Source organism: Akebia trifoliata, chromosome 3 (assembly GCF_017979445.1).
Source record: "Akebia trifoliata isolate Shusen 1 chromosome 3, ASM1797944v1, whole genome shotgun sequence".
Taxonomy (NCBI): domain Eukaryota; kingdom Viridiplantae; phylum Streptophyta; class Magnoliopsida; order Ranunculales; family Lardizabalaceae; genus Akebia; species Akebia trifoliata.
Window position 1 is genome coordinate 40,051,330 of NC_141377.1, and position 54,155 is coordinate 40,105,484.

The 54,155-nt window shown below is 35.8% G+C and overlaps 4 protein-coding genes across 11 annotated transcripts; 3 read left to right on the top strand and 1 right to left on the bottom strand.

Moving 5' to 3' along the window:
• Positions 1–18,093: 18,093 nt before the first annotated feature.
• Positions 18,094–24,384, top strand: HSL2 (HAESA-like 2). 3 transcript variants are annotated; one of them, XR_015176640.1, is made up of 3 exons: positions 18,094–20,919; positions 21,491–21,641; positions 22,474–22,613. XR_015176640.1 is itself a non-coding variant. In XM_086435278.1 (2 exons), the coding sequence occupies exons 1-2, from the start codon at positions 18,354–18,356 to the stop codon at positions 22,848–22,850; spliced, it is 2,943 nt and encodes a 980-aa protein (XP_086291404.1). In that variant the 5' UTR covers positions 18,101–18,353; the 3' UTR covers positions 22,851–24,384. The 3 variants fall into 3 exon arrangements, 1 of the variants encoding a protein (XP_086291404.1); XR_015176641.1 differs by having other exon boundaries at positions 18,095–20,919; positions 21,532–21,641; XM_086435278.1 differs by lacking the exon at positions 21,491–21,641 and having other exon boundaries at positions 18,101–20,919; positions 22,474–24,384.
• A 1,482-nt stretch (positions 24,385–25,866) lies between these two features.
• Positions 25,867–29,581, top strand: LOC147406923 (tubulin alpha-1 chain). The gene is made up of 4 exons (XM_086435279.1): positions 25,867–26,108; positions 27,147–27,381; positions 28,263–28,633; positions 28,738–29,581. The coding sequence occupies exons 1-4, from the start codon at positions 26,016–26,018 to the stop codon at positions 29,392–29,394; spliced, it is 1,356 nt and encodes a 451-aa protein (XP_086291405.1). The 5' UTR covers positions 25,867–26,015; the 3' UTR covers positions 29,395–29,581.
• Positions 29,582–33,401: 3,820 nt separating this feature from the next.
• Positions 33,402–38,214, top strand: LOC147406924 (uncharacterized). Of its 3 annotated transcripts, none has more exons than XM_086435281.1 (5): positions 33,402–33,534; positions 35,584–35,896; positions 36,136–36,637; positions 36,728–36,936; positions 37,038–38,202. In XM_086435281.1, the coding sequence occupies exons 2-5, from the start codon at positions 35,825–35,827 to the stop codon at positions 37,968–37,970; spliced, it is 1,716 nt and encodes a 571-aa protein (XP_086291407.1). In that variant the 5' UTR covers positions 33,402–33,534; positions 35,584–35,824; the 3' UTR covers positions 37,971–38,202. The 3 variants fall into 3 exon arrangements, with proteins under 3 accessions (XP_086291407.1, XP_086291409.1, XP_086291406.1); XM_086435283.1 differs by having other exon boundaries at positions 36,136–36,936; positions 37,038–37,554; positions 37,658–37,683; XM_086435280.1 differs by having other exon boundaries at positions 36,136–36,936; positions 37,038–38,214.
• On the bottom strand, positions 33,528–52,656 carry LOC147406925 (pyruvate kinase isozyme A, chloroplastic-like). Of its 4 annotated transcripts, XR_015176642.1 has the most exons (9): positions 51,834–52,655; positions 51,289–51,376; positions 50,984–51,174; positions 49,445–49,563; positions 46,098–46,341; positions 45,638–45,872; positions 41,089–41,399; positions 39,050–39,151; positions 33,528–35,058 (listed from the first exon to the last, which is right to left on the bottom strand). XR_015176642.1 is itself a non-coding variant. In XM_086435286.1 (8 exons), exons 1-8 carry the CDS (start codon positions 52,362–52,364, stop codon positions 34,975–34,977), a joined length of 1,737 nt encoding a protein of 578 aa, XP_086291412.1. In that variant the 5' UTR covers positions 52,365–52,656; the 3' UTR covers positions 33,528–34,974. The 4 variants fall into 4 exon arrangements, 3 of the variants coding, with proteins under 3 accessions (XP_086291412.1, XP_086291410.1, XP_086291411.1); XM_086435286.1 differs by lacking the exon at positions 39,050–39,151 and having other exon boundaries at positions 49,445–49,497; positions 51,834–52,656; XM_086435284.1 differs by lacking the exon at positions 39,050–39,151 and having other exon boundaries at positions 51,834–52,656.
• Between the last annotated feature and the right edge of the window lie 1,499 nt (positions 52,657–54,155).

The following is a 54,155-nucleotide window of genomic DNA, read 5'->3' on the forward strand; positions in this document are numbered from 1 at the left end:
TTGCATTCTGGTCAATTTCAGGATCACACTGGCTGGTTGGCTATTTGCTCTTTGTGCGTGTGTGTGTGCGAGAGAGAAGAATGGGTTGGACTGGCCCATATAAATGACCTGCATTGCAAGCCCATCCTCTAAATAAACAATTGTAGCGTGAGTTAGTCACCCAGCCCAAAATCAACTTGGACTTACTTACTTTTACAAACCCGGTCTATTTCAGAGCGAAATTGGGCCGGCCCAGTCACACCATCGAATAGGAAATAAAAGTTAGAACCCACGAGGCCACGACCACAAAGTTGTTTTGCAATTTATCAAACCTACTGAGCTATGGGTCTAAACCCATCAAACTTGAAAATTAATTCAGAAGAAAATTTAGAGGCTGTAGGGGGGTGTGGAGTGGTATTTTTGTTGTTAGAGTTGGTTTACAAGTGTGGTAAATCTATGGCTTAAAAGTTTCGGCTTAGGCTGAGTTTTTGTGAGGGTGAGGAGATCATCCTCACAAAAATTCATCTCAATCTGAAACTTCTAACCTTCATAAAAAATGGTTTGGAATTATATACCGTAGATTTTTTACTGAAGACATGTAAACCCTTTTACTGAAAATAATAATAATAATATATTATATATATATATATATATTTATTTTTATTTTTTGTAAAATACTTAGAAATAAAAGTGAAAAATAAATAATTTTATGTATTATTTCTTTTATTTTATTGTTTGTAACTATTATATTAATACTTTAATGTTGAAAAACAAAATAATATTAATAATGACTTATATTATTTGTTATATTTTATTATTTAGAAATAAATATAATAATTATTGTTATTATTTGTTATATTTCTTGATATTATTTACATATACATTATTTGTTATATTTTATTATTTGTAACTCTTGAAATAACTATTATTTGTTATTTTTAATAATTATAACATTATATTAAAAAAATTGTAACTAATACATACTAATAATTAACATTATTATTTTTAATAATTATAACTACTATATTATTATTTTTCTTAAGTTTTCTTTAAAATAAGGGGAAATTATTACAAAAATAATTAGTAGTTTATAATTATTAAATAATTAATAATTTAAACGAATTTATAATAATATAACAAAATAAAAAAAAATTATTAAAAACATAAGAATTTCTTACCCAATTTTATCGAAATAGGAGTGAATGAGAGTGAGAGTGGAACATTTAGTTAAAATGAGAGTGAGTGAGTAGGGGACCATTAACCATAATGTAGAGAACGAAAATCGGCAGTTGGAACGCCCGTTTTGGTTAAAAATAGGTGGTTGGAAATTCGTAGTTAGTATGAAAATCGACAGTCAAACCACCAGGTTTCATGGTCAAAGGGTTAGTTCTATCATTTTGAAAATTAAACACTGAAAACCAGTGATCGAACCGCTGGTTCATTATTTTTTTGATAAATTTGCAAAAGATTATTTTTTTAATAATTATTAATTAATTTATTATTATTTTTATAATTTCCCAATATTAAAATTAGAAGTATCTATTCTCCCTCTAACGCAAAATTGAGAATCCTAATCTTATTTTCTTGTTTTTTTTTTTTTGTTAGGAAATAAATATTTTTCAATTGAAAATATGGGTGAGAACTTACTTGGGTGCTTCCCCATCATCTATTGCAATGAATGAGAGCTTTAGATTTCACATGATTATTTTAAGATGATCATGGAGATCGTTAATGTAAGAAATGCAAAGAAAATGAATGAATGATGAGTTGTTGTTTAATATAAAGAATCGTGTTGAGGTGACACTAAGGGGGACACAGGAGTGACACAATCACATGGTGGTGCGCACATAACCATGGATGCTTTTTTGCGAGATACAAAATTCTATGAACTTTGAAAAACAAATTTCCCAAAAATATATATATTTTTCACCGTTGAATTTTTTGGATCTGACTATCTTGATAACACAAAATCCAAAGGTTGAGATATATGACTATCTTGATAACACAAATCTCATAGATACTTATCCCGATGATAAATCTCAACCATCAGATTTTGCATTTAAATGATTGGGATCATGTGTTTCTTTCGTTAGTCATTTTTAAGAGTCAAGGGATCCTGACCCTTTTCTATATTATTTGTAGGCCCAATACCATTCCATAACACTGTTATTACAGCAGTAATAACCGCAGCAGTTGGGCCCAATACCATTCCTTAACAAGTTTTGTTCATAGAGTCTCAAAGATCTAATTAGAGATTTTAAATTCAAGAGAGCCATGATTACAAATCTGGTCTCTTTATATTGGGCCCGGCCCAAGTGACTAAAATGGTCTGGTAATTTGTACAGCCAAGAAGGCCATTTGGAATTGTTGAAAAAAATTTACGAATTTGTCTGTATGGTGCTGAATGTCTCACTCAATGAATAGTTTAGTTGATGGATCATTTAGTATAATCTTTATGGACTTCTGTAACAAAAATTTTAAAATTTTAATTGCCTCTCCATCGTCACCATTAACACTCCCGTCAATAGACATCCCTAATTTTTTCAACTTTTTTACAAAGCTCTTCTTTTTCAATAGAGATTATCCCTCCACTTGAAAAGCTTTGGGTTGATTCTCCACTCTTGTATGGGTTTTGATAATTTTTTTCCATTACAAATTAAAACAAACTTCATTGTTGTCTTTATGGACCGTTTCAATATCATATTTTTGGGTAGGGCTGGCAATGATCCAAAATATACCCTTATGTCTGAATCGGTCCAATCAGAAAAAAAAAAAAACAAAAACAAAAACAAAACAAAACAAAACAAAACCATTGAAAAATTGGATTCGGATCTACCCCAATCCACTCCAAAAAAATCCAATCTGGACATATTTTAATATTTTTTATTTTTAATTTCATATAAATACATATGGATAAAATGTTTTAAACTTTTTTGGTTTCCCTCTATATTTGTAGTTGGAAAGTAGATTTTTAAATTTTTTTTGAACATTGATTATTTGAAAATAAGGCATGTGTTCGGATCAGATTCGGTTCACATATTATTAATCTGTTCGGATCAGGTACATGTTTAAAAAATTCGGATCGGCATTGGAGTGGTACTGATCCGGTAGCAAATTGATCTGTTGCCAGTCCTATTTTTGGGACCTATAGCATTTTTCAACATAAAAAGTGATTCAACATCGTTGAATTACCTTGGTTTCACCAGTCTTTTTGTGCGGGAATGGATAATTATTATTTTTCCATTATGGACTACTACAAGCATTATTGTTGCATCTTATGGATCACCTCAACAACATATTCCTAGGGCTTGCAGTATTTTTCAATAGTAAAGGGGGGTTTAACGTCGTTCAATCACCTTGGGTTTCACCAATCTTCTCGATCCATCCAATGTTATATCGAGAACAATGTCTTTGTATCTTTAACCGCAACTCATCTACATGTTTTTGGAGCCAATGTTCTAATTGGAATCAATTTGACCTAAGAATTGATCATTTTTAATGTTGTTATTTTTCTCAAGATCTATAATTACCAAAAAGGAATTAAGGACAAAAAAGTATTTTTATAGAAAGGAGACCTATGACAAAGAAGGTCTTACCATTTAGGAGTGTTTGATTCCAATTGAGTCTTGCTTATTTATGAACTTAAAGAGTATTTCAGATACACCATTGTTGTCCTGAATTGTTATGTTGTGTCTGACGTCCTTTCACATAAAAGGAAAATCCTTAAAAACATACATTAATTATCAACTTTACCAAACAAAATAAAGGAATGTTTATATGTGGTCTGATCAAACAGTAAAGACATGTGGGGATCCACCAACCACCCTATTGAATACAAAGTTTTCAGAGATTAAGATGTATCAAATGCTGATCAAATCATTGGTCATTAAGTGGTTAACATCATACTTTACTGTTGAATGGGAACATCTAATCAAATGGAAATCCATTTTTCTCCAAAATGTAGAAACAAACAAACAAGGGTTCCTTGTGGGAAGGGAGGTCTTTCTCAAGGCTTGCATATTGTCTCTTGTGATGGCATTATGTTTTTGAAAGTCAGAGGCATGTGCAAAGAGAGAGAGCGAGAGAGAGAGGCCAATATAAACAAAATATAACATAAGAATTGAAGAAGATCCATGCCAATACAAAAAATATATAACATATATGTAAGAACATTATGGTGTATATATGTGGGATAATTTAATACATGAAAGGTCAGAAGAGGTGACTTTAAAACCTAACCCTATAAGAAAGTGAGGTAGGGGTCTCCAATCCCCCAATCGTTTGAGATACTACTTCTAGAAAAGAGTTTGTTGCTTTTGGAGTGATGATGGGCTTCTTTGAATGTAGAGAAACTGTGACGTTTAAGGCACATTATAGCCTCCTTGTCAAATAGGGTGGCTGCTACCTATCTCATAAAGACACTATGATAAAACTTAAATTTAAATTTAAAATAATGCCCATCCCTTACATATGAAAAGAGATATTATTCACATTTTGAGAGAGAGGGAGAGGGAGAGGGAGAGAGAGAGAGAGAGTTGGTGAGTACTTAATTTGCATTCTCACTCTCCATTTCTATTCCTACATGTGGATCTACATGAATATCATATTGAACAATCCAATCATATAATGAGTCGTTCTCATCACGATGATCATCATCGGAAAAAAATTAATCTAATTATTTAATTCAATAACTAAGTTTTTTCAAATTTAAATCTTTTTATTAGGTAGGGAGTGCTAGAATGATGATTTTCACCTCATGAAAGTATAAATAGAGAGTTAAGTAACTAATGACTAACTCGCATGCATTTGTGTAATCAGGATTTGATATATTGGATGTAAATCACCTCAACAATCGTATTTTTCTAATGTTTATTTTAACCATGTTTTGTCATTTAGGCCCAATTGATACATTACAAATGATTTGCGAAGAAAATTTTATTATTACTTAGTCACCTATAAATCTCTTGCAAAATTATGTTTTATGTTATGTTTCCATGATATTTTCCAATACAATAATTTTTTTGTTCACATAAATTGTGGAAACAATTTTAACTTATTCGACTACAACATGGCCTTAGTTCTTTCTAGACTAACATACATATAAATTTATAAAAAAATATTCCAATCAAAATTATATTAACTTTCATTTTGGAATTGTAAAAATACCCATCATCAAGATGATACTTTTGCAATAACACCAATGTGGGGTAATTTCATAATTTTCATATGCACGTAAATGTATCTCAGATGAGATGTATTTTTGTGAATTCATATGCATGTTATTCTAATAGGTACTGAAACCTATTTTTGTAATTTAAAATTTTATTTGATGATGGGTATTTTTGTAAATTCATTTGCATATTAGTGTAACAAGAATCGAGGTTATTTTTGTAATTTGATTAATTTATTTGATAAGTGTAGTTTAGTAGTTTTTTATATGCATAGTTTGGATTAGAATAATTTTGAAAATGATTTGTGATACTTTTTGTCCTCCAAATCATTTTCATTGTGAAATTAGGCACTGATAAAAATTTATTTTGAAAATTTATTTGCATTTGCAAATGATTTGTTGCATACCAAGCATAGCCCTAGTATAACATAAAAATAAATTGTAACATTTTTTTTTCTTGTGTAATAACATTCGCATAAATAACTTTGAGTCGTGCTGGAGTGACCTCTGTAGGGGACACCTTGACATGGCGGTGTGCGTATATCTGTAGATGTGTTTTACTGTATTTTGAAGAAAAACACGTCTATGGGCATGCGTGCGTCACCATGTCAAGATGTACCCAGTGTGTCCTCCACAGAGGTCACTCCAGAATTAATCAATAACTTTTTAGTTGTAATATTTTAAAAAATATATTATTATTACAATATAATAGCGATATAGCCATTATTTTCTAGTGCTATAAAACAAAATAGAGTTACTTTTTTGAGGGCCTTAATCTTCCAACGTGGTAGGACCTTATTCTAGATAACTAAATCTATGTTACTTCTACATTTTCCCAAAACTAATGAAATGATGTTAAAGAATACTCCTTAGCAGTTGAGCCTTTTTCGTTACTCATTTTGAAGTTAAAAGTGAGTTGTTGCTTTTTATGGCTGAGCTCCAAGGGTTGATTGGCATGTGATGGGTCTAAACCGAGGTAATCTTGGTCCATGGGCCATCTGTTGGGGACCTCGACTCCAACACACTTGGGCACTTTATCCTTTGGAGTTGATAGTCTCCTTTCTTTTTTATGTTTTTTCTCACCGACCAAGACAAGGCGTTCTCAAGCCATTTCAAACACAGGAGAGAAGGGGCCCATCTACCAATAAATCGTACCTTCTAGAGAGTGTCACTACTTAATCCAATCCGAAAGAAACTTGGTATTTAGGAGATGAAACTCGTTGCTTTTTCATGAACAACTAGTCTCCTCCTTTTCTCCATGAAAACATGGTTAGCCAAAAGCGATGAAAGGGGGAGGGGGGGGGGGATGTTGTCGCAGAAGCATTGTTGCTCCTAGCGAAGGAGCTCGAAGCCTATGTGGGGAGCACCATTGAGGTACTCTAGCATATACGAAAATTACTCTTAGTTGCCCCTTTTGAAATAATTGTTATATGCCTTCTTGTTATATAATTCAATACATGTCTTAATGTTTGTACGTATTGAATCTTGAATCCGCAGATTATTTAATTCAACATAAAAACGTAATAGGGTAGGACAACTTGATTCGCCCTGAAAGCTCTGCTCTCTTGACTTGATTAAGCAAGTGTGAAGTACATACATTTTGTTGAGCAAAATCATATTACATTTTTTTTTTTTTTTTTTTTTTTGTAGATAAATATCTTAATATAAGCAGGACTTTTTTTAATCAAGGTATTTTGGCTTCTTAGAACACCCGACTAATCCTTGGGGCCACGTGCATTCCCCTCCCACTACACGCACCAAGTAATTTCTTGAATAAATCCCTGAGGGTGATCCTGAAAAGAGGCTTCAAACTCAAGACCTCCACTTTTTGAGGCGTGGTCTTGGGAATCTCACCAACCTTTAGGGTTTAATTCCAAACATGTGAAATTACCATTCACGGTTGTAATCACCTCATTAAGGCGAATCTTCGAGACTAATACTTTCCTTTTTAATGATTTCAAACATTCAATATAAGATAGAGTAAATTTATAATTGTGGCATTGGCGCATTAATCCAAGTAAACGAATATAAAAGATTTCGGTGATTGAAGATTTCAAATTTGTTTAAACCATAAGGCACAATTTAATCTACTCTTTGCGTCATGGTTAGACAAATTTACCGTTTTACATTTAAAAAAAAAAAAAAATTGATGGATATTTTTGAAATATTTATTTAATAAAAATAATGTACATGAAAAAATTACTTATGATTAAATTTCTTAATATTTATTGAGACTACTTCAAACTATAATATAAAATATGGTTGAAATGTAATTCAGACGGAGAATTTTATAATAGTGCGGGTAAGGTGTCACCATGAAACGGAACAAAGAGAAAGTTGAAAAAGGCTTTTCACCGGCCAAGCCCAAAAAGCGTGTCAAACAACCCTCTAAAATGGGTTATTTAGATACACCACCCTTGATTTGGGTGAGTATTTGAGATACTCTACTTTTTAAACTGCTGACACGCCTCCTTGGCTGTGGTATCCTATGAGAGACTAATTGAAAATGATGGAAATACCCTCAGCTTCAACTTCTTGAGTCCTATACCAAAGCCCTTGTTAAACACTCCTCTCCCCCCCCCCCCCCCCCCTCTCAAAAAAAAAAAAAACCTCCCTAGTCTTAATCTTGGCTGTTGTGATAAGATATCACTCTCTTTACACTATTTGATTAATGATCTTATTTTTTCAGTCATGATTTATTAATTCTCCTATACACCCCTGACATAGCATGAGTGTTTAAAGTGCTAACCCGCCTCCTTGGCTATGGTATCCTATGAGAGACTAATTGAAAATGATGGAAATACCCTCAACTTCAACTTCTTGAGTCCTATATTGAAGCTGCCCTTGTTAAACACTCCCCCCCTCAAAAAAAAAAAAAAACTCCCTAGTCTTAATCTTGGTTGTTGTGATAAGATATCACTCTCTTTACACTATTTGATTAATGATCCTATTTTTCCAAAGTCATGATTTTCTAATTCTCCTATACGGGTCCCGTTCAGCACCCTAAGTTTTACCACACACTTTAACAAACGTGTTTTGTCTTACATGGGTTAGAAGTTTTGGAGTGGGCTGATTTTTGGTGAGGATGATCTCTATGGTAAGGAGATCATCCTCACCAAAAATCAGCTCATTCCAAAACTTCTAACCCCATCAAAAATGGTTTACAAAAAATGGACGGTCCACGATTTTTCAACGTGTAAACATGGGGCTAAACATTTCGGAATGGGCTGATTTTTGGGGAGGATGATCTTCTAATTATAGAGATCATCCTCACCAAAAATCAGCCCATTCCAAAACTTATAACCCATGTAGGACAAAAAACGTTTGTTAAAGTGTGTGGTAAAACTGAGGGTGTTGAACATTTCCCCTCCTATACACCCCTGACATAGCATGAGTGTTTAAATTACTGACACGCCTCCTTGGTTGTGGTATCCTATGAGAGACTAATTGAAAATGATGGAAATACCCTCAACTTCAACTTCTTGAATCCTATATCAAAGTCGCCCTTGTTAAACACTCCCCCCCCCCCCCCCCCCCCCCTCCCCCTCCCAAAAAAAAAAACTCCCTAGTCTTAATCTTGGTTGTAGTGATAAGATATCACTCTTTTTACACTATTTGATTAATGATCCTATTTTTTCAGAGTCATGATTTTCTAATTCTCTTATACACCCTTGACATAGGATGGGTTAGAATTATAGATTTTTCTCTCTCGGGATATACAACTATACATCCCCATAAATATATGGTTGTGTATCGTGAGAAAACGAATATATGGTTCTAACACATGCTACATCAAGGAGTGTATGGGGATGTGTGTTAGAGGGGGCCATCAGAAAATCATTATTCATTTTTGTATTCTAAAATTAATGAGAATAAAATAAAAGAATTTTTTACCATGTATGACTCTACCAAATAAAATCAATGAGTTTTTTTATGGAAAATCAAGAGACTTTGAAAAAAATCAAGGATTTTTAAATAAACAAAAGCTTTTCCATAAAATTGAAGGGGTTGGAGATGATGTTTTCAAAATAATAATATAAAGAGATTAAAGTGGGGGTATTTTAGTCAATTCAGCATTATCTCTCGTACAAGACCATAATCAACGGGTGTGTTATCAATCTGAAAAGAAAGGGACAACTAAAATATTTACCAAAATATGGAGGGGCATGTGTTAATTACCTCCAACAAACACCACTCCTTCGGCGTTTCCCTCCTCTTTAAAGACCCTTTCTCTCTCTCTCTCTCTCTCTCTCACATAAATAAACTTCCCAAAAAACCAGACAAAAACCCGAAAAAACAACAGAGGGGAGAGAGAAGGGAACCCAGAAGAAAAAAGGGAGGAGCTTAGCTTGGTTACCCCATCTGTAATGGCTGAAGAGGACATTTTCTTCAATGACCAAACTGCCCATGTTCCAATAGAGGTACCCTCTGAGCATTCCTTTGTAAATCAAAGGAGGTTTTCGTCCATTTTCAAATGAGGGGTACAATGTAGCTCTATACATCTTCAACATAGAGTAGAAAATGGCATACAGGGATGGAGCCCAGGCAGTATAGTTTTTATTAGTCTTTCCATTACAGTTCCTATTGTTGTTCTTGTTTTTTTTCTTTTTTTGCGTCACTTTTTGAGAATCTAAAGGAGGAGACTAGTTGTTAAGCATTGATCAAACGGTCATGGGTAATGGGTTAGCGTCATCATCGTTGTCGGTGGAGATCCCGAGGATTTACAGAAAAATGGTGTATCTGATGTGTACATATGTATGCAGGAAGGTGTACCTTTAATGGGTATGGTGATGATGTATGTTTCCCTCCATTTTCTATAGATTTGAGTTGGTTATATGGAAATACATAGTTTTTCCTATTTGTGTTTTTGCTGATCTTGTTGAATTCTAAATTGATTTTTCTTATTATTGTCTATATCTACGTGAAATTTGGAGAAATGGGAATCTGGATTGGATTTTGAATCATGAGAATAGTATTGAATATGTGGGTGATTTTCAGATTTTTGTATGTTCTTTGCCTGTTATGTTCATGAAAAGTTGATAGATTGATTGGTTTGGATTTACTGATTATGTTGGAAGTTTTATCTTTATTGGTTTGTGTATGTTTGTGGTGGGTGGGGTTGGGGGTGTGGGGCACTTGCATATTGTTCATTTGCCTTAAATCTAGGATAAGTTGGAATTTTTTTTAGAAGGAGAGGGACCATAGACAAATCATGGAGAGGAAAGGAAAGAATCTTTCCTATCGTCTTGATTTGATGGGCTACTTTGTTTTAGTATGTTTTCATGAGATTCAGAATAATAGACTTTTTCTTTTTCCACTCTTTCGATCTGTAAAAATTAGAGCGTCTTAGTTCATTTTCTAGATTCAAGTTGATTGTTGTTAGGAAAAACCTGAAGATTTGACAGTTTGGTGTGTTTTATTACTGAGTGAATACTATTTACTAGGATATTAGGTTTGTATGAATCTCGAGAAAAAGAAATACTAAAATCTCCTTCCTGATAAATACCTTGTTATTGAAAATTGTGGTTCGCTGGATTATGTGGAAATCCGCTTTGGAATCTTGTTTACCTTTGACAAGTCATGATCGACCCTTTTCAATATCCCTGAATTGGTTTTGTTTGATATTCATCCTATTAACTATTTGCATCTATCCCTTTGTGCACCATGCGCTTTGGGTATTTTATCTTCAGCCTTTCAGAGTGAAAGATGCTTCTCAATCAATGCCTTTCACCAGAAGAAAAGCTTAAAAATTGATCAAAGATATATTTTTTTTTGAAAGGTAAAATTGATTAAATGGCTATCAATCTTCATCGTTGCCTAGGCAGTCTCATGTTGGTGATGTGAGTCTTCAAAGGTGGGATTACTTTGCTTCATCATGGATCCTTGAGAGCTTAGATAAACCAATTAGAATGCTCCATGCCCTTTTATTTTCGATTCCACTTGATAAAGTTATTAGAACGTTGCATACATATAGATTCCCTTTGTTCAAATGTTTTCGAACAAAGTGCTTCTGTCAATCCTTGATATTTTCTTGCATCTCGATGACGCTCTGATTTAGAAACATTAGAAGGAGTTCACGCTTCTACCTACTTACCGGCAATTATGCTTACTGACCTCTTTTGCTTCTCTATTTCCACCATGACTATGTTATATTAGTATGTTCACTACCATTATTTGTAAGTTCTTTATATTTTGTTTCTGATTCGAATTCTCTCAACTAACAATTGCCCTATATTGCTAATTTATGTTTTCTTGTCAATCTCTTGCCACATTACACTCATCTATGCGAAATGGTCTTTTTTCATTGATAGTTCTCTATCTGCTAGTCATTATCATATTATGTTTCTTAATAAGTTTGTTGGATTTTCTATGACTCATTCCTTATTTTGGTTAAAAAAAAGCCTAAAACTTTGATTAGCTGCTTGTATTCAATGAAATATCGTACCAAGAAGTATGTAGGAAGCAATGGAACCAAAACTACAGTGTGCGCCTCAGTTTTGTTCCTCAGACTTATCTTCCTTACTTTTCACATTGCCATATCTTTTTCCTGCTTCACTTGTGATTATTCTTTCTTATCAAAGTCATGTCCCAAAAGATTGGGTCAGCTTAACAAATCCGGTTCCTCTATTCAGTTATGTTTAAATCCGTGTCTGCCCTTAATTATAGCATTTTCACAAGATTTTTGGAAGAGTTAATTATTCTCCTAGCTGTTATGCTCTGCATCTAAAATTGATGCAATAAGGGTATTTTATGTTAATTTTTTTTTTAAAGGTGTAAGTGTGCAATCGTGGTTTTGATCTCAGGTCTGTGGTACGGTCACGGACTTACCACCTCACAGACATGGCACCATCTGCCCATGTTAATGCCATTAGCTTATATCTTTTTCTCTTACTTTCAAGTCTTTCTCACTTACCTATCTTCTTGTTGATAACTTCCTCGTATGGTCTAAACTTCCCCTATCCAATTTCGACTATCTTCAATGGGGAAGGACTGTTATTCTCTTGATGAGGATCATGGGACATTCTAATATATCCATGAAATACAGAGTTTGATTTGTGGCTAAGCAATACTTACCAACTTATGAGATTGGAGGAAGGAGGGAGTGGTCAGATATAGATACTTTGTTGGTGTTATGATAGTTTTGTCTAAATTGTACAAGCATTTTGGAGAACCTGATCTGTAAACCTCGCTTTGCAAAGGATGGTAGAGTTGTCTGGATTCCAAAACTAAAAGATGAAAACAACTCAATGTAATGCACCTTCTTGAAAACTGACTACTGTCATCTCATTAGAAACTACACAAGCTTTAGAAAATCCTCCGATGCAGAGTTTGGTCTTTCTCCAATGTTGCGAAACCACATTTGTGAACTAAACTTGGGTGTCTTGAACTTGTCTTTGTGCTTCAATTTTGAGTTGTTATGTCGTTTTCCTTTACAGAATGTTCATTGGGAAATCGGGAAACTCACTTGTTTCAATGGGTTCTTGAATTTGTATCTCATACATTTACTATTTGGTTTTTCTAATCTTACGTTGATTGGTATTACTTTGATTGTGTGTGTGTTGGTGTGTTACCATAGAAACACGTAATACTTATCAACTACAATTAAATTAATTGCCCCTTTCTGCTATTTTCATTTCATTGTTGATAGTTAGATACACCGTTTACATCATGTTGTTGGTCTCCTCACCAACTACTGTGGTTCTTACTGCCTATAGTCTTACTTTATTAGTGGTTATTATTTAGTTTGAATTTGTCTGTTTTAGGAGATTGAGCTCAACCTTGGAACCCTCTACACAAATTTGGAAAATCTGAGGTTGTGTGGTTTATGCGTTTGTGCATAAATTGGTACATTAGGCTCTAAAGCAGGAAATGGGAAATATCATGGGATGGCTCCCACTTGCGGGAAGTTGTGGTTTCGCCATTTTTGGAGTGATTTAGACTTTACCCTCCATGTTTTGGTCAATATTAGAGATACTCCCATGTTTTCAAACTGATGACATGCCCCCCTTGACCTATGTCTTCTTCTCTAAGACTAATGTAAATGACCTAAATGCCCTTATCTTCAACCTCATCTTTAGAGCAACTCCAACTCCAACGTAGTACCCTTCCTTCTACCCATCAGTTCCCAATTGTCGATATGGATAATGAAGTCTGAAAATTTTGACTCCAACGCAGGACCCATCACTCATCATTTTTTTGGGTCTAGACATTTTTCCATTACCCATCCTTTTTGGAGAGAAAAAATACAGGCAATTATGTTGAAAAAAAGTTAATTTCAGAAGCTTTTAAATTTGAATTGAATTAAAAAATTATTAAACAATTTAAGGGTAGCATGATTGGAGTGCATATCACATGGATACCCATAATGACTACTCACAATACCTAAAAAACTCATTTATGGGTATGGGTAGAGGGTGATGCGCTGGAATGCTGTTAGATCTATTGATCTCCTTAAAGATAGGTTTTCCAATTTTTATTTTCAAGAAAAAGATTTAATTATTAGAGAACTAGAAGGATGGATTTTTGGGTGGAAAAATCAGGGGAGAATTTTACAAGACATTGAAAAACATGGATCAACAGCGATGTTAAATAGGTTATAAATAGTTTGCCTTGCAAAGGTTAAAAATATGAAGATCACGCATGTTTTCGTTTTGGGTAAATTTGTTTTCAATCATAAGATTCTAACTTCTTCCATCTTTGCATCACAAGAAGATATGATTCTTTGTTAGAAAAATCAAGGGTTTTCTACAAAATATTGAATAGGTTAAAATAGTAAACAACTTGAAAATGACAGATGTTTTTAGTGAAAATATTTTGGCTAGAGTTGGAAGATTAGGACATTTAGGTCATTTTGCACCATTCTCAGATAAAACCTAGATCAGGGTGAGAATACCATAATTGCTACCCACAAAAAAAAGTGGTTTTTTTTTTTTTTGAATGCAAGGGGGAGGGGGGGAATTGGTGATCCAAAAGGCAAAGTATAGTTTGTTTGTGAGAGTTGCAAGTCTAACTCCTTCCAAGTTCCAACTGCATCCTTCAAACAGCCCCTTAGAAGAATTAGCCAATTGTACGGGAAGAATATGAAAGACATTTTGCTTACTAATTTATTAAGATTTGAAATCTTACAAAAGGTCATTCGGGCCTACATGGATTACAACATTGTCAATCCAACACAACAGTATTCTAAATTATTTTTTCAAAGTCCTTAGAATTTCATCATCTACAACTTGCAGCTTCAAATCATGTTTTTGGAATGCCAAGACGTGAGCCCACACCACACTATCTTGAAATCTTACTAAGAATGACTTAGAAGAATAAACTTCGAAATGTAAAAATATCTTGCTCTAAGACTAGTCTTTTCTCATAACTCTCCGCTCTGCGACACGTGCAACCAAATAAAGGTAATTTTGTAAATTTAAGGATGCTCAATACAGTCTAATGTGATTGGTGGGTCCCGGATCCTGTGTGGAAAAAGTCCAAGTAATTTTTTTTCTCCAAAATGTAAGGTCTCGTTTGATAATGCTGTCAACTTTTACTATTAGATCTTACGACTAAAAACAATTGTCAGAAATAACTATAAAAAGTTGATATACTAAAAAGTTTGTTTGATAGAATTTTGTAAAAGTATTGTGTTGTTTATCAGAATTTGGTAATTATTATTTGATACAGTTACTAAATTCTATTGTATTCTGGTAAAATGATCAGAATACCCTTAATGTTGATAATGCATCCAATGCACAAAAAATGACTAGAATACCCTAATAAATATATAATTACAATATATATTTAAATATAATAAATTTATAATAAAAAATTATAAAAATTATAAATTAATTTCTGACGCTTTCCATTATCAACATCCATCTAACAATGGTCACCATCAAAACCCATTTAATGAATAAACATGTACATGCACAACAAAAACAGGTATTACATGGTATCCATATATTTAAATTCGATATACTAAACAAGTTAATATGAATTAAACATGAAATTAAAACTAATTTTGATTTTATCAAAGAAATATTAATCAATATATATAGTACATTGTTTGTTTGCTATAAAGTTCATAAAAAAATGATCAAATAAACAAGACATCGATTTTCTTAAATTGTGAATCTATTACAGTAAAAACCATTAATTGTGAATCTAAACCCATTTAAAGTGAATCCATTACAATTGGTGCTATAAATCTATTACAATAAAAGTATTTAACACCCAAATCATGAAGTCATTACAGTCAAACCATTAAACCCCAAGTCATTACAACCAAATCATTAAACACAAATCGTGAAACCATTACAACCAAATCATAACTTTATTAGACACGCAATCAAAGCAAATAATAATCCCAAATAAAAAAAAATCACAAATTGAACAAGATGGGTAGGGTTTCGTCGTTTCATTCAAAATCAAAAATAAAAAATAAAAAATAAAAAATCATATTTTGAATCACCTTTGAATGATTCACGATCGTCCTTGTGTTCTTCATCGCTTGACATTCAAATGGAAACAATGGCAGCAGTGTTCTCACAGATACAATGGTGGCAAGGTTCGAACTTAATAATGATAAGGGTTTACTATAGGGAAGATGGGTTTATTTTGATTATAAGATATTTGTTATCTTTTGGTAATTAGTATTAGGGTATAAAGGTTATTTTACTTTTAACTTAAAATTTGCCGTTTCTTCTCCCACATATGCAAATTGAAAAAGCTCCAATTTACCGTTAGATGAAGCTGTGGTTCAAAAGCCAAATTTTTTTTTCTAACGCAGAACGCGTCACCAAATTGTGATTGAAAAGCAAAAATGACATAAAAGCGCGGTTGAAAAACTTTATCAAACAGCTTTTAAGTGTTTGTTCTGGTGGAAACTTGTCCTTTTCTAGGGTAACATAAAGTAAGGGATAATCCAAGACTTACCAGTCACGACTGTTCAAGTTACCTTTCCATGGAAGTGACTGTAACTGAATTTTGTTCCTAATTTTATTTTTTTATTTTTGAAAAATATTTAAGTAACATTGAATTTGACATCGTTTCACACACTGCTGATGTGGATGTGTCTATAGAAGCATGGATGTTTTCCATGAGATACAGTGAGAAGCATCTATAGTTCTGTGCACGCCAATTTCCCAATCAATGTCAATTTCAATGTTACTCCAGCGCGATTTTTTTTATTTTTTTTATTTTTATTGTTGGAGAGAGAATTTAATCTCTCAGCAAGAGAGTTTCCTTTCAATTTTGCGTGTTAAAAAAGATAACAGAATGATTGGTATAGATGCCCAATTAGACCAAAACAAAAGAAAATTTGGAAGACGTTGGGATCAATCATCAATCAAAGTGCAAACAGAACTGAGGTGGTGTGCCACGTGTTATTTGTCTAAGACTCTCTCATGATTCTTGTGAGTTGCGATTTTCTAACTGGAAAATTGAAAATTTTTCACTCGGTATGTACATCACTAATGTGGCTAGGGCACAAAATCATATATATATATATATATATATATTTTTGAGATACTAAAAAAAAGATCAATGATTTTGTGTCCTTGACATGTCAATTAAGTATAGACTGAGAGAAAATTTTCGAGTCAAAAAATCTTTATCGGTCTCAAATATCTCCCATGATTTTCTAAGGAAGGAGGGTGTGTGGACTTGTAACTACGCTAAGTTTGGCTTTCTCTTTGGTCCTACTCGATTTCGTCTAGACACCTACTTTGGCCTCATGAGTTGAGTTTTGTACTGACATCTTATGGGATTTTGTATCTGCCATTAAAGAGTGCATGATATATTCTCAAGGTACATGTTTTATTGTGATCATTAAATTTTATATTTCAAGTATAAAAGAATTTGTACTTTTTATGAACCATGTGGTTCCTACTCTTAAAATATCATAGTATAATTTTTGAGAAACATTTTCCTTAATAGTTTGGTAAGATTTTTGTTCAAATAAATTACCATATCAATAATCCAATACCACAACCCTCTAAACATCTTAGAAAAACTGAGATCCAAAACAAAAAATAGAAATCAATTACAATTTCTTTTGAATTTATCCAAAATAAAATATAAAAATAAGACTAGTTGGACTCTCTACTTCTACCAATGTCGCTGTTTTCCTTGAATAAAAATGGAAAATGTTGAGATGACACAATAGGAGATATAAAGGTGAGAAAAATGATGTGATGGCACGGTCATAATCGTAGATGTTTTTCAATTATATCTCTTAGAAAAGTATTTATGGTAATGTGTGTGACACCACATCATTTTATCACCTTTGTGTCTTCGTTTGTGTAACCCAGCATGACTCAATAAAATTACAATTTGAAATTCTTTGAGAGGTAATGGAGGGAAACGTCTGAAGCTTCACCACGACGCTGTTGTGACTCCCAATTTAATGTTCCCGCTGCAAAATACAGAAGTTCGATAATATAAACAGCCAAAAAAAAAAAAAAAAAAAGAGTTTCTGGTGAAATATCTAAAATACCCTTACATTTAATACTAACAGATTCCACTACGTAATAAGGGCAGTAAGGTAACTTCAATTTAAGTCCAGGTTCAACCTCCAGTAACTCATTCAAAGTTGTATCGGACTTTTCAAACACTCCCCACCCCACCCCACCCATAAATCTTGCGTGATTCCCATGATCTAATCCCAATGGGAGCGCTCTTTTATCCTCAAAACGAATAAATGGGACATACTCGTCATTTTAAGCAATTGAAGAGGCAGGCGTTGTCATTTTAGTGGGTCTTCCTATTGTATCGTGCCATGTGCCAACTCTATGGGGTCCACCGACAAAGAATATTTAGCCCAATCTTTCAGTGGGCTAAGCTTATTATAGATGATTTCTACCCACTGATTTCATCATTTCCTATAGAATCAAATCAGTCAATGCAAGACAGCAAGAGTGGCTGATTTGATCATTTTCTCCATCAATAAAAGAGTGGAAATCTAGAATTGGATAGCAATATAACTCCCTGTAGTACAATATTGTAACTCCCTCCTCCTTCCCGAAACGCAGCTTTTTCCATGTGAGTACTGAGTGGTAGTACTGTTATTCCCGGAAAAAAGACCTCGTATTTGTCACCATTTCCATGCAAGAGAACCTTCTATTCCAATCCGTTACTCTTACATGTTGTTTTACTAAAAAAATATATTTTTTAAACATTCAAATAAATCTCTCTCTCTCTCTCTCTTCTCTGAGGGAAAATGGGTCATCAATATTGGTTATCCTGTTTCGTACTCGTAATCCATCTTCTTCAAGCAAGATCGATGACACAAGACGCCAGAATCTTACTCCAGACCAAGAAAACTTACCTTGAGGATCCTAATGGCCGCCTCACAGATTGGATTCCATCCAACAACAATCCATGTAATTGGACCGGCATTGCTTGCGATCCTCTGACACTCAAAGTTATCTCTATCAATCTATCCGGATTAGACATTTCCGGTTATTTTCCGGCTAGTTTCTGCCGGATTCCGACGCTTCAGAACCTCTCCCTCGCTTACAACTTCATCAATGGGAGTCTTTCTTCTAGGTCGATCTCTTTATGTTCTCATCTTCACAATTTGAATCTCTCTAGCAATCTTTTTGTCGGAGAATTACCTGGATTCAAAGCAGAATTTGCTACCTTGCGCTGGTTGGATCTCTCGAGTAATAATTTCTCTGGCGATATTCCTGCAAGTTTTGGTCGATTTCCGAAGCTTCAAGTGCTTGAACTCTATGCGAACCTCTTCGATGGCGTAATTCCATCCTTCTTAGCGAATCTCACTGAGTTGGTCAAGCTGGATCTCGCTGAAAATCCTTTCACCCCATCTCCATTGCCATCAGAGATTGGAAACCTAACCAAGCTCGAGAATCTCTGGCTTGCAGAGACGAATCTCATTGGAGAAATTCCAGAGTCAATTGGACGACTTGCAGCGCTCACCAACCTCGATCTGTCTCAGAATCATCTTTCAGGTAAGATTCCTTTTAGTATTGGAGGATTGAAGAACATCTTTCAGATCGAACTCTACTTCAATAAAATCTCCGGAGAATTACCGGAGAGTCTTGGAAATCTGACGACGCTGCGATCTTTCGACGCATCTCAGAACCATCTCACCGGGAAGTTGCCTGAGACGTTCGCCGGATTGCAACTCATTTGCCTCGGACTTAACAACAACCTTCTGGAAGGTAAGATTCCGGCGATTCTCGCTTCAAATCCAAACCTTGGAGTGCTGAAGCTCTATTCCAACAGATTTTCAGGAACTCTACCTGGAGATTTAGGCCGGAATTCCGAATTGTATGATTTCGATGTATCGACAAACCATTTAGTGGGTGAATTTCCTCCTTTTCTCTGTCACAGAAAAAAGCTCCAACGTGTTGTAGCTTTCGAGAATCGATTTTCCGGAAATTTGCCAGAATTCTTCGGAGACTGTGAAAGTCTTGATTATGTGAGGATTTTCAACAATGACTTCTCTGGAGAAGTTTCTGATCGTTTTTGGAGTCTCCCTAATGTTGAATTAATAGAAATAACAAATAACAGATTGGAAGGCCGGATTCCTCATGCCATCTCCGGTTTTCGCCGTCTGACGAAGTTACTAATATCTGGTAACCAGTTTTTCAGCCAAATTCCGGCAGATATCTGCCGATTACAAGAACTTACTGTCATAGACGCCGGAAGAAACCAATTTTCCGGTGAGTTACCGGAATGTATTACTGAAATGAAGAAATTACAGAGCCTAAATCTTCAAGAAAACATGTTTTCCGGCACGATTCCGAGCAGAGTAAAGTCGTGGACTGATTTAACGGAGCTGAATCTATCAAGAAACAGATTTTCCGGTGAGATTCCCAGCGGGCTTGGGAGCTTACCTGTTCTAACTTATCTCGATCTCTCTCACAATTTCCTATCTGGAGAGATCCCAAAGGAACTTATGAACTTGAAGCTCAATAAGTTTAATCTCACTTCCAACAATCTCTCTGGAAAAATCCCTCCTGGTTTCGACAACAATTTTTACCTCATGAGCTTGATTGGAAACCCTAATCTCTGCAGCTCACATCTGAGCTCTTTCCATCCTTGTTCGAAAACCAACACCACCACCTGGTTTTTATTAGCGGTTTTGCTTAGCTTAGTTTTATTACTTCTAGTTTCTGTTTTCTGGTTTTTCAAGAGCAAAACCAAGATAATTGGCGGGAAAGTGAAGAAGCCATGGAAGCTGACGTCATTCCACAGACTGTACATTAACGAAGAGGAAATATTTGGATCATTAAAAGACGAAAACCTAATAGGAGCCGGTGGGTCCGGTAAGGTTTACAGAGCGAGACTCAAAACTGGTCAGATTGTTGCAGTTAAGAAGCTATGGGGAGGTAACAGAGAACAGGAAACCGAAAGGGTTTTCCAGTCAGAAGTGGGGACCTTAGCGAGAATTCGACATGGAAATATCGTAAAGTTGTTGTTTAGTTGTACGGGAGAGGATTTTAGGGTTTTGGTTTACGAATATATGGAGAATGGGAGTTTGTGGGAGGTTTTGCATGGAGACAAAGGTGGGGTTTTGTTGGATTGGGGAAAGAGGTACAAGATAGCAATTGGTGCGGCTCAGGGATTGGCATATCTTCATCACGACTGTGTACCTGCTATCGTACACAGGGATGTTAAGTCGAACAATATTTTGTTGGATGAGGAGTTCTGCCCTCGTGTGGCGGATTTTGGGCTGGCGAAGACTTTGCAGCGTGGGGGAGGCGAGAGCGAAAACGCCATGTCAAGTGTTGCTGGTTCCTGTGGTTATATTGCGCCTGGTGAGTTCGTTAACTTTGAACCTAAAATCCCGTGGTAGTATTGTTCAGTTTAGGCATTAGAAGTAGAAACAACCCCCACCCCACCCCCTTCTTTTATTTTTCTCCCAAAACCCCATCGTCCTTAAACACTTCAACCCAAGGTTTTAAAACTTGGTTTCGCTTCTTGCCTCGTCCATGCCAGATATCCACTCACCTCGGACGAGTTTTCCGATAAGTTTGAGATGTCTCGTTAAAAAAAAAAAATGAAATATGAACGTGGGGTTTAATATCTCATCCGAAAAATTGACTTGTCCATCTGTCTTGTCCATGCCTGATACCAAGACAACTTGGGCGATACGTCTTGGTCTTGGACGAGTTTTGAAACCATGCTTCAACCACAAAGTTTCTTTTTTGGTTCTTTTTAAAAGTAGGGTTGGCTTCTGTCTTCAATATTTTGGGGGAAAACCCTTGATTTTCTCCCTAAAATCCATCCTCTTCAACTTCCCTAAAAATTTTCTAGTTATATAACGATGATAAAATTTAAGGACTTTTGGCAAAAGGTTGAGGATGAGCACAATGAGGTCATTTTCAGGTGATCTCAGTATGAAGACCACAAGTAGAACATGCCATTAGTTTGAACACACGTAGGGACATATCTCAAATATTCACCAAATCTCGGAGGGATATGTTATGAGTGAGGGAATGTCTGCCCTTCTTCGCCCTTGCTTAATCTTGGCTTTTCGGTGAGTATTTCGGCCGTCCTATAAGTGAACTCTTCTCATTTTAACAGTAACAACACTATCAGTGCTAGATTACATACCTTGGCCTTCTCATGAAATAATATTTGTAAGAATTGTGCAGGAGTAACATTGAAATGTACATCGATTCTCACATTCTAATGTGGTGGTACACATAACCATAGATGCATTTCATTCGTATCTCGATGAAAAGCATCTATGGTTATATGTGCACCACCACATCAGAATGTAAGATTGATGTACATTCGTATCCTATTTATGAATTTCTCAGCCCTCAATCCCTTTGAATCTGGAGTTTTCCCTTTAATTTCAAAAGATTTGGTAAAAAAATCTCTTTCCTTCTTCAATGAGCTCTATTCTTACCTTGTCATGTGTCATTTTGCTAATTATTCACCTTTATATTTACGGATGTATGTGATAATGAGTTCTGGGGAGTTTCCTCACGAGGCTAGAAAACGTTATCAGGATTTACTCTATGTTGCTCATTTGAGTCAGATTTTACACCATGCCTTATAGTTTATATTCCCCATAAGTTATTGTTGTCATGGTTTGTGCGGTGGGGTGGGGGGATGAGGGCTGACCATCCCTCCAAGATCTAATGGTTAAGCTATGTAGTTCTTGGACCTGTAAAAAAGTGAAAAGCTACCCAGTTCTGGATTAAGAACAATTAGTTTATTCTAATTAATCTTTTGAAGTTTCATTATGTGTTTAACAACCACTGGTCTTTGTATAGCTAGTTATGCGTTTAACAAGCATAGCTACAAATAGGTCTTCACATAGTTAGTTAACAAACTCACATTGTGTTGGACCAATGCAGAATATGCTTACACACTAAAAGTGACTGAGAAGAGTGATGTCTACAGCTTTGGGGTTGTGCTAATGGAATTGGTAACTGGTAAGAGACCGAACGATTCCTCATTCGGGGAGAACAAGGACATAGTGAAATGGGTAACTGATGCTGCTTTAGCCTGTCAAGAACATGAAAGTGGGGGTCTAGGCTTGAATTTGCGACATCTCATGGACCCCAGAATGAACACATCTTCATGTGATTATGAAGAGATGGGGAAGGTCTTGAATGTGGCTCTTCTTTGTACTTCCGCCTTTCCCTTAAACCGACCCTCAATGAGAAAGGTTGTTGAATTGTTGACAGACCGCAGAAATGTTTTTTATCCTACAATGCCTCCTCGGAAATGATGCAACAGTTGCTATTTTGTAGATCAAAATTTTCACTCCAACTTGTTTCCTGGGATATGTCTGCATTTTTTGGTAAGACAAATCCCACTCTAACGTTAGTGTTTAAATCTTCATTTGTTGCTTAGATTTGCTCTGCATCTTTTTTCTTAGGGTCTTGTTAACGTGTGCTCTTAGGTGTATTTAATGCACTTTAACATGTGCCCGAATTAACAAGACCCTTTGTCTATACCTACTGAAAAAGAAAGGGTATTGGTATTTTGGAGATGTTTCTTTTACTGGTAGTGTTTGAACTTTAACTTTGATGTATAATTATAGTTGAAGGTGAGACTTGTTTTGTCGTTATTTACTTGGACCTTTCTCCTTTTGTTCTTTATTTCAATTTCTAGATAATTTACTCGAGGACAAGTTCATTCAAAAGTGATAGCTTTATATTAGGTTTTCAGATACATGTTTTCAGAAAGCAACTTAAGTGGCAGTTTTGTTCAAATTTCATTTTGTTCTTTCATCATAGATTTTTTTATTTTATTTTATTTGGTCTCAGAACGCTTAGTTTACCTCACAAGTAGGCTAATTCCATGCAACAAGCAAATACTTATTGCAAAGCAATGTCACAGATAATATAACTCTATCAAAACATAATCCCTTTCGTGCAGTTGCATATCATTCATGTACCTTTGATTCTGCCAATGATTGAATTCTCAGAATCAATATGCATTGTTTTTTCTTGATTTGACAAAAAAAAACTGTTTTTGAAAAAAATTTAGTCTAATATTCCTTCCTCTCTGAACTTTAAGCCCACACTTGGTGGATCTTCATATAAAAAATCCGCTTCATGGATCATTTCTAGCAATTGTGGATCTGAGCTTTTTCATCATGAACCAAAACTTTGTGCTAAAAACTCTTGGAATTCAAGCCCTAGATGAATGAATAGAAATCATCAGTCAAATTCAAACTGTTCTTTGGTTGAAAAGTTCATAGGTCAATGTGCCAAAAATAGTATACCTTACGGAAATATTTATGTGAACATGGGGACATGTAAATTCAATCAACGCCTCAGATTTCCTCCTTTCAATATTCTATTTAAAACACTATGGTATCCTTAGTGGGCCGATGCAATCACTTTTAATGTGTGGAAGAAAAACCCATAAACTTCTAGTCTGCTTATTAGAATAGCGTCTTAATGGGTCAGGCTGGCCCAATGGGCTTAGACCCAGCTCGAATGATAGGTGACGGACCAACAAGTCTACGAGATAGGGATATGGATTAGCTCTGGAAGTAGAGATGTTGATGATGGCTGCAGGCTGTTTTAGCTCTTCCTTATGCAACACATATGTCCTTAGAAAACTAGGGTGTCAATGGACTGGTGCTGGGTTTGTCTTGTTGTCAACTATCAGTGAATATGATCTCTGTGATGGGCCTTACGAACGTTCCAACCCCAGATCAATGGTCCAAATGTTGTAGGGTCCAAAAATAAGAATAGCAAATTTCAATTAGTGAGATGCAAATTGGAACATTATGGTGCAGCTTTTCCTTTTGTAATCGCCTACTTTTTACTTCCTTTGTTGGAACTTACATGAAGACCATGTCTTAAAATCTGTAGGTGCATAATTACACCTATTGACGTGGACCAATAGGAAAAGGAAGCTTTCACGTAGCCTCTATCGAATGAAAAGGTTGAGTTAGAGTGGACACGTGTTGAATTATCAATGTTAATGAACTCAATTAACTAATGAGTGGTTTAAGTAGGGACCCTTACATGTCAACTCTTTGAGTCTTAGAGAAGAAGTCTTACAAAGTGACATGCAATGATCTACTTGTCCATCGCACAGTTCAAAATGTGCCGAGCACGTTCCTTTTTTTCGGAAGTTATGTGTTTAGAAATTTTAAAAAATCCTTTTAGTTGTCAATTTTTTTAGAAAATCAGTCTAATCTCTCGACTATCAACACTCCAACAAACCTCCATAAAAGACATACGTCATATTCAATTTTTAATCTTTTGTTCCTTTTGTCAAAATCCTAAAAGATGAGACTTTCGGACGAAAATGAGACGACATCAATGTTCAAAAAATTCTTCAAATTCACAAGAAATAACCTCAAGAGCATAGTAGAAAAACCCTCACACGAGGTTCAAATCAAAATCTTGGCCATTACTACTTTGTCTCCAAAAGTACAAAATCTACTGCGTGAGCAAATCCCTTGTAAAATGAGCCACCAATATCAGTTGACACAAACTAGTTTCACTAGGTACATGTTTTGAAAAATTCATCAAAAAACAATGTTTCAAAATCAATTATTCCTTTCTAACATTTATAATCTCATGACATAATATATGAAATTGATGGTGAAATCTAAACCAAAAAGAAGATATTTCGAGTGTTCTATACTTTCCTTCAAGTCAATTATGTATCAAGCAGTTACAATGCTCTCTTCCTTTACCATTTTCCCATGATTTATAAATGGAAAATATATATGAAAGAGCTGAGATACATTCTCATAATTGCTCCGCCGGGAAAGGTGGGGCGCATCTTGAATAAGAGTGGGCCTTAAGTCCAAGATCTCAACCATTGCCCCGAGAAGATGTAGCCCACCAATCAAACACCCTTGATCAATAAGTCGATTTGCCAACATTTAGACAATATGCCTTAGGGTTCATTGACGAAGATCAACCTCATCTCCACAACATAACACCTGAGTTCGACTTTGAAGCGGGCAACCCGCTTTAAAATGTGAAGGAACTATTTTCGTTGCAAGACACGTGACGTTTTGATTTATTTCACGCCCCTACAGTTTTGACTAAATTTCAAATACATCCTTGGAAATGCCACGTATGCGTAGGTTCCTTCAAAATTTTGAACGACAAAGCTTTTTCCATAACAACTCTCTTGAAAGAAAAAAAAAAAAGTAGTCAGTTACACTTTCAAAATCATGGTTCTTCGCTGGCACCTGGCAGTCGTTTTTAACCTTAACCAGGGTTAATTAACCACATTTAAAACTTCTCCCAATATAAACTGAGACGAAATGCGCGAGACTTCGCATTTGAGCCTCTGATCTGAGGGCGTCTTGATAAACGCTTATTTTTTCGCTCTTCTCAATCTCATCTCGTCTCGTCATCTTCCTTCGCATTTCTTTGCATATAGTTTTGTTTGATTGTTCGTTTCTGCGAAAATGAGAGAGTGCATTTCGGTCCACATTGGTCAGGCTGGTATTCAGGTTGGCAATGCTTGCTGGGAACTTTACTGCCTCGAGCATGGCATTCAGGTATGATTTCTCTAGATCTGACTCAATTATAGGAGTTTTCTCTTTCAATTCTAGTTGATCTCTTGTTGTTTTCCTTCTAGATGAGTTTATTTTCTCTTTCTGTGTGTTTGAATGAGATAGTTGTTTTTTCGATTTTTTATTTATCATTTTCACTAGATCTAAGGTTCTGCGACTTTGAATGTCGCAGATTTTTTAGAAAATGTTTATTATTAGTAGATTATATCTGTAATTCATCAGATCTTGGTTTTCTTTTTCTCGTCCGTAAATCTCGTTCTGTATCTGTACTCATGTTCTTTTGTTCTATTGTTGTTGATGCGAGAAATCCATTTTTTATCATAATGTAGTTGATATTTTATCAGATCTAGTGTTTTACCGTTCAGATACCCCAGATCTATGAAGAAATGCTATTTTCTTTCGTTATTTGCTGATGTTCATCTGAAAACGTGTTTTATATCTTTGTAGTTCTTCGGATTTGGAGTTTTCCTTGATAAGTAATAATCGATTTGCCCTATTTTTGTTTCCTTTTTTTTTTTTTTTTGTATGTGAATATTTTCTCTTTGATTTTGGTCTTCTATTTGAGTTTTGAACGAGTCAATTAAATCTATTTGTGTATGGATGCTTTCCTGCATTTGTTATCCGTCTAGTTTATCTTGAGTTATTGTTTTTTTTTTGTTTAAATCTATTTCCACTTATCTGTTGGATCACTCTGAATGTTTTTATGTTTTTTTTTGTAGATCTAGGGTTTCTGCATTTGGATTATCCAATTATGTTGTCCTTTGATGAACTTTACCTGGATCATTGTGATCTTTTACGTGATTTTCTATTCTAATCAGATCAGTATAGGATCTTCATTGTTTACAATTGCTTGGATCATAGCCATCTTTTGTCTTTAATGATCCAGGGTTTCGTTTCTGCTTGGTTTCATGCAGTTAGGCATCATCCTGTCACAATGTGTTTTGTTGGGTTACAATTTTGCTCATTTTCATTTATGCTGTTTGTTTCCTTCTGCCTCTATTACAATTATGCCTTCTTTCGCAGCCTGATGGCCAGATGCCAAGTGATAAAACAATTGGTGGAGGAGACGATGCATTCAACACTTTTTTCAGTGAAACTGGTGCTGGGAAGCATGTCCCTCGAGCTGTTTTTGTAGATCTTGAGCCTACTGTCATTGATGAAGTGAGGACTGGAACATATCGCCAGCTTTTTCACCCCGAACAGCTCATCAGCGGCAAAGAGGATGCTGCCAACAACTTTGCCCGAGGCCACTACACCAGTAATTGCTTTCTCCTTATTTCCATTTCAGGCTGGACTATTTGCACCCACCTTTTTTCCCCATCTCGCCCACTTAGGCCCTGCTTGGTACTAAGTAAATCATTTGCAAATGCAAATGATTTGTTAGAATCTAATTTACAGATGCTTGGTTACATTCTGAAATTTTTTTGCATTGCAAATTATTTGCATAAACCTCTTAAGCCCTTCACAAATTTCCTCAAATAGTTTGCAGCCCCAAAGGTACTACAAATCCTTTGCAGGGTACCAAACAGGACCTTAAACGTGATTTTATAAATTACTTGCCACACCCACTTAAAAAAGGGACTATTTTTTTTGTTCAGTAGGAAGCTACTGAAAATTTTTATTGTGACTTGGTAGGGTCCTACCAAATCCATCTGAACGGACTCAGTAGGAACCTACCGAATCTATGTTGGCAAATTCAGTACTGACCTACCGAATGAAGCTTTATTTGTGTTTTTTTTTTTTTGGCTACCAAGATTTTCAAACAACCCCTAAATTAGTAGTTGAGGTTTCCACGATCATTTCTAAACCTACATTGCAAGCTCTATGGGTATTATTTCTTCTACCATAAAATCCTTCTTGAAACTTACGTAGATGCAAAGAAGAAGAAGAATATGTGTGTGTGTGTGTGTGTGTGTGTGTGTGTGAGAGAGAGAGAGAGAGAGAGAGAGAGAGAGAGAGAGAGAGAGAGAGAGAGAGAGAGAGAGAGGACTGAAACACATTTGGTATGGGATTGTGGGTGAAAGCAGTAACGTGGGTAAGACGAGCAAAAAAGTTGGTGCAAATAGCATGTATGCTTTTTTTTTTTTATTACTTGCATGCTACTTGTTGGATACTCAATTTTCATTTGTTTGATTTCAGTTGGCAAAGAGATTGTTGATCTCTGTTTGGACCGTATTCGTAAGCTTGCAGACAATTGCACTGGTCTGCAAGGCTTCCTTGTTTTCAATGCCGTTGGTGGTGGCACTGGTTCTGGACTTGGTTCGCTTCTCTTAGAGCGTCTATCAGTTGACTACGGAAAGAAATCAAAGCTCGGCTTCACGGTTTACCCCTCACCCCAAGTTTCAACTTCTGTTGTGGAGCCTTACAACAGTGTCCTATCGACTCACTCTCTTTTAGAACACACTGATGTTGCTGTGCTTCTTGACAATGAGGCCATCTATGATATCTGTAGGCGCTCCCTTGACATTGAGCGTCCCACTTACACCAATCTCAACCGTCTGGTCTCTCAGGTCTAAATCATTGATACTTCAGAATATTCAATTTCTGTTTTGATTAAACATTATGAAAGAACATACATTTCTAACTTGCTTTTTTTGTGTGTAATATGATTCAGGTCATTTCATCGTTGACTGCCTCTCTCAGGTTTGATGGTGCCTTGAACGTGGATGTAACTGAGTTCCAGACCAATCTGGTGCCATACCCCCGAATTCATTTTATGCTTTCCTCCTATGCTCCTGTCATCTCAGCTGAGAAGGCCTACCATGAGCAGCTCTCAGTGGCCGAGATCACCAACAGTGCATTTGAGCCCTCATCTATGATGGCCAAATGTGACCCACGACACGGCAAGTACATGGCTTGCTGTCTGATGTACCGTGGTGATGTCGTGCCCAAGGATGTGAATGCAGCTGTGGCCACCATCAAGACCAAGCGAACCATCCAATTTGTTGATTGGTGCCCAACTGGATTCAAGTGCGGTATTAACTACCAGCCACCAACTGTTGTTCCAGGCGGTGACCTTGCCAAGGTGCAGAGAGCTGTATGCATGATCTCTAACTCCACCAGTGTTGCAGAGGTGTTCTCTCGCATTGACCATAAGTTTGACCTCATGTATGCCAAGCGTGCCTTCGTGCACTGGTATGTAGGTGAAGGGATGGAAGAAGGGGAGTTTTCTGAAGCCCGTGAGGATCTTGCTGCACTGGAGAAGGATTATGAGGAGGTTGGTGCTGAGTCTGGAGAGGGTGAGGATGGTGACGAGGGAGAGGAATACTGAGAGGGGATGTTTTCTCACTTGCATTTGTTTCCCTTGCTTTCTGGTATCATCATGTTTTCTTTTAGTGTCAGCAGAGTTGTTCAGGTCTTGTGCTTTGGGTGGTAAGGTGTTTCTATGTGAACTAATGCTTTCATACTTGGGAAGCAGCTTGTTTGCCTAAGAGTACTGCATGGTTTCTCCAGCTTTATCTACTGCTGGTATATATATATATATATATATATTTTTTGAGGGACGTTTGGAAAACAGGCTGAGAAACCAACGATTATGAATCGTTGGATTTGGCTTGTCTAACGACATGGATTACGTCTTTTGTTTTAAAAAAGATTTTAAGTATTTTCAGAAAACTCCCCATATTTTTCATTATATTAAAATAAAAGACAAACTCACATCTTCAATACGAATTATTCTCTCTTGCTCTCTATAGATATCCAACACACAGAGAATCTTTCGAACCTCATGAATCTCTCAATAGGAAACCTAAAAAAATGAGGGGATAGAAGTTCTCTCTTTCTCGATCAACGGCTGCAAAGTCTCTCTTTCACGATTCAAGCTCTCTCGATCACCAAAGGCAGCAGAGAGAGTGAAGTTCCCAAATCTTGCAGTTGCCATCAGTGTCAATCCCCCCATGAATCCAAATCCAAGATGCGGGAAATGATTAGTATCTGGAAGAGGGGCTGTTACAGGTCTCTATCTCACGATTCGAGCTCTCTCGATAACTCTCTCTCGATCACCAAAAGCCGCAGAGAGAGTGAAGTTCCCAAATCTTGCAATTGCCATCGGTGTCAATCCCCCCATGAATCCAAATCCATGATGTGGGAAATGATTAGTATCTGGAAGAGGGCTGTTTCAGGTCTCTGCCCAACCGGATGATTGGTAATATCAATTCCAGGAATTGACTTAGCCTTGGATCTGTGGGTGTCTTTACCATAAAGAGGAACCAATTTCTCCTCTTGTATGAGGGCCTTACGAACTGGGCACTCTTGGGAATGTGAGTGAATATGAATACACTTGTAAACACAAGGCCTGCAGAAAAGGTGACCACAAAGAGTCACGATTGGGTCTTGAGCTAATTCTAAGCATATGTTGCACTCAAAATTACCAGCATCATTACTACCACTGCCTGAGCAAGGGCTTTGGGGTGGTATGCTGGTTGATTCCTCAAATCCAGTAGCCACTCCCAAACCCTAGGGAACGTCAAATGCTTGTAAATCATAGGTATAAATGCTTAATCGACACTGAAAAAAGAAGAAAACTACTCTGTTTGTTGGATTTCTGTAGAGAGAAAGAGAAAGAATATTTCGTATTGAAGATGTGAGTTTGTCTTTTATTTTAATATAATGAAAAATGTGGGGAGTTTTCTGAAAATACTTAAAGTCTTTTTTAAAACAAAAGACGTAATCTATGCCGTTAGACAAGCCAAGTCCAACGATTCATAATCGTTGGTTTCTCAGCCTGTTTTCCAAGCGTCCCTCGAACCGTCACCTATATATATATATAGGGAAATGTTCAGCACCCTAAGTTTTACCACACACTTTAACAAATGTTTTTTGTCCTACATGGGTTAGAAGTTTTGGAATGAGCTGATTTTTGGTGAGGATGATCTCTATGATTAGAAGATCATCCTCCCCAAAAATCAGCCCATTCTGAAATGTTTAGCCCCATGTTTACACGTTGAAAAATCCTGGACCGTCCATTTTTTGTAAACCATTTTTGATGGGGTTAGAAGTTTTGGAATGAGCTGATTTTTGGTGAGGATGATCTCCTCACCATAGAGATCATCCTCACCAAAAATCAGCCCATTTCAAAACTTCTAACCCATGTAGGACAAAAAACGTTTGTTAAAGTGTGTGGTAAAACTTAGGGTGCTGAACGGGACCCATATATATATATATATAGGGAAATGTTCAGCACCCTAAGTTTTACCACACACTTTAACAAACGTTTTTTGTCCTACATGGGTTAGAAGTTTTGGAATGAGCTGATTTTTGGTGAGGATGATCTCTATGATTAGAAGATCATCCTCCCCAAAAATCAGCGCATTCTGAAATGTTTAGCCCCATGTTTACACGTTGAAAAATCGTGGACCGTCCATTTTTTGTAAACAATTTTTGATGGGGTTAGAAGTTTTGGAATGAGCTGATTTTTGGTGAGGATGATCTCCTCACCATAGAGATCATCCTCACAAAAAATCAGCTCATTCCAAAACTTCTAACCCATGTAAGACAAAACACGTTTGTTAAAATGTGTGGTAAAGCTTAGGGTGCTGAACGGGACCCATATATATATATATATATATATATATATATATATATATATTATTATTATTATTATTTAAAGATTAAGAGGATTTTAGGCAGACCCCCAACCAGAGAAAAAGAAATTACATCCCCTATCATAGGCATGCCCACTAGCTTCCTTACAGATAAATATTCATTAGATCACTAGGGAGATCCAATATCATACTACTACCTCAGGGAGTCATGAGAAATTAAGAAATCTGCTGCTTGGTTGCTTTCCCTTAAACAGAAGCTGAATTCAATCCTTAGGAAGTGAGTTGCTCTACTCTTGATAGCTTTAACCGGCCTTTCTTCTTGCCAAGGCACTTCACTCTTCTCATTGATGCACTCAATTGCGACTTTGGAATCAGCTCGGACCTTTAGGGAAGTTATATTTAGACTGGCAGCCATAGACATTCCCTTCAATTTGGCATGTAGCTCATGGAAGAGGACTGACCTCCCTTGGGTGCTCTCAGCAAAAGCTCCTATTGTTTTCCCACTGTGGTCTCTAATGATTCCTCTCTCCTCCAACATCATCTCTAAAGGATTCATTTGAGTTGAGCACATGGAAGCCCTCAGGAGGTTGGTTCCACTTGCATCTTACAGGCCTTCTCAGCTCGAATCTTGGGTTCAGGCTCCATGAGGCCATGAAGGTTCTATTAGAGTCATTGTCTTCAGTGATGGGTTCCATGCCTTGGATCCTAAGCTTCACATCATGCACGATGTAGCATTCAAGAAGGTTTGGGAGCATGTAACTATTCTTGAACAGGCAGACATCTTTCAAGCCATAGGTGGTGGATGAATGCTTGAAGACCAACTTTTTCACTATGGAGCTAGAGCTTTTCTCTTCGTGATGTTGCACAACCAATCAACTTCAGAGTAGCAATCCCTATTAGTTTGCCTCATATTGCATTTTCAAAGGAGTTTCTGCCTTAAGTCGTAGGAGAATTCACAGCCAAGGAAGAGGTGAGCTTCATTTTCGGTTGAGTCCCTGCAAAAACAGCAGTTGGAATGCTGAACTAAGCCTCTTGCCATCAGCCTGTCTTGAGTCCCTTACTCAACCCCAGCAAAGTGGCTGCACTGTGCCGCTTGATGTTATTAGGAAACCATACGAGGTTGTGCCATCCGCCATGAGGGTTGTGTTGTTGAAGAGCTTTGTAGGCTGTCCTTAGAGTGAAGGTTGCACTGGCACTAGGAGTCCAAATGACCTTATAACTTTCTGTATCATCAATGTCCAAAGCTTTGATTTGCTCCCATCTGTTCCCCAGGCCAGCAGAAGTGTGCAAAGGCAGGCACCAGGATCCTCCATTGATCAGGCTGCTAACCTTGGCTTTGCTGTGGATCCTTGATTCGGATGAAGCCTCATGGTTGAGGTTATTCATTAGCACTCCTTCATGTGTTCAAGGGTCATTCCAAATGTTAGTGCCCCTTCCATCCCCTATTATATGAGTAACCAGGCCTTCAATAGTCTCTCTGATTGGTAGAACCATTCCCCACATCCAAGATGCATCTGATGGGGATAGGAATGGTCTGGAAGTGTGGCCCCCTTTTATCTTATTCCTATGAATCCAGGTCACCCATATGCTGCTTCTTTGTGAGGCTATGTCCCATAATATTTAACACCAGAGGATAGTTGCTGAAATTTGTGAATCTCTGATTACAATGATATTCCTCTTCAACGACTTCGTGGGTCTGATTGGTGCTTGCTTCTTCATTCTGGCCATTAATGGTGTTGTTCCCTGTAGAGATATGCATTGCACAGTCGAAGATATGCAGATTCTCTACTAAGTGGATTTGGCTGAAGACATTAAGCTGGGCCTGCTTGATTGTATCACTTGTTGTGCCTCCGCTGTGTCAATTCAAGGTCTGTTTGAGGATCTCAAGACATAGAATCCCTTCAAAACTCAGCATTAATTTAGCAAATAATGGTTTGATAAATCAAGCAAAATGATATTCTTCCATTTCATTAAATTGCACCAAGTGAAGATTTGAATCACAAAGGGTTCTTAATTTCAACAAGTTTGATTGAGATTATAAGATAGAAATGTCGAATTGCTCAGGTTGATAGAGGACCATCTTGTAGAAAGAGAGGCTTAATGATTTCTCCAATTGTTTTGGTGGCCTTAGACACTTCAGGCACTAAATGCAAATTACTCTGCTCAGCATATTAAGTAATTTTAAATTATTTTGAACTCGAAAATCATCTATGAAACATAGTCCCTCAATGACACAGTCTAGAAGATTAAACATATGGGATTATTCTGCAAGAAAACATCTAATAAATAGTAAACAGATGTTAAACATAAGAATTAGAATGTATAAAGAATTTTGTGGTGGCATAAATTTTGCTTTGATCTACGTGATACTAATAAATTATGTGTCTTGAGATCGAATCTTTTTAATTTTAATTTTTTTTTTCATCAATAAGCCTGTTTTTAATGAATTCAATAACTTGGTGCTAGTAGGAATTGAACCCGGGTCTCTACTATCATCACACAAAAACTTTACCAACCAAGTTAGAAGTAATCTGCTACAATCTTGAGTTCGAATCTTTGTGATTGCGTAATACAAATCTCCCAAAAGCCAAGGGAACGTTATGGATTGAGAGGGAGTCACAATTCTTGTTACTCCCCTCAATTGAGTGGACGTAACAAATTCCCTCAATCAAGGGGAGTTATGGAATCTCTTCAAGGAGATATTAAAAGACATCTTCTCCTTACATGGATAGAGCAGCCAAAGTTGGAAAAAATGTATAAGGGGTGTGTAATGCCAGAGACAGGGCGGAGCTAGTAAGGAGATGGTGGGGGCAATTGCCCCTACCGAACTTTAAGACACCCCTATATTTTAAACTAATTACATGCCCCATTTGTCCTCACTCCCTCACCTCTCTCCCCTTTGCCTCCCCTCCCTCAATTTTTTGTTGATGACATTGTCTCTTGACCGGGCCTTCTCATATACTAATTGGAAATGACGTAAATACCTTTTTTTTCAAGTTCTTCAACTATATAACTAACCATAGTTTGCCTCCACTACAAGAAAATCCTTGATCCGCCCCCGACCAAAGAAAGTTTTATAATATTTTTGAAAATAATGCATTGACTCATTAGAGTCTGGGGATGTAATCGTCGAATTTGTGACGAACTTCATCAACAAATTCTTGATGTGCCTTCATAGGTGCATACACGCAAATATCCTTGGTTTGTGTGCTTAGGTTCCCTTAAAAAATGACAAAAGAAATTATCATGCTCAATCATGTATACACGAAATCCATTGGGATTTAAAAAAATAAAAATAAAAATAAAATTTAAGAGGAAAACCAATTTGATAACTTGTCTTTTTCGACATCTTCAAGCTTCATTGATGAAGAGACGTTCCACGTGCCGATCATCTGTCATTCGAGATTGAAAATCACAAGTATGGTGAGTGAGAAGGTCAAAAAATTTATTTTGGGTACTTGAAATAATTTGTTAAGGTGAAGGACCATTTATTTGAAAGAAAAAAATATATATATTATATGGATTATTAATTTACTCTAAAAATTAGGATTCACCAAATATCTTTCAAACTGTATTTGTGTCACAATTGAAGTTTTGACCACGTAGGGCGGTCTTCCAAGCAATAAACGTCCCTTTCCATGCTTCTGCCCCCCTCATCCCAATATAAAATGAAGATCAGATCAATAAAAACCCACTTAGTACAACAATATTAAAAAGCCTTGTTTAGAATGTCAGACGAGTACAGATTACAGCGTTTGACTTGAATAAAGTTACTGATTTCGCCCTCTAACATCCGTATAGTTTGAAAATCATAAGGTCAAAACTGTCATTTCAATGACTGTCATGGTTTTTCTTCGTTTCGTGGTTTGATACTTTCGAATTTTTTTATTTTTTACTTTTCAATTTGTTAATGACAGGCAGAAGGACAACTGCAACAAAAAACAAGGACCAGGTTCTGTGAAGAAATCCTTTACATTCTTCTGAAGCTCTGTTTAAGGCCTTTAATGGCGTCGACAACATACCCACCTTATATATTTTCGTCTTTTAGCTCCTAAAACACCATCACCACAACCCATATCTCTGTAAACAAGTAGAAGAAAAGAAAGATAGAACAGAAAAAGGAGAGAGAAAAAGCAACTAAAGAATCTCTAGAAAGCCATGGAAAAGAAGGACAAGGATATCAACAAACTCACTCGATCCACTCAAGAAACTGAAACCAATGAGTTCCTGGTAAGTAGTTTTTGTTTCTTCACAACTTTCTCTAAAATTGGTTTTTTTTTTTTTTTTTTCTCTCCTTTTTATTTCTATATAAGTTTCTGATGATAAGGAAATAGATGAGAAACTGAACAAAACCATAATTACTAATAATATTTTTGTAGTGACTTGTATGATTAGAACTACAAGTAATTTTTATTTTAATCTTTGTTATTTTATTATATTTTTTATATGTTGATGTTGATCATGAACAGAGCAAGGAAGATCAAAACAAAACTATTGTTGATCTTGCTAGAAAGAATCCCAAAACTAGTAGCCCTCCACATGATAATGTATCTACTCTAATAAATCAGCAATACCCTCCAATTCTTCAATGGCCTTATACACCTCAACCCACTCTCAAACAATCCCATTTGGTTCCAAGACCCTCTCTTCCAACCCAACAACACCAACCCATTGTCCTAAACCAATGGCAGATTCCCTCATTCAATCCACAACCACATCAGCAACAGAATCCCATTAATCATCTCCAACACGGTCTACCATCATCGCCACTAAACCAATCGACCACGGGCTTTTGGCTGCCCCCACCACCGGGATTCCATATCGCTGGAGCTTCTACTACTTATCAGCCCTTCACTCGTATTGGAACCGTGGACACGGTCATAGGGGGAGGGGGAGCTTCTTCAAGAAATGAACCACACATTCCTGGCTTCCTTTACCAAGGTGGATACTCACATCCAATAGGATTTCCAGGTAAAGAGAGCATTAATCGATTCTCCTTTATAAATGTACACAAATTAGTAGTATCTTATGGAGACAGAATGTGTGTCTTCTTGATAATAGGTACTTGGGATCCTTCATCCTGGTGGGGGCAAGCACATCAAACACAAACTCCTTGCACTTACACTAACCCTAGCCCATTTGGATATTTTTCGTTACCCCATTCGTCGGTTCACGATAACTCAATAGCCTTCAGGCAATCCAATCAAAGAGGAATTATTCAGACTCAAGCAAAGCTTTCTCAGAAACACCAACAAATGTGGGAAGCTCAAGTATGTTCCTTGTTACTTGGATCTTTTCCACTATGTTTTAAAGTTATCTAATTTGTGACCCATGAAATAAATATATGAGTTTGTTCCCCATGATGATACAGTCGTCAGAGAATGTTCAGCTGTGGGCTTCTATCGGTCAATTGCAAGCGGAATTGGCTGCTAATGTGAGCCGATTATTGAAGCTTGAAGCAGAGGTTTCATCTCTGAAGTCAACAATGGAAGAATCTGCATGTGGTGGTGCTCCAACTGGGCAACCATTGAAGAGAGGGAGACCAAGGAAAGTTGCTTCCGTTGTCGACATGTTACCTATTCTTGATGAGTCTCAACCCCGAACTAGTGGGAGAAAGCTTGTACCATGTAAGGCCCAATCTGAGACTAAAGGACTCAACTCTGAAAGAGAGAGTCTAATCATGGACAAAGAAAAAGGGTGTCAACAAAAACTTGACACAAGTACCGTTCGGCAAGACAATGACGGAAAGATCTCAAATGTCTTTGCAGATAGTGATGAAATCTCTAAGCTCAATGGAAGTAATCTCACATCAGCCTTCCAAACTCAAGTTCATCGGGACATTCCCGGAATCCAAACTGGTGGGTTCAGTTGCAATCCAACTTCAGAAGGTAAAAGCAATGCTAACAAGTTAAAAACCCAAAAAACTGTCTTCTCTGTTCTGTGTGAGAATAGTAAGGGAACCAATACTGAAGTCACTTCCAACATTTACAGAGGAACGATGAATAGTGGAAGCCATGGGTGGGTATCGAACATGCTCTCCGATGATAGTGGAAGAAACTTGATGGATATTAGATCCCAAGCTTTCTACGACAACGTCAATGTCATAAGACAAGGAGGGAAGGTTGTCCCCGGATGGAGTTTCATGAATGAGGATGCTTCAGAAGAGAATGAAGACGTGATGGTGGAGTCTGGTAAGGATGATGAGGAGGAAATGGAGGATACGAGCTCAGGAGCTGACGAAATGGCTAGGGCTAAAGCTCAGGGTGCCTATGAAATGGATCGCCCCCACCTCCGATGGGACTAACCCTTAGATTTTGCTTTAGTTGAATAGGTGGTGAGCACAATTCACCACTAATATGTGATATTTGTTTACTTGATTACAGATTTGTCTGCTCACTTGGGATGACTTCTTTGTGTGCGCAAAAGAAGTTTGCCTGAGATTTTGTAGAGGGCGACACAATCTGTAAAAACAGTTGGAAAATTACAGATTGAAAAACTAACTTTAGATGGGTCATATGTTAAGAGACATGAAGTTCCCATGCTCTCATTTTCCTCTTTTATTTTTTTTCCTTTTTTCCTATTTTTCCTTTTGTTGATGTAGTTGACAAGATAGTATTTTGTAGGTGTCAATTGTCATGGAATCAGATCGAATGTTCATCGAGTTTCTATAACCTCTGCTACAATAGAATTTTATTCTAATTTCTACATGCCCTTTTGCTACTGCCCTTTTTCTATGTAACGATTATATGAACAAATACAAGTAGTAAAGTTCAAGATAATACCAAGTAAACACGGAATATATAAGCTAATGGCAGTAACCAGAGAAAATCATCTATTTATTAATCACTGAACGGCGTAACATTTTTACCCTTCAACGTCAAAATTTTCTCTTCTTCAACCTTCAAATCTCAAGAACAAGATATGGTTTTTAGGGAGGTTGAAGATGATGTTTGGTTTTGGGAAGAAACCCCAAAAAATCATTTTTACAATCCCCAAAATTTTCCCAATTTTTTTACATGACTTTCCCAAACTTATCTGAATTAACCAAACTGAACATCTGCCGAATAATTGTTGAAACCTAATTTGGTTACTGTGATTTAGATTAGGAAAATGGTTATATTACTAAATCATTATTTTTCTAGGGAAAGCTGATCAAATATTTGGCTGATTATCTCATTCACATGTTTATGTTTTCAAGAACGTAAAATATTTTCTCAACTTCATGAGAAAGTTTTCATGAAGTTTATGTTTCATATTCATACACATCTGCAGGTAAGAAATAAACAGGGCTGCCTAAGACCTCCAAATCAAAGAAAATCTACTAACAGTGAAACCTTCATGTGTCTAGATGCAACCTTAATTAAGGGAAATAAGAGGTGTCACCTTCAAGAACTTCCCCGCTCAACGCTACGGAATGTTTCATTTTGTTTGATAGACTTTTTTCTCAAAATATGTCGAGACCACCACATTCTCTTCTCAAGAAACCTGTCATCTTTTTTTTCAATTCTATCTCCTCATTTAACAATTGAAAAATAAAATAAAATAAAGTAATAATGATAATGCTTTCAACACTTTCTTCAAGCAGCAAAGAGGAGGAGCCATACTACACTAACCCTTTTCAATTCCTTCATGAGGAAAGATTCTGATGGATGACCCAAGAAAAACACTTGTCATACATGGAATGGTGAAACAGACACATTCAGTTGAAGTTAGCTAAGCAATTTACTAAAGAAATTGTATATGAGAAACAAATTTCAATTAACCAACAAACTTAAAAAGCTCAACCAATTCATACAAAAAATTACTGAAGAAAAAGACTAGCTACCCACTCAATTCATTTCTAAATTTCATTAACTAAAAAGTAACCTAACCTGATGTTATCGAGTGAGAGCATGAAACCCGAAACCAAACCCCCAAAGTAATAATAAAAAGTAAAAGAGAAAAACATAAAACATCAAGATTTATATCTTTCGGAGATGAGAGCAATTCACCATCTTTGATAAAGGAATTACAATATGGGATTATTCCCAATGCCCCTTTCAAACCTATGAATCTTGCCTCAGGTACAGTACATCCTTAATGATCAATTACTAACTAACTAGATTCAAGGATTCTATCACAACACATTCCTTTCTGAGAACCAGCCTTCTTAATGAATAGGCTTGAATTTTACTAAAATGTAATAGCAACCAAACACCAAACTCTCATAATTTCATAAAAACAATATATAAAGTTATTCCTGCTTCAAGCCTCCTAGTTCCATTTAGCTTCCATAAATGTCTCACCTTGTAATCTCAGATTCTGTATATAAAGCAAGCTCTTTAATTAAAAACCATTACTGACACAGATACGCCAGCATCAACAAAATTTGTGCACTTATTCAGCAGTCACCTACGAGCCATGCCTGACACCTCTTTGAGTTCAAGTTCATGACACGACCATGCCCACTTGAGAAACTGAAATTCAATCTTCCGTCTTGTGCATAGTCCACCTACCCATTGAGCTAGATGCATATGGCCCACCCACTCATTGAGCTAGACCTTGAAATTTTTGCAGCATTAGGAAGGTCCATATCAACCAAAGCCCAAACCCAATTCTCCCATTAGTTTAAATTGAATCATTTCATTCATCAACCCTTCTAAAATGAAACTAAAAATTCAAATTTGAATTCTTGTTTTCATATAGATTTGATCTGCCAATGTACGCATGACATCCAACAATAATGTAGAGCTAGGTCATGGAAGCCAGCAAATATAAGGCAGCTAATGGAAGATGAATGTTTAGAAAAAGTTAAGTGGATGAATATGGAATTCATGAACCCATGCAATTGTGCAATGTGGCCCATATGCATGTAAATTAGACTAAACGATCACATTGAATCAGTCTACGATGCATGTCGGAATTTTTGGCAGTTGATATCAGAAGTCCACACATATTGGCCAAACTATCACATCTTTACAAATGCCAATGATCTAGTTAGACAAAGAATTACTCGGTATTACTTGTCCATCTGGAATTCCATTTTTTTACATATGTTTGAGAATAAGAAAATATTATGACAGACTGGAGGAGATTATCCCCAACTTACACAAGAAGAAATGCAAAAGCTTCAAGATACATAGCAATCAAATCCGAGCTCCTTTGAAAGAAAAACTAGTACTATGCCCAATTTCAACTCCATATTGTGTCTTAACATGGTTATAATGTGATCTTTTACAGCATGAGAGAGAGCTAAATTGAAACTTCGAATACTAAGGCTGTAGAGATCACACTAATGCTATAGAATTTCATGATATGCACAACCAAGACGGTAGATAACAGTGCAGCTTGGGCATGACCCTGGCACTAGTCTTCCAACAATCAAATAGAGGTAAGGTCACATAGAAATGGAATACATTGACATACTAAACTATGGTCTTCACCTTAATCGATTGAAATAAAGAAGATGTCGCACAGTTTGGGTTGACATCTGAGACCACCAAGACCACATCTCCCTCTTTCACCATCCCCTTTGTCTTTATAAGGTCAAGCGTTTTCTGAATGTTATCTTCCGCGTCATCCGATAATTCAACTTGGAGAGGGATCACCCCCCACTGCAAATTCAGAGCCTTCCTAGTGCTGCTTTGGTCAGTGAATGCAAATATGGGAGGGTTTGGACGGTTGCGTGATAGAAGTGATGCCATATATCCGTGCCTTGTGTATACAAAGATGGCGTCCACACCAAGGTTGTTAGCTGCAAGTAGAGTATCCTTAAATTAGAATTTAAACAAAGTGGAGTTTATCTATTTTTTTTACCTGCATATTCTCATTTTTTGTTTAAAACCCAAATTGTTTGTCTGAGAAAAAAAGCATGTCAAATATTGAGTTAAATTGCTTAGTTCAAAATTGCCTCAGAAAGTCTTTAAGCCATGTCAAAGTTGAATTGGAAAGTCATACATACATATCTATATATATAGGGAAATGTTCATCACCCTACTATTTACCCTACTCGTTTTGTCCTACATGGGTTTGAAGTTTTGGAATGGGCTGACTTTAGGTAAGAATGATCTCTATTCATCCTCACCAAAAATCATCCCATTCCGAAACTATCATTCTCACCAAAAATAAGCTCATTCTGAAACTTCTAACCCATGTAGGATAAAACATGTAGGGCAAATAGTAGGGTGCCGAACATGACCCATATATATATATATATATATATATATATATATATATAGGGAAATGTTCAGCACCCAAAATTTTGCCCAACAATTTGCCTAACATGTTTTGTCCTACATGGGTTAGAAGTTTTGGAATGGGCTGATTTTTTGTGAGGATGATCTCTATGGTGAGGAGATCATCCTCACCAAAAATCAGCCCATTCCAAAACTACTAACCCCATGTTTACAAGTTGAAAAATCGTGGACCGTCCATTTTTTGTAAACCATTTGTGATGGGGTTAGAAGTTTTGGAATGGGCTGATTTTTTGTGAGGATGATCTCCTCACCATAGAGATCATCCTCACCAAAAATCAGCCTATTCCAAAACTTCTAATCCATGTAGGACAAAACATGTTGGGCAAAATGTTGGGTGCCGAACAGGACCCATATATATATATGGGTCCCATTCGGCAACCAACATTAAGGAGTCAACGATTTTGTCCTATATGGGTTAAAAGTAGCGGATTGGACTGATATTTTGTGAGGATGATCTCTATGATGAGAAGATCATCCTCACAAAATATCAACCCAATCAAAAACATATAACCCATATAGGACAAATTTTGAATCCCAAAGTTGGCTGCCAAATGTGTGTGTGTATATATATATATATATACATATATTACAAAACAAGAAAAATATAGTAATAAAAGAAGAAAAAAAACCAAGAGATAGAAAGAGAATGGAGAAAGAATAGAATAATTCACCCCCAAGTTGGTTGTAGTTATACTTTTCATTCTCTATTTCCAAATGTAGACTTTTGTACCCATTTGTATGTGATTTGTGCATATCTCTATATGAATTTATTTTTTTGACTGTGAATGAGATTACATATGTATCAATCTAATAATATACAACTGGTTCAAATAATTTTCCCAGAAGTACTTACAACAATTAAAATCTAGTTTTTTTTAGCGACATGATACAAATATCAAGGTGCTACTTATGAGCATTGTTTCCGCATTTAAATCTAACATCCCATGGATTTCATTATCTTGGTTCGTCCAAATAACAACTCAAGCTCGTTGTTATTGTATGTATGTACTTAAATCTCACTTGTCTGACCCAATCCATTCCTTAAAAAACCTATCACATCAACCGAATGACACATGACCCCGCCATTTGGTGCATTGTAAGTGCAATCTGGTTGGATTACAACATGGCATTTTTGGGACACCTTTTTATGGTGTCTTACTGTCTTCCACTCCTTCCCATTCAAGGAAATGCCATTCATATACAGCAACCCTCTGCAATGACATCTGACTCTGTCACGACAGAGCTGTGACTGTCAGGATAAATGCTTAGTGGGTGACTGGTAGGTTGGCCATCTCTGGAGCATGCGATACAGAGGATGATGTCCCCTAGGGACATTATGCACAGACATTTTACGGCTTCTACTGATAACCCCCCAATGCAGGTGGCTAATATGTTAGTTTATTCATAGTAACAATGTCGGGATTTGGTAAAATTCGGCAAGGGAAAAATTCAGAAAAAAAAAAGATCAATAAAGTTGGGTAAAGATTGGGAAAAATAATACTTACGGATAATGTAAAATGTATATTTTGTATATTAAACATAATTTAAAGAAAAAAAAAATACAAATTTTAATATCAATCATAATATAAAATTTTAATTTTCAAATCTTTGTGAATAAGTCGGGATTAAATCGCCAATTGAAAGAATCGTGACTTTTTCAAAAAACTGAAGAATTTTGTCACTATGGGTTTACCTAGTAGTTGTATATCATGAAAATAGGAGGACATTAGTTGAAGTGAGATTACTTGTCTCAAGAGATTCCCTGGGCTCTATAAGTGCCCACTTCACAAAGAAAGAAAGACAAAACTAGTAGTGCTAACTCTCTCACTTAACGACCTTTAACATCCCGCTCTTAAGAATTTTTTTTCCTTTCCTCCTTAGTGCAACAAGTTTAGGAGGAAATCTAAGATACCCAATGCTAACCCAACACCATACGTGCTCAAGACCTTATCCATGACCATCTACAAGTCACTTTGACCCACGACAAAGGCATCTCTCTCTCTCTCAGAACCATGTGTGCTCAACGCCTTGTAAATCACTTTGACCCATTATAGGTTATAATTACTATAGCTTTCTAGCGACAAGTTAATCAGATGGTACAGTATAAAGCTGTTATGGTTTCTAATTAGTTAGGGGTAATTGGCCTGTTCAGCATAATGACATTGGTGTGGCTTTGTGGTCTTTCCCTTATTTAAGGTTTTCCTCATAAATCCGTGTGTTGCGTGGTTATTGATATTTTGTTCGTCCAATGAAAATAATTTCATATCCTAGGACGGTATATGGGTTAGAAGTTTTGAAAGTTTTGTCCTATATGGGTTAGAAGTTTTGGAATGGGCTCATTTTTGGTGAGGATGATCTCTATGGTAAGGAGATCATCCTCACCAAAACTCAGCCCATTCCGAACATAGAGATCATCCTCACCAAAACTCAGCCCATTCCGAAACTTCTAACCCCATGTTTACAAGTTGAAGAATCGTGGACCGTCTATTTTTTGTAAACCATTTTTGATGGGGTTAGAAGTTTCAAAATGAGATGACTTTTGATGAGGATGATCTCCTCACCATAGAGATCATCCTCACACAAAATCAGCCCATTCCAAAACTTCTAACCCATGTAAGACAAAACACGTAGGGTAAATAGTAGGGTGCCGAATAGGCCCATATATATATCTTAGAGACTAATTCAATATAATAAATATTTATTTTGAAAAATTGGTTAACACCATTAAGTGTTATTTGTTTCATCATGAAAGCTGAATTCTACAGCCAAAAACACCAATATAATGAAGAACAAGGAGAATCTACAAACTCATTTCCAAGAACAATTGAGCAATCCAGTCAAGCAAAGACAGTCTAAGTTGATACAGGGAGAGAATACTTCGGCAATTTTCCTTACAGACCCAGTCCTACACCACCACTAGCCTTCTTCATTTTAGTTCCACCCAAAAACCACTTTTGATAACAACCTAACAAACATACATCTAACTAGGGGTGCACGCTGGATTGGGTAAATCCGAGAATCGAACCAATCCGAAACCTTTTGAATTGGATTGGTTCGGATTAAACATGGTTTGATTCAGGTACGAATTGTAAAAAGAAAAACCGATTAATTTGGTTCGGTTCTGGATTAGGGGTACAATAGAACCAAACCAATTTTTATATTTATTATAAATAAATAATATATATATATATATATATAATTTTAAAAGACAAAAGGTAAAAACATTCAAAACTACTATTTTTAATGTGTTATGCGTGATGCTTTGTTTAATATTTATTTTGCTTAGTTTTAAGTATTAGTTATTTTAATTTTACTATTGAAAATAATAAGTATGAGAACCAAGAATAGATCTGAACCAAGGTTGGTTTGGATTGGTTCGGTTCTATAGGGTAATTGAATTGGTTAGGTTCCAAATTTATAGAACCGATCATGTTTGGCTCAGCTCTGATTTTGCCACAAATCCGAATCATGTGCACCCCTACATCTGACCCAATCTACTCCTAAAAAATTTCTTACATCAACTGATTTGTAGTCTATTCGTGTTCTATGATTACTATAGCTTTCAAGTGACAACCTTATCATCCGCAAAAATAAAATAAAGCATATTTGAGGAGGGTAGTCTAATACAATAATTACTGAAAAATGGTTACACCAGCATTTGTTGTTTGTTTCATGAAAGCTGAATTTCATAGCCAAAAGCATCAATATATCAAAGAAAACAAGAATAAGGACGTACCCATTTCCACAGAACAATTACAAATCTGCTCAGCAATCCGGTCAGGCAACGACACTCCGAGTTGACGCTTGGAGAGCAGACTTTGCCGGTTTTCCTCACGGGTCCATAGCTCCATACGCTCACTAGCCATTCGCAGGACAGAAAGAGCCTTGTTTCCATATGATCCAATCGCTGACTCACCAGATAACATCAAGGCATCGGCATACTGCCGAACTACCTCAGAAACATCTGCCACCTTTATTGTTACAACAAAAGCAATATGATGTTAACTCCAGGTTTAGCATGTTATCCAGACACAATTACTAAGATAATCTAACAAAGTGAAAAATATGTAGGTATAAAGTTGGAATTTCTGGCTACTATTTGCAACATAAAATAACGGAATATGAATATGAGTATGTCCAATCTGATTTCTTCAGAGTGTTAATAAGTGCTTTTGAGGAATGATATATTGTAATACCTCGGCACGTGTTGGAGTCGGATATTCAACCATTGACTCAAGAAGTTGAGAAGCTACAATCACTGGCTTGTTTAATTGCCTGCAAAAACGAGTTATTTCCTCTTGGACTGCCGGAATCTGTTCAAGTGGAATTTCTATGCCCATATTACCACGAGCCACCATGATTCCATCAGAAGCCTCTATGATATCTTCCAAATTCTGAAGAGATTCCAAGCTCTCGACCTTTGCTAAAACTCTTATGGAGCTGTAAAATAATAAACTTTCTGTTTTTAATAAACCTAAGATTAGTTGATGAGTAACGGTAGAAATCCACCTAATAAAGGAACTTGTAGTTCAATCTGATTTTCTAGGAATATACACAAATGAAATAAACCTAAAGATTAGGCCTGCTTTGTATGTTACTCCCTGATAGACAATGTATTTCTTCAGATTCAAGGTCTTCGTTCACAATAGATGAAAATGAAATAGCATAAGCAAGACAATTTTTTTTCTAGAATATTCAACAATCCCCCAAATACATAAATTTGATGTTCTTGTGCATTGAGGCAAGAAATGATATGAAAGAAGAAATAAACTAGACGAGGATCCATAGCAAAGAGAGTCCTGACATCAGGGGGGGAGCCAGGATTTTCTTGTAGTGGGGGCAAACTATGGTTAGTTGTATAGTTGAAGAACTTGAAGACGAATGGTTTTATGGAGAAATTCAGAGGTTTTTTATTTGAAATTGAAGAAAAAGATATTTAGGTCATTTCCAATTAATATATGAGAAGGCCCGATTAAGAGGCAATATCATCAACAAAAAATTGAAATGTGGGGGTAGGGGGGCACAAAAATTGGAAGGAGGTGAGGATGTGGGGGCAAATGGGGAGAGAGGTGAGGGAGTCGGGACAAATAGGACATGTAATTAGTTGAAAATATAAGGGTGTGTCAAAGTTCTGTGGGGGCAATTGGCCCCACCAGCTCCTTACTAGCTCCACCCCTGTTTGACATATAATGACCGCAACGATTGCATATCTTTAGAATCCAAGCGAAATGTGATTCACTCGACAACTACCATCTAGCGTTAAAGAATTCTTATTAGGGTCTAGAAAGTGGTTTCTAGAACCCTTATTGCATGAATTTTACGGATAAATTGCACACTAAATCCCTTTATTAGACACAATGCATAGTTAGTCCATATTTATCATTGATTTCAATTAAATAATGTATATTGAAATTAATTGTTGTTATTTTCGTGTAACAAGAAAATGTCGTAAAATTCCGAGAACAATTCAAAAAATTCGAATCATTCATTGCAATTAAGGACTCGGGAGAAGTCAACTGACCAACACCCAAGTCAATTGGGCCCACTTTGCCCGCGATGCCTAGGTTGACTAGGGCGGCGCAGTGAAGTCAGTGAGTCCAACCTCAAAGTTTGTGCAAAAGCTTGGCGGTTGTATTGAAATAGGGTTTATAAATTTTTGTAACTACGAAAAGTTTCTAAAATCCTAAAAACCCTAATTCTCCTAAAAACCCTAATCTGGTCTCTATAAATGACCTGACCAGAGTTAAAGATATCTATATTTTAGTTTTTGGTTAGTAGTTTTATTTTCCTCTTTTTCCTCTAAACTTTTGTTTAGAAGGAGTTGTAATCGAAGAACCTTTGCCAGTTTTAAAATTCAAGAAGTAATAAAGAAAATTCATCTTTCTCTCATTTCTATTCTCTCTTTCATATCTTGTTTATTTTATTTTTACTTTATTGTTCTTGCAATGACTACCGGCTAAACTCTCCGTTAGATCTATCGAGGAAATCTGAGCAAGTTTTTATTAATTTCTTTATTGTTCTCACAATAATGCTTGATTATTTTATTGTGATAATTTTAAATAATTATTGTAGGATTTAATTTTAATTGTTTATCGGTTTTGATAGTTTATTCTTTGATAAGTTCAAGATAACCCATGCTTCATAAAGAACTCTTAATATTTATCCTATAATTTTGACTTAATATGTTAATCACATAATTTGAATTTTCTTTCTAACATAACTGTTAAAGTTTCTAATTCACAAATATTAGTTTTGTCTAATAAAGGGCCATAAAATTATTAATAGAACTTGTGCTAGTGGATGAGATTGATCTAAAGTTCTTCATAGTATTTTAAATCTTTGAATTTTGTGCTTTCTTTAGATAGTTTATTCTCGCAAATCGTTTTTAAATTGGTTATGTAAATTTGAATTGGATTTGAAGTAAAAATAATACCGGATTTACATTATTTATGTGGATCGATCCTTACTTGCCAAGATAGTTTTGTTCTTTTATTTTATCATAATCTACAACTCGAACAAATCCAACACTAATTAAATGAGCCAGGATACCCATATATGATAAGGATCAAGACTGGTGTGTGGATATGACATTTATATTAACTGACTGTTGTAATGTCTTGTAACTGCCATGGATAATGCGTAGATTTTGTAACTTACATAACCTCTCGTAACTGCAGCAACCTCTATAAATTCCAAAGGAAATGAACAATTAAGAAAGAAAACAGCCTTCTCCTATTTTTTCTTTGCTGCAATAATTTTACAACACTCAATTAATAGAAAGCGAATGGTTTCGCAGATCCTAGATGATGACTGAAAATTGGGCATGGAAAATATCATCCAAAGTGAAATCAAAGGTACGGAAACAATTTAAGAGAACATAAAAAAGAAAAGGAAACCAATATATTAAACAAATGTGTAAACATATGTCTAAAATAAAACACTTAGGCCCTACTTGGTACCATGCAAATCATTTGCAAATGCAAAAGATTTTCACTAGAAATGATTTGCAACTCTTTTTGAGCTGCAAACTATTTGTGAAATTTATGAAGGGCTTAAAAGGTTGATGCAAATAATTTGCAATGAAAAAAAAGTTTCAATTCCAACAAATCATTTGCATTTGCAAATAATTTACTTCGTACCAAACAGGGCCTTAGATGAAGAACTGGGAAATAAAATGATTCACCAGATAAATAAAAAAAACTGATATTAATGAGTTTATGCATGGTTCAAAGTTTCATTCCATTTTAAAATGTTTTATTGGAACATTTCAATTTCGACCGAGACCAGAATGAAACATTGATCACAAAAGTAGAATGCTTTGGATTGTCTCGTAGTGTTTCGGGATTCCTCATAATGTTTTGGATCATCTGGCTTTTCTCCTGATAGAAACATTGCCTCTAGATGAGATTTTAAACCTTGTTTGTATGCCATATTGATTGATGGTATGAATGAGATTATGTCATATTGCTTAAGGCCAAAATAAAACTATTTAGTGAACTAAATTATAAAGCTTTCACTTTTGAGGAATGTGTTTTTTTCTTACTCTGATAATTGTGTGGAGAGGTAGTCCTTTAGAAGTTTGATATCATTAGCATCCTGTACAAATGATAGAGCAATAAAATCAACTCCTTCAGAAATCCCAAAGTCGATATCAGCCCAGTCCTATAAATCATACAAGTTAAGTTCAATTATGGGCCTTAACAGACTGCAGGCAATATAAATAGAAAAAGGATGCACCAGTCAAAGATTAACACAAAAACAAATTACAACGTCCTGAGTGCAACATTGATTTCCTCGTATAGCTCGAGAACTAGCAGTTGAAAGAATCAACCAGCCCAGAATTCAATATTAACAATGGACAAGGGGAATCTTAAAAACTGTTCAAGTGATTCGAAACTAGCAAAAGTCTCTTCCAAAATAGATGCACTGTCAAGATTCCACTCCTTTCCTTAGAAAGGAGGGATCACAAGCACTATCCAAGATTTAGTTTTAATCTTGTAATTCGATAATGAATAAGTTTCTGACTGTAATATATAAAACGTTTATAATCTAGATTATTAAATAAAACCCAAGAGAGAAAATTCTAGTGAATCTCTTTTACTGCAACAACACAAAAAAATCCAAGAAATTATTTTCTAACTATTGAGAGCACTAGCTTAGGTTAAGGTTTGTGTTTGTTCTAGCTCTACTAATATATATCAACAATTTGTTTACAATTTTAGTTGACAAAGACAATGAAGCAGAACATTGAATAGACAAGATATGTGTATAAAATCAGTTTGTGTATACAACTGAAAATAAAATATATACATTACTCTGTTCCGTTAGGTGGATGGAACTAATGTTTTCAGACGCTGAGGTGTGAGGCAATGCACTTGATAGAAAATAACAATTTTATGTTTATTGCAAAAATATAACTGAACAATGTTTATAAATAATATTCTCTGCATAATACTAAATCTTTATTATGAATCAAATCATCTCAAAAATGTTCTTAGCATATATTACTATTTTATATTCAAATGTGTTTTAAAAAACTCCAATTATGATGCAAGCATGCGAACAACAACAGAAATAGAGAGAAAGAGAAAGAGAAGAGTAAAAAAAAAAAAAAAACCGAAAAGATGAATAGAGAGGAAGAAAACAGAATATACAATTAATATAAAGTTCTAAAAAAATAGAAAAATTAACATGCAAGGCGTAAGCCTCAACCAAAAGACGTACGCCTTCTCGTATTAAAGTGTATGCCTTTTGGATACCTCTCGGTCTAAGATATATGCCTCAACTGTTTTTTATGTTTTTTTTCTTACACCTTCGAGGTGTATGCCTCACATGTCTTTAAAAACTAATGTTCTTGAAACAAAACAATGCTATAATGTTGATAGTTGACTACATCAAGAAATAACCATGACATTCAAGGAGATTGTGAACCAAAGGATTCCCTTACCATTTGAAATGAAATGGATTATGTTACTACTTGTTAGGTTCATCATGTTCTTCCAAACCAAAAGGCAAGCAAAAGCTCTCAGCCAAATAACATCACAAGAAACAAGATATAATAGAACAGGCATATAAATTTTACCTTTGACGATAAAGTAGGTAGCCCAAAATTCTTTCCTATAAGTTTCCCATCTCTCCAAAAGCTCAATTTGGCTCGAGGTAGAAGTAGATCAGGGTTAATGCATTTGCATCGCAAATCATTTCCAACCTTTTCAATTACTTCAAAGCTTGTCATTCCACCATCAATAACGAGTTCATCGCCCACTGTTATACCTGCCACAAATTCATCGGAAAAAAAAACTCAAAAAATGGAAGAAATGGCAATTGGGTAATATTTTCCATCTTGTTCGCGAGAAACCTTAACTCATCCTACATTGGTATGCATACCTTCGGAAAAGCCTTCATAGTTTGCTTGTACCGTAAATGGACGAAAACCGTCAAACTTTTGGGTCGTAAACAACCAGATCGACCCATCCTATTTCCCAAATGTATAAACATTATTAATATCCCAATGTTAACACAATTAAAAATGCAATTTTTACTATGAACCAGACAAAATTTCATACACGCTTTGTTTGGATTGAGAGAAATGAAGAGAAAAGAAACTCATTAAAGGAAAAGAAAACAAAACAAAGAGAGAAGAAATCCAATTTATTTCCATCTTGTTTGGTTTAACAATAGAAACTTAAATTTGGAGAGAAAAAAGGGTAGAGTTGTAATTTTCAGTCATGAGCCATTTCTTTTCCCTCCATTTCTCTCCAAAACTGACCTGTTTTTCTCTCCATTACTTTTCATTTCTCTCCTCACTTAACAATCCAAACGAGAGAAACTCACAGTTTTTCTTTTCTTTTCTCCCAATCCAAACAAACATCACGCAATTATAAATGTGCAGATTATAAAATTGGAGCAATTAATGATTTGCTAGAGTTTACCTCTGCTTTGACAGAGGAACCATTTCCATGATCAACCATATGCGTGTGACTACCTTCAGTGTCGATCATCAAAGAAATACAAAACCCCTTTTCTTCATTCAACCTCTTAATGTTCCTAATCACATCTCGATGCCATTCCCTCGTGTTATGACACATGTTAAGCCTCGCAACATTCATGCCTCCCAAAGCCAATATTTCCAATTCATCCAAAGAGCTACAAGCAGGACCTATCGTACATACAATTTTCGTCTTTCTCATCCCCAGAAACCCCTTTTTCTTCAATTCTCCCTCTGATACAACATCGAATCCCAAAGACACCTTGGATAATGAAGAAGAGCGAGAATCCTCAATTTCCCCTAAATTGACCTGCAGCGAAGATCTGATTCTAGTACTACTAGCACAAACCCTTAAATGAGTGAAAATTTTGAGAGGACGAATCGAAACACCAAAGAACTGCTTCTTTAATTGAAAGTTTGGTTTTTTCGCGAAGATCTGACGAGACAAGAAAAGCGAATCGCTGGTGACAGCCATGGATTCTTAGATTTATGCTTTTGATCTGAACTGATATAGAGGTTTTGAAGGGAAGATGATCAAATTTGGTTTTATCAGTGGTGGATTAAGAGTAAAAGAGAAGCTGAGATCGAAAGATTTGGCGCGGTTTGGTTGAAATCTCCACCATTTTGTGGTGGTTTGTAATTTATAAATAGAATAGAATCAATGTTTACGAGCGCTAAAAGAATGAAACAATCTTCATTGATTTTCAACAACTTTTGCAGGTATATTTAACTATTTCAAAATCGAATACAGGTTTCTTAGTCTCGAGTCGTAATTATTGGCGGGTAAGTGTTGTTCGATATTGGATTCAACGGTCATATCATCGTAGGGCACTTTAATAAATTAATAATGGCACTAATTCTGAAGTGGTGGTGCATATATATATAACCATAAAACAGGACCATCAGATTACACGTGGCATTTCCAAGACACGTGTCTTATAACGAGGAAGGTTTCTTCAAAATTTTGAATCGACCTGCTTGCTTCAAAGTCGAACTCTGTGTTTCTAGACTCATTGAGCATAGCATCCATAGTACGGTCCAAATGGGAAACACACTACAATTTCTATTGAAGCACCAATTTTTACTAGAGCATTTCAAGATGTGCTAATGCTTCCACGATATCACAAGAATTGGAGTGCTCTTAATAAAAATTGGTATGATAGTAGAATCTCTCTTATAGAACTCCAACCGAGAGTTTTAAAAATTGCCTTCAAGTGTCTTCTTCAAAATAAAGGCTCCCATCCACTTTTCTACTCCAACGGTATCCACCTATAAATTACTATTCAAAACATATTAAAAAATATATATATATATATATAAAATAAAAAGAGAGTTGTTATTGGCACTCCAATTTTTACTTATTATACTTCAATTAAGAGAATTATTATTATTATTATTATTGGCACCCCAACTTTAACTTATTACACCCCAATTTCTTAAATTATTTATCACACCCTAATTAAATTATTTGTCTCAAATTCTAATCTCAACAATACAAAACATTATGAAAAATTTCATCGAACTTGATAGATTAATTGCTTTGATTTGATTTTTAAAATAATAAATGAAAAGATTTTATAAGGGACAAAAGTGGCTTTTAAATCATGTTACAAGAAAAAAAAACAAAAGGATTAAAATTGAAAAAGGAATATCCTATGATTTTCAATTACTTTTTTAGGTATATTTAAATATTTGAAAATCAAATGCAAATTTAGAAGTCGCAATTATTGGCAAGTAAGTGTTGCTCCTCCATTGGATTCAACCGTTGTATCAGAGACTGTAGGGTAAACACTTTTCTAAATTTAATCGGGCACACTGCATTTGTCTTCACAAGTGGCAAACGATTTAAAAGCATGGGACATGTGTTTATAGAAGAAGAAAAAAATGTTTGCAAGTATATTTAAGAGAGATTTATCAAGTAGACCCAATTGTTGCATTTTTATTTTAAAAAAACTCATGTGGAATTCTGACAACTCCAAGGGAACCGTACTTTATCATGTATGTTATCCACCAAACCTTAATTTATCAAGTATGTTACCCAGCAAACCTTGTAACAGAGATCCACATCATCAACTTCAAATGGATAGGGTTAATTTGTTACTTAGCACACGTTGGAGTGGATCCTAACCACATCAATTTTGACATTGAAAAATATGATCTGATGCCATATGGTTATAAAGGAAAAATTCTAAGAACTCTGAAAAAAAAAATTTATTTTTATCATTGAATTTTAATTTTAAAGTTGAGAGTTCAGTGATCATCCATT

Coding starts and splice junctions, on each gene's coding strand:
- HSL2 (XM_086435278.1), top strand. CDS start 18,354: ATGGGTCATCAATATTGGTTATCCTGTTTCGTACTCGTAATCCATCTT. Junction 20,920..22,473: donor CTGTGGTTATATTGCGCCTG/GTGAGTTCGTTA, acceptor GGACCAATGCAG/AATATGCTTACACACTAAAA.
- LOC147406923 (XM_086435279.1), top strand. CDS start 26,016: ATGAGAGAGTGCATTTCGGTCCACATTGGTCAGGCTGGTATTCAGGTT. Junction 27,382..28,262: donor TGCCCGAGGCCACTACACCA/GTAATTGCTTTC, acceptor GTTTGATTTCAG/TTGGCAAAGAGATTGTTGAT. Junction 28,634..28,737: donor TCAACCGTCTGGTCTCTCAG/GTCTAAATCATT, acceptor AATATGATTCAG/GTCATTTCATCGTTGACTGC.
- LOC147406924 (XM_086435280.1), top strand. CDS start 35,825: ATGGAAAAGAAGGACAAGGATATCAACAAACTCACTCGATCCACTCAA. Junction 35,897..36,135: donor CTGAAACCAATGAGTTCCTG/GTAAGTAGTTTT, acceptor GATCATGAACAG/AGCAAGGAAGATCAAAACAA. Junction 36,937..37,037: donor AACAAATGTGGGAAGCTCAA/GTATGTTCCTTG, acceptor ATGATGATACAG/TCGTCAGAGAATGTTCAGCT.
- LOC147406925 (XM_086435284.1), bottom strand. CDS start 52,364: ATGGCTGTCACCAGCGATTCGCTTTTCTTGTCTCGTCAGATCTTCGCG. Junction 45,873..46,097: donor CGACTCCAACACGTGCCGAG/GTATTACAATAT, acceptor GTAACAATAAAG/GTGGCAGATGTTTCTGAGGT. Junction 35,059..41,088: donor CTTTATTTCAATCGATTAAG/GTGAAGACCATA, acceptor CTCGAATGACAG/ATGATCGGCACGTGGAACGT.